At 39.1% G+C, this 72,089-nt stretch overlaps 2 protein-coding genes across 3 annotated transcripts in view; one reads left to right on the top strand and one right to left on the bottom strand.

The window, feature by feature from the left end:
- Positions 1–9,267, bottom strand: part of CN725425 (cDNA sequence CN725425) — a 62,643-nt gene extending 53,376 nt beyond the window's left edge. The window contains exon 1 of the mRNA XM_030248865.1: positions 9,115–9,267. Coding sequence (XP_030104725.1) covers positions 9,115–9,137 — 23 coding nt within the window. The 5' untranslated portion in view covers positions 9,138–9,267. The remainder of the gene's footprint in view (positions 1–9,114) is intronic.
- A 7,438-nt stretch (positions 9,268–16,705) lies between these two features.
- Positions 16,706–62,842, top strand: Abcd2 (ATP-binding cassette, sub-family D (ALD), member 2). 2 transcript variants are annotated; one of them, NM_001358967.1, is made up of 10 exons: positions 16,706–18,043; positions 19,698–19,875; positions 25,911–26,032; positions 29,472–29,637; positions 30,388–30,482; positions 33,977–34,122; positions 45,514–45,659; positions 49,525–49,609; positions 56,933–57,058; positions 59,508–62,842. In NM_001358967.1, the coding sequence occupies exons 1-10, from the start codon at positions 17,105–17,107 to the stop codon at positions 59,725–59,727; spliced, it is 2,223 nt and encodes a 740-aa protein (NP_001345896.1). In that variant the 5' UTR covers positions 16,706–17,104; the 3' UTR covers positions 59,728–62,842. The 2 variants fall into 2 exon arrangements, with proteins under 2 accessions (NP_001345896.1, NP_036124.2); NM_011994.3 differs by having other exon boundaries at positions 19,698–19,878.
- Positions 62,843–72,089: the final 9,247 nt, after the last annotated feature.

Raw genomic sequence — 72,089 nt, 5'->3', positions numbered from 1 at the left:
TGCTTCTTTCTGCTTCCCTAATAGTTCAGACCTACACCACTCACTCCTGCTTTATATCTACTTCTGTCTACTGCTATATCCATACTACCTAACTCATGTCTTTTTATTAAGCTGTAGTTATTCTCATGGAATGTTTTCTGAGTGTCCTGTTGCTATGTCATAAGATCAATGCATTTTCTATAACACACTATGAAGGCAATGCCACACTCCCTTGGTGAATTCTTTTGGTATTGAGGCATTACTTTACATACTGTATTATATGGGACTTGCAGTCATGTGCCTTTAACACAATTCAGCCAGAATAGACAACCTTCTCTTTTAATTCCCTCCCAGTCATTCCAGATCCCTACAGACAGGAAATTTATGACATATCTGAGAGAGAATGGTAGCCTTCATTGAAAAGAAAAGCTCCATCTCTACCAATCCAAGAAGTTTGTGGGTCCTGACCTAGTCTTGTCAGGAATCTTAACCTCACTAAGGTTATTTTCAGAGACGGAAAGGACGTGTGGTTCTTGCTAAACCAAACTAACTCTAGAATTGACAATTCAGATCTATTGATCTGCCTCAGATGTGTTCCATGTTTTTTACCACTGATTTATTTAAGTTATCCCGGAAAAAAAATATAGGAAGACTTCATCAGTATCATAGGGATAAAGGTCATGTTGGTCCGGACGGCTCCTCATCTTCCCTCCTGTTCACAATGAGGGGCGACAATGCAGATTGCAGGGTCAGGTCAGTGAGTACAGTTACTCTGGCTGACCTCTCTTAATGCTCACTAGTGAGGGAGGATAAATATCAGGGAAAACGAGAGACCAGAAGACACTGTAACATCACCTTTTGATCTTATGGTAACCATCCATCATTTATTTGATCCACGGACCATGAAATAAAATACTTTATATTTTTCTGCACTCTTGACTTTTGCATAAATTTATACTGGGGGAGTATAAAAAAGTGGCCTCTAGAGGAAAATGTCATTAATAGTATTGTCATTTTGTAGGAGATAGGGCACTTGTCAATTTGTCAGCTAGTGTGCTTTCACTTGTAGGCACATGCTGGTTGTGAGTACAGAGTTTCAAGCAGCTGGCCACCTTTAAGTCTATCAGGGGAGCATTTCAAGTTAAGATACTTATAAAGGCAGATGCATCAGTCACCAGGATTCTCCATGGCCATGGTGCTTATTACCAAACTCATGACATTGTAAATTTAAACTATCAGATGGTGGCTCTTCAAAATAAAATCTTCCCTCTCTTAGAGCACTATGAGGTGGGAAAAGAACTTTTCTGCACAGCACAGCAGGTTTAAGACTCATATGAACAAATTTGCACATGATAGACAAATGTTCTGGATTCAGCCTTACATTATTGGACGCAATAATGAGTCTGAAATAAGTTAGTAAATGCATTAATATCACGATGTCTCATGATGTGAGGAACGACAACGAGTAAAAGGGAGCCGTAAGTAAGAGAAGCAAATGTTAGAAGACCAAGGATACTTGAGCAGACAAAGGTTTGTACACTGTAAGACTTTGTCCTAAGGTGAGATGGTTAGATATTTCTAGAATGGGAACGATAAAGAAGAAGCTCAGAAGCTTAAGAGGGTCACAAAAGTTCTGAGTAGGTTATATAAAGTAAAAGATGAGACTTTGATATGGTATGCACAATGATAAAAAGGTTATCAAAATCTCTAAGGCCACAGTGCAATCCTTTTTAAAAATCAATGGTGTTCTCTTAAGTTATTGCTCTGTTCTTCATAGACTCTAGAACTGGCTTTTAAAAGAAAGTGTGTGTGTTCAGCGTAATGAGGACAGCTGAGTCTTAACAACATCTAGATTTGTTTTAAAGATTGATTTTTGCCCAAGTTTCATCTAAATACTGTACCAAAGTTCAGTGTTGCTTCTCGCCTTTAGACGCTCACAAAGCACCTTCTGCTATCATAAAAGCTAGTCTTTGAGGAAGGCTTTCACACCACATCCAACTGCACTGCGTCTGTTCCAATGTCCAAAGTGCATAGTGCCTTCAGAAACAAGGGCTTACCTTCCGCCTGAGAGGCAACCACAAACAAGAGCAATGTCCTATAATGTTTGAGGAGTCCCTTGAGCTCTCCTGACCAACAACTGGTTTGGGGGGACTTTCCTAGCTCTTGGAAGGAGCACTGTCAGCCCAGATGGAAATTTTTCATTTATACTCTATATGCACATGCATACATAGACTCATATGTATTTTGTATAACTTTAGGTATCTAATGATTCCTTTCAGACATCCTTACTGCTATTTTACCTCCCTCCTCCTCCTTTCTATCTACCCCTCTCTAATTAAATCCCATTCTATTGTTCTCATTCTCCCCTTCACACTACCCACACCCTGCTATTTTCCTTCTCCATTGCTCCCCCCACCTCACTGTCCCCTCCTACTTTCCTGGTTTCTATGGTTACTCCAGGTTACACTCACATCTGAAGTCTGGAGCTACGAACCTGAGATGAAAGAGAACATGAGACATTTCACACTTGGCGTCTGGTTTATTTCACATTATACTATCCTTCCTAAGGCATTTCATTGACCTGAAATTTCATGCAAGAAAATTGTCTACAGTTTTATTATCCCTTCATTGGTATTTGTGTGTATGTGTGTGTGTGTGTACCTTTGATATGTATGTATATATATATATATATATATATATATATATATATATATATATATTTACACACACACATATATATAAATATATATTTTTAAAGAAGCCATGATTTTGAAAAAGCAAGAGCAAGGATGTATGGGAATGGTTGGAGACACTAAAGTAATGTAATTATCATTACTTTCAAGTATAAAAATCATTTTTTGCAAGGGTAAATGTACCAGACTAAAGGTAACCAACCTTCTAGGTATTTATTAACCATACTTGAAAGCATATGCCTATGTGGAGACAAGGACAGAACAATAGTCAATATTTTGGGCCTTACCTTCCAAGGTCAGCCAAGGCCCCAGGGGACAACAGGACCTCTTTCTAAGAGCGCCACTATTCTAGTTCATTGCCTGCCCCCTTTATCAGTGAGGTGGTCGAGACCCAGAGGTTGAACTCTAACCAGTGTACATTCTACAGTGGAGAGTCAGAACACGGTCCCTATTTCATTCAAAGGAAGCAGAATGGCCAGAAAGACCCTGACTCATCCTAGCATATAACACAACAGTTTTTTTAAGACTAAAGGAGCCAAGGGCTTTCCATATTATAGCTGATACTTGTGGACCAGACCCTCAGCTGACCTTGACAGTAAAAATGACTGATGAACTTTACCATGCATGGTTTTACAGATTAAAAGGGAACTCTAGCTGATGGCTAACGTAACTGGCACATTCGTTTAGCAGACCAAGAAACCCTATTAGAGCCAAGACCTTATGGGATGTTACTTATTTCTCCATAAGGATTTTCTTCTTCATAAGGAAATACTTCCTAGATGCAGCACATTAGAACCTTGGCTCAATTTCAACACAGAAGTTCTGATGACACACAAACCCAAGACAGAGAGAGGCCCTCTACTATTCTAAACCGAAAATCTAACGATAGCTAAATCTTTTTGTTTCCTGCTCCCTCTCTAGAACCTAGCTGAGAGGGATCACACGTTGTGATTCTAGTCACTCCATCTGTAATCCACCTTCCTCGGAGATTACAGTGGAGATTCTCAGAGGAGTTCAGGACATTTGTCACGTCAGCAGGTCGAGCTATCTCTTTTTACAAAGGGACATTCTCAGAGCAGAGGCTTTATAAGTCAGTCGATCGATCTCTCAGGCCTGTGAACTTTGTCCATGAAACAATCCTCAAGATGGGGGGCTACTTCCAGTGAGGTCTCCTGGGCAGAAATACAGCCAAAGCCTAGGGTAGACGGGGGCCGGGTTTGGATTTCACCAAGTGCCTCTTGTGATGGGCAGACAGAACTCTTACTGACAAGGGAAATCTTACCCTCATGGATCAATGCCTTTCCCTCACATGAATGCCTCAGTTCCAAGACTCTGTATCTAAGTTCATATAGACAATATTCTTTCCCACAGAATGTCCTCTACAACCTGGCTCTATGCATGAAGAGAAAAGTGGCATATCCTGTCCCAAGTCATATAGCCTATGATTTCCTCAAAGTATATTATGACTTCTGCCATCTAAATTTGAAGAGTGTATATAGTCATACTAGAACTATGAAAAAGCAGTATAAATTTTTCTAGCATAATCCTAGCTTGTATCACTTTGAGAACCTACCCAGCAACAAGCCAACCTATATACTAGGGATACTGTAATATAACACAAGGCATTGCTGTGGCTGGACTACTTGTGAATTTGGTTCTTCTCTAATAGAAAACTTCTACTTTGCTGTCTCTCAAGCTCACTATCAAAAACACAAAACAAAACCCATACATCCACCTAAAGTATTTAAATATAGTTTTAAGCCCAAATACTTATATAACAGTTTTGTTTTGTCATCTCCATCTACCTGTCTTGTGAATGGCCAAACCTTCTCTGCTAATCTAGTCTATGTTCCACTCTTTTTCATTCCACTTGCTTTTTTAGCATAAATGTGAGTCCCCACTCTTAAACATTCTCAATAGTAATACTTCTTTCTCCCTCAGTAAACAGTAAAACCTCAGAGAGTGACTAGATTTCTCTGCTAATCTAGTCTATGTTCCACTCTTTTTCATTCTACTTGCTTTTTTAGCATAAATGTGAGTCCCCACTCTTAAACATTCTCAATAGTAATACTTCTTTCTCCCTCAGTAAACAGTAAAACCTCAGAGAGTGACTAGATTTCAGTCACCCTGTGCTTGAGGGTGTGGTATAGGATGCGTTCCACATCCACAGTGCTGTAGTGACTAGATCGTATGTCCTCAGTCTCTCAGTAGTACTCTGGCGTCTAAAAACTGTTTGCATCTTTGTATCTTCCTTTTCTGCTACTGCCTCCATGGCTAATTGTGAAATCAGTCACTGATTAACAAAGAAAAGTTATTCTTTTCCAAGTTAAACAATGCTCCTGCCTTGTTTCTCACATTGGAAGGTCAGTCTAACTATGACAATCCAGGGTCTTAGAGGTTTTTCAATCATGGAGGTAAATAGTAAGAGTTACAGGTCAATACTTAATTTTGTCAGGAAAACACTAAGGGTAATGAGCATTTTAATACCCCCAAATTTAAACAAACAAACAAACAAAACATTATTTCAGAAGGTTCAAAAGCCCATTATTTTGAAAAGTTGGCATTGGCGTGAACTATCAAGTTTCAACTATAGGACTCTGGAACTACAGTCAAATACACATGAGTTTGGAGTGGCTTAATCAGTTTACATTTAAGGCTATTGCATTTGAATTGAAATATTACAGCTAGTAAAGCCACCACATACATCCAACAAGATAACCAATTTAAGGGGAAGGGCTTATTTCTACAGCTACCAGCTCTTTTCTTCATGAAAGGCATTTTTGTGTGGGACTGATAGACTCCCTAATACAAAGAGCTCTTAAAAATCAAATCTCAAGTTTGTTTTTAATGAGAGAAGTTGTGAAGACTTTTCAGCTACAAGACTATAATGATGTCCCATCAAGCGATTCTGCAGTAAAACTTATTCTATTATTTCTGTGTGTAAGAACATTGCTCCCAATGAGGAGGGCATGCTATAAGACGATCTCTACCAAAAAATAAACTTTCCCTGCTTCACTCATGTAACAACAAAATGTATGCAGCCCCTTGTGAAAACGTCTTCATGCAGATTCAACTACTATTTCCGAACAATTCCTGTCAAGTTTTTTGTTTTAATACAGAACCTCCCCTCCTAACCCATTTCTTTCTGAAAGCCTTCCTAAGAACTATGTCTTCACTCTCATCATCTATTCATCTTCTCAACTTTTGCGGCTTCAGTGGCACTTGTTGTGTGCAGTATTGGGGTCCTTTAAGGCTTAGTAACTTCCACTTTCTTGGCTTTGAATTTCCAATACTATTTATGCAACCTTTCCAGAGTTCATCTTTTGATGCAATGTATCTGACTGAATTGGCACATCCTATCTGGTACTTCCTAGCTCATTTCCTTGAGCAAATGAAGTAATGAGAACTAGGCTTTAGTTCCCCATCTACCTCACAAGGTGTTTAAAGCAACACTTGTTACATGTTCTTGTTAAATTAATTTAGTGTGCTCTGGAGTTGTTCTGAAAGAGAACTCTAATTGATCTCCAATCACTTCTCTAAATGTTAAGTTGCTAATGGCTCTCAAATTTTCCAACTAAAACAAGCCCCTAGTAACCAAGCACCCAAAGACAGTTTGGGAAGGGGATTAAAAAACTCTCCACTGCAGCGGCTTCAATTGGCTGCCAGTGCTCACTGAAAGCACTCTCATGCTGAGGCCCTTTAGAAGATCACAGTACCAAGAGCAGCTAGCCCTGTCCTCCCTTGCCTGCTCTCACAGTAGACACAGGAGATAATCAGGTTTTCATAATCACTATAGGGCTTCACCCTAGAGAGCCCATCTTTCCGGGAAAAGTTTATTTAAAACTGCATATGTTTTTTTTAAAGTTTTTACATTTACTTGTGTTTATGTGAGTGAGTGAGTGTGTGTGTGTGTGTGTGTGTGTGTGTGTGTGTGTGTGTATACACATATGCATGTGTGACCATATAAGCAATTAGACGTCAAAGGACAACTTCAGCAGTCAGTTCTCTCCTTCCTCTGTATGGAGTGCAAGGATAAACTCTGGTCATACAGCGTGACCACATTCACCTTTCCTCACTGAATCATCCTGCAGCCCTGGGGCATCCCAGCGTCTCACCTGTCTTAGAGTTACTCTATAGTGTATAGATGCCAGCTTACATCTAAAGCAAGGCTTTCCTCTTTCTGATCTCTGATCAAAACTAAAGTCCTAAGATACTGTAACCACATTTCTTTATTCTGTGGTTTAGGCCCCTGGTAGCTGATGCCCGAGGTATAGCAGTACTTCATGTTGAGAAAAGCAATCTTAGGCTGTGTTTCTTCTAGGACACTGCTTTTGCAACTTCCAGCAGCAACTAAAACATTAATCTCAAAATCACCAAGAAGTTCATGATTTGACAGGAACACCTACAGTGTTTATGTCTTTAAAATTTCCATGCAATATTTAATATATATTATTTTAGATTATGTATATGTGCACATGAGAGCAGTTGTCTGTAGAATCCACAATACGGTGTTGTATCCCCTGGAGCTGGAGTTACAATCCATTAATATTCACTTTTTAAAAGTCAAATTTGAATACATTACATTACAGTCACTATCAACTATATTCTAGCAAAGTCTGTAAGTGAATTCCTAGTGTTTCTAAAGTGTGCTAATAGAACACTAGCCAGAATTAGCCATTTGCTTTGTTTTACATTTATGTGTTTACTTATTAGTATACACATGTGTAAACATGCACACGACACACTGTTGGGTAGCAGTTTCCTCCAAGATTCAAACACACTATCCGTCCAAGACTGAACTAGACCACTCAGCAGGGATGCTCCTCAAGCAAGAAGGCAAACAACTGAAACAGCCCCAGGAAACCCCTGAAACTAACCAAACTCACAAGGGCCCCTCCCTCCCAGAGTAAACAAGGCAAGTAAAACAGAGCAGGCAAGCTGACTGGAAGAAAATTAGACTAAGTCACTTGGAAAGGACACTCCCCACCTGTGTAGCAGCCTGCAGGGTGTGCAACAGGTTTCCTGTTTTGTAAGCTGTCACCTATGCCTGGGTAGGCTTTGGTGGTACAGCTCTCTTTGAGCTATTTCTGCTCCTGTAAGTAACCCCTTACCCATATTCTTGTAAGAAACGTCAATACATTTTGTTGGTTTACCAAGTTGAACTTTGGTATTATCTGTATTTAGGTCTGTCATGGGCCCTCTATCTGGGGTAAGTAGACATCGGTGTTGTGTTCTGTCTCCCCAGGAAAAATTTTGTCACAAACACACATCCTGTGCGTGAAGATTGGAGAACACCCTTTCCTTGCTCAGTTATCACCTTTTAGTATATGGGTTCCAGGGCTTGGATGACAAACATCTTTGCATGGTGAGTCATCTCAAGGGTTCGTTTTGCTTTTTGAGATGGTATTTTTGGCCTGAAACTGGTGGAAATACTCTCACTATAGCCACTCTATGGGAAATTACAGGCAGGAGTCCCCACACCCATTTAAAAACATGTACATTTCTGAAATACAATGCTAACATATTCAACAGAGGTGTTCCTGTTAAAATTACTAGCCATCTTTCTCCTATAAAATTCCTTAGTGATTTATATTAGTATCCTGATATCCTGGAATCTATTTGTGATATATATCAAATATGTCATATATACACATATATCATATATATTCACATATATATCAACAAATTAATCCTGATAAACATACTTTATCAAGTTAAATTTGCTTTAAATTATTTCCACTGGGGCACATGTAAGATAAACTACAATGAACTGTTATATAAAAATAAATTGTAAGTTTATAATGAATTTTTATGTGATTAATCCTGAATACTGAACATATTATATATCATTTTTATTCAAGGTAAGTTTTCATTGTATTTGTCCTTTTAAATAAAACAAGCTATGAGCTGGGTATGGTTGTACACGCCTGTAAACCCAGCTCTTTAGAAGGGGTTTTCTTTAGTTCCAGGCCACACTGGGCTAAATCGTCTCTAAAGTCAAGCAAAACTAATAATAATATTTCTTTTTTAAATTATAATTTGAAAATATGGTGTATATATATACATATATATGTGCATATATATATACATACATACATACATACATACATACATATATATATATATATATATATATATATATACCAACTGGGACTAGAGCTGTTTTGAAATTCCTACATAGATTGTACCCCATGCCCAGGGGTTCTCACTAGATGAGGATGCCTGAAATGGAGGGAAAGCAGCAGCAACCCCACCACGCCCACTGTGAGGCCTCAGAGAACCCCGTGGAGAGTGGAAATCAGAGTTGGTTTAGGACCCTGGACAGTGCTGAGTTTCCATCTTGGCATTTACCAGGGAAGGCTGTGGCCTTGCCTCGGGCCTGGAATGATGGCGGCACTCCAGGACCACGCCGGATGGATCCCAACCCGAGCGCACACCTTACCGAGAGCCCCCGACCCAGTTCATCTCTCCAGACGCTCCCACGCGGGGCCCTCACAGCTCACAGCTCGCAGCTCGCACACTGAAGGTCACGCAGAGGGACGGCAGGCAGCCCGCGCCTCTCCCGGCAGGCACCGCGGGAGTGAGAGTGCCTTCCGGTACAACACCCGGCCTCCCTTGGTGCACTTCCGGTTAGGCCCCCATGGCTGCCTTGCTCTCTTTCCGGTTCTGTGTTGGGCTATTAGTTCACGGGCTGGACTTGGAACGAAGGTGACAACATTGCCAACCACATATCGGAATTCTTCTTGACTCGAGTCTGCAGTGCAGTTTTAATGTTTAGAAAGTATTGTTGAGAAGAATCATCACACCAGACAAACCGCTGTATACGTTTTTTGTGAATCCCTTGAAGAGCTTGACAGAGCTTTGATGAGCTGTGAAAAGTTCCTGACATTAAATTTTCTTTCTGAACACACAAAATCCTAAAGCAAGAAGAAGAAGACGAAAAAAAAAAAAAAAAAAAATGGTTCTGTGTTGTTTTGTCTTCATGAAACATTTCTCTTACAAATTATGTTTGTCACCGCCAGCTTAAGAGCAAGTTTTAATCAAACAGTGGCAGGGCTCGCCTTTAACTTCAGCACTCGGGAGGCAGAGGCAGGCAGATGTCTGACTTAGAGTCCTGCCCAGGGATACATGGAGAAACCCTGTCTCAAAAACAAAAACAAAACCAAAAAAACCACCACCACCACCAACAAAAAACATGAAGTTCCTTTTTCCAAATAAAGTAAGTTTTCAAATTGCCATGATTTCTTCCAGAAAAAAAAATTGTCAAAATGTAATATTTATCTAAGTTTTGAAGAACTAGTAACTAAAATAAATACATCTTATTTAAAAACATTAATCCTAATTTTATAACGACAACAACCCCTACCACATTTTATCTGTAATGGAATCATAACAGGTGAATTCAACATTTCAGAAAAATCACTGAGTGACTATTGATATTTTTTCTTAATTAACCATAAAGACAAAGCAGGTACAATAGGTCTGAATCTCCAACTTATATTCAAAAACTTTGTTGGGTAACTGAAAGGGGAAAACTTAGCTAATACATTATCTTTTTCTTTTCTCTCTTTTTTTTTTTCATTTTTTTTTCATTTGCCTGGAAATAAACAAATTAGTTTGGCTTCTGAGAAGGGTGAAGGACAGAGAGCCTACATAAATTATCTCTTCTCCCTAACTAGAGTCCCTCTTTTGTTCCTAGTCATAGAGGTGCGATAAGAATGTGAATCAGGTTAGAGATTAACATTAAGACACACACTTGGGGCTGGGAAGATGGCTCAGCAGTTAAGCGGACTGACTGTTCTTCCGAAGATGCCAAGTTCAAATCCTACAACCACATGGTGGCTCACAACCGTCTGTAATGAGATCTGATGCCCTCTTCTGGTGTGTCTGAAGACAGCTATTGTGTACTTACATATAATAATAAGTAAATCTTTAAAAAAAAAAAAAAGACACACACTTAGACAAGCTATTGCTGAATTTCCCTTCACAACAAATGATAGCTCTGTAGAAACATGGGCACAGTTAAAATATTGACCTAAAATGTTATCTTAGTTGTTGTTTATGCTTTCAATCAGTAAGTCTCATAACAGATACATGTAGTTTAAACACCACTATTTAAGAGCTTGTATATCAATTAGGTAATCTTTTAGGTTTGTAGGACTGTTCAAGAAAACAGTATTGTACAAAGAAAATATTATTTAGCATTTCTTGAAAAGAAAAAAAAGACCCACTCAAATTTCTTAAAATTTAATTAATTTATCTTTGACTTCTAAAGATTGCTGATTTATAATGAAAACATAAACAAAATGCATCATATATTTATATATTTTTGGTTCTCTTCATTACAAAGATGTTTGTTTTATATATTATGAAACATATTTTTATATAAATATGTATGATTTCCAGCTCTGCTCTTGATATTGGTGATCCTTGAAACTATAGCACTTTTTAGAGCAAAGTGGTTTAATTATTGCATTTAGAAAAGTATGTAAATAAATTTTTTAAATTCAATTTTATTTGTAATTCATTTTTTACATTCCATATTCCATTCCCCACCCTTCCCCATCCACCATCCAACTGCTCCACATCCCACACCTCCTCCCCACCCCACCCCATCTCCACGTGGATGCCCCCACCCGCCACCCTACCTGACCTCTAAACTCCCTGGGGCCTCCAGTCTCTTGAGGGTTACGTGCTTCATCTCTGAATGAGCACAGACCTGGAAGCCCTCTACTGTGTGTGTGTTGGGGACTCATATCAGCTGGTGTGTGCTGCCTGTTTGGTGGTCCAGTGTTTGAGAGATTTATGTGCATGGATGTTTTGCTTGAATGTGTGTGTGTGCCGTTTTCATGCCTAATATCCTTAGAGGCCATAAGAGGGCATGTAAGACCCTGGAACTGGAGTTCTAAACAGCTGTGGGTCACCATGAGGGTGCTAGGATCCCAGGTCCTCTGCAAGAACAGTGAATGCTCTTAGCTGCTTATCCATCTTTCCAGCCTTCTGCATTAGTAAATTTGAAACATTAATGTCAGACTAGTTTTCTCAGATTATTAATCCCCTTGGGAAAAAAGTTAATATTTTCCATATGAAATTACATTAAGTGCAGAAGCTTGAGTGGAAATTTTATAATGCTTACTACAATAACAAGTGATTTTTTTCACTCCTTTTTTTTCCTTTCCTAGTTTGAAATTCAAACTAATATTGACTTTATTTTTTTCTTTCAATAAAAAATTAAAAGAAACCCCATAACAGTCTTAATGTCTTACTTTAAAAGAATATGTAACCATGCATTGTTTAACAAAACAAATACACTTTGAGCATCAATTCTAGGCGGCATTATCATTGGCCAAACATGAAGTGGAGTACCACAAAACTAGTAGGAATGTATACATTATTCTGTATGTTCTCTTGATACAAAGAGATACAGTTAGCATGAGAAGTATAGAACTGGAGTGTTCCTTTAAAAAGCCATTTGATAATCAGGTGTATCCTGTACAACAACAATTAAAAGTATAGTATAGTATCTATATGGACCAGTAGCATTATTATTATAACCTAGCATATGGTATTTTGTTATATTATGTCCAGGAGCACAGTAAGTCTCTTTATGACATGAATAATTCAAATGCATGAGTGATGCTACATTCTATGACACTTATGCTTACAAAGTCAATAGGCAAGAGGGAAATTTTCAGTTCTTAAATGCGACCCATTGTTGACCTGGATGTGTTGTGGCACATTTTCTGCCTTCTTTCCTCTCAAACTGAATCCTTCTATCCCTATCAGAAGCCTAGTTTCAAATCTTAGGACCCACCCTCCCCCAGTTGGTACATGCAGTGTGGAGGATAAAGGTGGGGTTTAGATTATTATAGTTGGGTCTGTGCTAAACTGACTGACTCTCAAATCAAATCACACGCTGACCCTTTCCATAACTCTAATATCTGACCTTCAGCCTTCCTTGTACCACAAATCCCATGTCAATTTTTTTTTGTCTTGATTACTTTCTTATTTAATTCTTTTCACAAGTCTCTTACCTCTGGAATTCAAAAGTTGTTTCTGCAACATTATGCTCCAATACATTCATTATCTGGCCTACTGTTTTAGGGTTTCTATTTCTATGAAAAGACATCATGACCATGGAAACACTTATAAAAGAAAACATTTAATTGGTGCTAGCTTACAGTTCAGTGGTTTAGTCCATTATCATCATGACAGGGAGCATGGTAGCAAACAGGTAGACATTGTGCTCAAGAGGTAGCTGGGAGTTCTACATCTGGATCTGCAGGATGCAGGGAGACCTGGCTTGAGCATTTGAAACCTCAAAGCTCATCCCTGGTGACACATTTCCTCCAACAAGGCCACATCTTTTAACAGTGCCACTCCCTGGTGACCAAGCTTTCAAATACATGAATCTACATGAGCTTACATCTTTAATGTCCTTTTGACCTAGATTTCCTGCTCACCAGCCTTTCTCTGATATGGCTGCTTCTTGTTTTTCAGTGATGAATGGTATTTCCTCCAGCAGCCAGCTGCTGTCTAACCTAGTCAGTCATTCAGCCTGCATGAATATCCTGCCATTAACCTTAGTGAGGTATATCCTGTCCTCTGTCCTTTCCAGATGCACTTAACCCTTCTATGTTTAGCTACCAGAAGATGTGACAGAAATGATTTAGTTGTATGTGTGTAAAAGAGTCTTATTTTCATGCACCAATAGCATGATCCAAGGAATAAAATATTTTGTCAATAATTATTATGACTCCACAGTCTCCACATTTGGGCTTAGAAAAATCAATCCCTTGCCCGGTGTTGAGAAATGAAAACCTCAATGCTTCAAGCACCGTGGGCAAGCACTTTAAACACAAAACCATATTACAGCCCAGAAAGTCCTTTATTATTTTTAATTTTTAAAGTTAAAATATAATTACATCCCCAGCAAATGTTTCCTCCCTCCAACTCCTCCTATATCCTGCAACTGCTTCTTAAATTCATGGCCTCTTTTTCTTTAATTGTTATTGTTACACACACACACACACATACATGTACTTTCATAATTATATAAATAAAACCTATTGTGCCCATTTAATGTTGCTTGTATTTATATGATTTCACGGTTGAGCACTTAGTATGGGATGACCAGTTAGGGGCTCATTCATCTCTGTGGAAGTCTATTTCTCCCTTTCTTAGCTCTCCTTAGTTGCCTGCAGTTTTTTGTCTAGGCCAAGGATCTGCTTAAGAGTTCCACTTCCGGACACATGCTCCACTATGTTATAATAGCCAGAAGCTGGAAAGAACCCAGATGTCCTTCAAAAGAGGAATAGATACAGAAAATGTGGTACAATTACACAATGGAGTACTAATCAGCTATTAAAAACAATGAATTTATGAAATTCTTAGGCAAAAGGATGGGACTAGAAAATATCATCCTGAGTGAGGTAACCCAATCACAAAAGAACACACATGGTATGCACTCACTGATAAGTGATTATTAGCCCAAGATACAATTCAAAAACCACATGAAGCTCAAGAAAAAGGAAGACCAAAGTATGGGTGCTTTGGTCCTGCTTAGAAGAGGTAACAAAAAACTCACAGGAGCAAATATGGAGACAAAGTGTGAAACAGAGACTGAACAAAAGGCCATCCAGAGATTGCCCCACCTGGGGACCCATCCCATATACAGTCACCAAACGCAGACACTATTGTGGATACCAACAAGTGCTTGCTGACAGGATCCTGATATAACTGTTTCCTGAGAGGCTCTGCCAGAGCCTGACATATACAAAGGTGGATGCTCACAGCCAACCATTAAACTGACCACTGGGTCCCCAATGGAGGAGTTAGAGAAAGGACTGAAGGAGATGAAGGGGTTTGCAACTCCATAGGAAGAACAACAAAATCAACCAGGGACTAAACCACCAATCAAGGAGTACACATGAGGGACCCATGGCTCCAGCCACATATGTAGCAGAGGACTGCCTTGGTGGGCATCAATGGGAGAAGAGGCCCTTGGTCCTGTGTTAGCTGGAGTTCCCAGTGTAGGGGAATTTGAGGCGGGAGTGGGTGGGTGGAGACACACCCTCATAGAAACAGTTAGAGAAGGGATGGGATAGGGAGATTCTGGGGGGAAATTGGGAAAGGGGATAACATTTGAAATGTAGATAAATAAAATATCCAATTAAAAAAAAGAGTTCCACTTCCATATTTCCATGTCTTCTGGTGTTGTGTTGGTCCTGGTCCTGTTTAAGCAGCTATGCAGTTAAAAGGATCCTAGGTGAAGCTCCCCTGCTATTTCTAGGAGACATACTTTCACAGCAGATTTTCTGGTCCTCTGGCTCTTCCAGTCTTCCCACCACTCTACCCTGATGTTTCCTGGACCCTAGATGCAAGAGATGCGCTGCTGTAGATGTATTAATTGGCAGCCCAGGGAGTCTTATCAGCATTGCTTGAGTGTGCTAATATGACCAAATACCAAAGATATGTGTCATTTGTATGTTGGTACATCTGTTAAGTTGGATGCAAATAAAAGACCTCTGGATAACAAACAATTCTTAGATTTAATATATGTATGCCAAAGAGCTCAAAAGAATACTGTTTTTTAAAAATCATTCTTGGTAAAGGCAATTCTTTGACTCATGTCTAATGAACAATAACGATCACAAGACATTGGGGCACATATTCTAGCAGGGAGGTTTGCAGACTTCTATATACAATGTTTTTTTTTAAACAACTGACTATTTTATTTAATGTCTACACCCACTTCCCAGAATAGCATCGTTTCCATTTTACAGATAGAAGGCAAAGCTGAAGCACAGAGAGGACTAGTAACGAACACACAAGTGACCCGTTGTGATGTGACAATCACCATGTAGCTATCTTTCACTTCTTTAAATCAGGACAGATGTGGGGGTGTCAAAGTGCACTCCTGCCCTGGAACTACTATGGAGGATCAAAAGGGAGAGTCTGTGCATAATAAGGCCCAAGTATAAAATGATGCTTAGCTTAAGGGTCAAATAACACTAGCAGGTTAAAATAAGCCGTTCTACCTAACTGTGCTGGGCTCTGGCTTAAATGCACACCTTCAGGATAAGCCAGTCGTTGGAAAGACAGAAGAGAGGAGCAGAGAAAGGCTCTATCATGCAAAATCACCTTTGCCTTGCCTTCAAAAAAAGACCTTCAATTTATTAAAAATTATACAAAGTTTTGCTTGACTATTGATCCTTATGCCTTCCACTGGGAATGTGAATAATTTTTAAACTTTCTTGATTGTTGTCAAACAGCAAAAATGTTCATAGGAAGAAGCCAGCAGATTATCTCTGAGCCTAAAGAAAAACATGAAGAAAAAAAAAAAAAGTCTTGAAGAAATGCTTCCTAAAAATTGTTTTCCATCATAGGATCCCAGTTCGATTTCCCAGCTGATAAAATTCTTAAATTACCTCCAAACAAAAACAAACAAACAAACAAACAAAACACAAGGGAGATTTTTAAGTCACTTCGTAAGCAAATATTAATGTGTCAGATAACATTGCTAAACATAATCGTGGAGCAGAAAGAACTTTATTATCAGGACAAGTTAGTACCAAGGGATCTTGGGGAAGAACTCTGGGTGTAGCTCTGAGTGACTGTTTTCTGTAATACCCAAGCTCGCCTCCAGCTTATTTACAATAGCAGCCAATCTAATAGTTTCTGTGAATATCTGGGGAGAGTCGAAACAAGGGCGAAGGGCGGGAGTGAGGGGGGGGGGGGACAACATCTTCTGAACAAAACATTCTCAAGGATACATGTTTGCTATTTTGTCTTATGCCTCTCGCTGTTATCACTCTCTTGTCTGACTCCTTTCCCTGGGCCGGTTCCGTTAATCCTCTTGAGGCTCCTCCCTCCTCTCGCTGTTTCTTTCTCTCTGGGCTCATTAAAGCTGCTGCAATCCTTCCTTCCCTCTGCCTTCCCCTTTGTAGAAATCTTAGAGACGGGATGTATATTCTGAAACTTCTGAGGGTTTCTAAGTGCCGCTGAGCATGCTCAGTAGCTCTAAGGGAAGGTTTGTTCTCCAGCAGCTGACCTCATTCGACCTCTCCAGAAATAGATATTTAACTCTCTGAACTCCTGTTTAAGTATAGGATTTGTTTTGGCTCTCTCTTCGTTTTTAAGGTTCAAAGGGAAGAGGCCAGGAGTCCAGGGTCTCACCGCCCACGCAGCCAATGAGACGCCTGTGGGTGGAGCCTGGCCAGCTCTGGCTGCTGAGGGACTCGCCCCCGGAGGATGCGGTGGAGTTTGTGCTTTGCTGCATCCGTCACTGAAGAACAAAATAAGAGTAAAGGAGACAAGCTGCAGAGCATGGGAGGCTGTGGGGTCTTCTGAAACCTTTGCTGGGCTTTCCGCGGAGCATGAGCTTTTAAAACGAATTCTTTTCAAAGAAACCCATTTGTGTAGCTGGAAAAATGATACACATGCTAAATGCAGCAGCCTATCGGGTGAAATGGACCAGATCCGGTGCTGCTAAAAGGGCTGCCTGCCTGGTGGCTGCGGCATATGCTCTGAAAACCCTCTATCCCATCATTGGCAAGCGTTTAAAGCAGCCTGGCCACAGGAAGGCAAAAGCAGAAGCTTACTCGCCTGCAGAGAACAGAGAAATACTGCATTGCACGGAGATCATCTGTAAAAAACCTGCGCCGGGACTAAATGCAGCTTTTTTCAAACAGCTACTAGAACTTCGGAAAATCCTCTTTCCAAAACTTGTGACCACTGAAACGGGGTGGCTCTGCCTCCACTCGGTGGCTCTAATCTCAAGAACATTTCTCTCTATTTATGTGGCTGGTCTGGATGGGAAAATCGTGAAAAGCATCGTGGAAAAGAAGCCTCGGACTTTCATCATCAAATTAATCAAGTGGCTTATGATTGCTATCCCTGCTACCTTTGTCAACAGTGCTATCAGGTACCTGGAATGCAAACTGGCATTGGCCTTTAGAACTCGCTTAGTAGACCATGCCTATGAGACCTATTTCGCAAATCAGACTTATTATAAGGTGATAAATATGGATGGGAGGCTGGCAAACCCTGACCAGTCTCTTACCGAAGACATTATGATGTTCTCGCAATCTGTGGCTCACCTGTATTCCAACCTTACCAAACCTATTTTAGATGTCATTCTAACCTCCTATACTCTCATCCGGACAGCTACATCCAGAGGAGCAAGCCCTATAGGGCCCACCCTGTTAGCAGGACTTGTCGTGTATGCCACTGCTAAAGTACTGAAAGCTTGCTCGCCCAAATTTGGTTCGCTGGTGGCTGAAGAAGCCCACAGGAAAGGCTACCTGCGGTATGTCCACTCCCGAATCATAGCCAATGTAGAAGAAATTGCCTTCTACAGAGGACATAAGGTAAGACAGGCATTAAAGCAACGGGTGAAATGTGAGACTGTTCAGGCAGCCACTGCACTGCCAGATACCATCTGTTGTCTTGTTGACAGACCCACTTTCTGAGCATTTTACAGTCCCCGTGCCCCCCGCTCCACCCCCACCCGCCGTCCCCGTAGCTAAATCATGCTAAAATACATGAGCCCTTTAAATCGCCAGCCAGGAGAGAATGAAAGAGTCCAAACTTCTCTGAAGTTTCATGAGAATAAAATGTCTATTCTTTTTTAAGTAAGCGGTCTTCATAGCCTCTGTTACTCTAGTGTGACTGTAATGAATGAGCTCAAAGGCTTTTTCTTAAAACTTAAGTACTAACTTGGTGAAGGGTTCTGCACATTGTGAAGTCCATGCACTTTTAGGAACTGAGAGTAAACTTCTTTGGATTGAGAGGGAGATGTTGGAGTATCCTTTGTCGTTCTTTTGTGTTGGGGGATGGGGAGGGGGCGAGAACTGCTTTCAAAGAAAAAAACAGTTCAGACACTTTTGCAAGACTGATCAATGAGAGTGGTGTGCAGATGAGGAAATGTAGAGGAGTGTCTCACGAAATGGCCTTTACTTTTAACTTTGGCTGAGGACATAATTTTGACAGAGATAATTAAATTTTGCCTAGGAGAGGAGTAAAAACTAAGATTAGCGAGGACAGGAGTAGGAAGGAGCACCGCGGTGCTATTTTTAAATGGTACCGATCTTCAACAGTCGAATAATTAGCCCAGTTATGTAAAATCGTAGTGTCTTATAGTGGCTTCACAATGTTGAGTATGGTATAAATTGGGGGTGAGGACATCTGAAATACAATACCAATGGTTTGGCAAGATAGAGAGGAGTATTTTTAAATATATTTTAATTTCCAAGCAGAATGGCGTTCCCTTTAAAGCATCAAGAATTATCATTGTTTCTTTCTCAATCACAGAAGCAATCCGAAGGAAAAAAAATCTAAACTAATTTAGGACCTCTATTCCTACTTGGTATTTGCTATGTGTGCCGTGTCCTGATTTATTTATTTATTTTTTTTGTTTGTTTGTTTGAAACATTGAGCTCAGTGTAAATTAGTAGATTCTTCATTCAAAAGACAAAATCTGGGAAACTAAGCCAGTTCAAAACAGTATAATTATACACGTTGTGTTTGGTTTTGGTTATTTTTGGTGTTCTCAAGAGTGATATGGGTTTAACAAGGCTTACTTGTATCGTCATAAAATATTATTTAATTTTAACATCTTAAATTTTAAAATTTTAAAAGTATAAGTTTTTCCCTCCCTCCCTTTCTCTCCCTCTTTCTCCCTCCCTCTCTTTCTTTCTCTCTAACTGTTGAGAAGTATACCCAATGCCTTATTATGCTAGCAATGGGTAGCGTTCTGACACTGAGCTAGGCTCCTGTCTCACTCATGTGTATTTCAAACAATATTACATGTACCAGATAACATGTTTTCATAAGTAATACTAAATTATGACTAATTCTGGTGTCTAGTTACATGTATTAGTTGTAGAAATGTATCAACAATGGCTATACTAAAAACAGCAAAATAATATATCTACAACATGGAAGAGAATCTTACGCGATGCCACTGTTTATTTCCATAGCTCATGCTGGATTTATTCTTATCCTTTTTTTCCCCCTTTTTAGGTAGAAATGAAGCAGCTGCAGAAATGTTACAAGGCTTTAGCTTACCAGATGAACCTGATTTTATCCAAACGTTTATGGTACATCATGATAGAACAATTCTTGATGAAGTATGTGTGGAGCAGCTGTGGACTAATTATGGTGGCTATACCCATTATCACTGCAACGGGCTTTGCAGATGGTGGTAATAACATCCATGTTTAATCTTAAATAGATGCTTAACATTGTTTCTCTTGAAGATGTCATTGCATGTCCCATGTGTTACTGTGTAGACAGCCAGTCTCTGTTGTTACTTGTACTCAGAAACAGTGACAGGTTTTAACGTTCAATACTCAGACCACCAGTATGAAAGAAGCAACAGGTAGCTCAAGGGACCTTACCACGAAGGTCTGTGACATAGTATCTCTAGAAGTCTACCTGGAGCAATTTCAATTATACTGCTCAATGACTTTTCAGTTTACATTTAATCACAAATCAGATCAGTATTTTCAGAAAGAATATGACATAGGCATACCTCATGGTTTGTTCTTAACATCCCAGAGAATTAAGCATATAAGTTTCCTTATATGCTTAATATAAACGGAATTTGTCCTGATTTGTGATTTGAAAGCTGATTGGCTATTTTAGATAAGCAGAAATGCTATTTCAGAGTGCATGTAATCATGCGGATGGGTTCTCCTCTATTTGTAGTAATATAGACATCTCCCCATTACATGGTTTGGTGATGTTTAGGGGACGGGACTCATCAAGATGCAGTTACCTAATTCGATCCTATCCCTGTCTCTACAGTTTTTACCAACATCCACCCCCCCCTTTGGGTATAACTAAGAAAGGTAAGGGCAAGAGAGACAATGTCATGGTGCTCTCTCTGTGTGAAGGCTTGAGTCTTTACTGGCAGGAATGAAGGGGTTACAGTTAGAGTTCAGCTTTCATAGGTGGTTCATATTCGAGAATTCAGCCAAGCACAGAGCAGAAAACGGAGTCTAAAGCAAAAACAGAGAAAAATCTGTCCGTGATCAACACATACCTTTTATTCTCTACAGAGCTCACTGTAGCAACTGTTCCCATAGCCTTTGCAACACATGAAGTATTGCAGATAACCTGGAGATATTTAAAGAACACGGGATAATATAAACCCTGTAATCACTCCAGTGATTTCTCTAAGCAACTTGGCATAGGTAGATCTCAGACTCTTTAGGGTCCCTCAACCAGTCTCCCCATTTCCCCACAGATAAGAAAGAATGGCTGTAACTGATGAAGAAGGATTTTCTGTTCTCCAAAAATCAAATATCACCCCGTCTTTAGAAACTACTTGATCAAAAATTTAGGAGTGAGCCAAAAGCAGACTTTTGAGAGAAACAGAGTTTGATTTCACACTTGGCCCCAGTGATTCCTACTGAGGCCCTCTTAGTCACGTCAAACAAGCCTTGGGTCCCTCTTCTGGAAAAGTAAAACAGGAAAGGCTACCTCAGAGGGAGTTTTGAGACATAGCACAGAGATGCTTCTGAAGGACAGAGCTGTTGTGCCTGACTTGTGGTAGCTGTTGTTAGAAAACTGAAGACAACACTTAGAATAATGTAGGAGAATTTCGAGTCTTTTATAGTTGTTTCCAGTTAAATCTTAATGCCTATTGCTTAAGGTAATAATAAAAACACATGAAAATGTAATGTTTTTAAAGTTACTTCAGTGGTTTAGTTCATTTTTATTTTTAAAATGTCTATTTGAGTCATTATTAAGTTAAATATATTCATTTAGGGGAACTGTGACCTGTCAGTGCTTCTTCGTGGAGGGCACTACCCACATAACGAATATACTCCACAAGTAAACTGCCAAATAGGAACTGTGGAAATTGAATTTTATCTGGATTTATGTGTTCACATTTACCAAGAAATCATTTGAAATTTCTATTGTAAAAGATACTCTTAGTAATAGTATTCATGACAAAATCCTTTTGAAAAGAAAGAACTACTTTTCCAAAGGAATTTTTACAGAAAAAAAAAAAAAAGGAAAAAACAAGAAGGAGAAGAAACTACTGAAAAATGCACACCCTTAAGATTTGCTAGGAAATTTGGCAAAATATAAATTAAAAAACTATTTCTTAAACTAATAACATTCATCAAAAGGTCCCATATCTAATCTACATTAGATACAATGCCCACAAGATTATACTACAATGTCGTTGGCAGTGTCTGGTCTTATTAGAAACCCCTGGTGTAATCCACACAGAATAGAAAAAAAAAGTAGCTATTAATGGCGACAAATTAACCCCACAGAGGTTAGTAAGAAGTAAACATGTACACCATGAAACTAACTAGCTCAATTACCAAGAGGTAATGAGGTGTCTAAAAATAAATCCTACAAACACTGATATTACCAGCTTGGGGGGTGAGGGGCCGGGGAGAACATCTGATGATTCCACTGGAAGTGAGACAAAGTATCGTTCCAAACAACGTCTTGCAGATGTGGGCAACTGAAGCGCCCCACGGAAGACAAAAGGACCCATCTGCGGAAGGATACTTGAGAATGTTTCAAAGTCTGTAGAACTGAAAGTTGCTGTGTGTGACCATGTGCTCAGGCTACTAAATATATCTGACTCCTGGTGACCTCCCCAAGTGACAATACCATTTCACTCAGTGAAAATGATTCTTTTTTTTCATATACTGAGATCAGTTTCAGGTTTCAGGCCTAGGAATTATATGCCATATTCTCTAATCTAGTCTTAAATTTTAATTTAAGGCCAGGTCTGGTGGTGCAAGCCTTTAATCCCAGCACTCTGGAGGGAGAGTCAGGTGGATTTCTGGAACATCCTGAATCTACAAAGCGAGTTTCAGGACTACTAGAGCTATGTAGAAAAGGTCCTGTCTCAGAAAATATACATAATTTAAACTTAATCACTTAGTTGCCTCTTGTGTTACAGATAAAATAATTGCATGATACTATATTTCAAAGCATAAGAAAGTGGTAGGGGATGGGGGGGAAGGGAGGCTGAGGGGGGTTAGTGAGTGAATCAATGGCTGAGACACTGCCCAGTGGTTAAGAGCCCTTACTGCTTACAGGGAACTGGGGATTAGTTCCCAACACCTCTGTTGAGTAGCTCACAGGTGTTTGTATCCCTAGTTGCAAGGTTCCTTTTCTGGTCTGCTTTGGCAGCGTCTCTCCTCACAGGCACAGACCTGCCTGCCCCCACATACATACATACATTCATACATACATACATACATACATACATACATACATACATACATAGTTAAAAATATATAATAAAAGTTTCAAAGTATGAGACAGAGTAGCAAAGAGAAAAAGAGGATAAATAATGTCGAGGGAGAAATGGGTTTGGGATGGGGATAGAAAGAGTGGAGGGGAAACCTTGTCCTGATGGAATAGTTCGCCAAGCTCTGAGGGGACTATGTAAATGTATAGGCCTTAGTTTACTTAACTGTGTGGATAATGGTACGTATCATTCAGAGCTGCTGTGAAGTTTTAATGTACAGGTATGCTTTGAGATAGCACTTTGTGAGTAGTAGAAAGGCAAGTGTGGGCTCTTGTCAGTGTTTATTATATTCCCAGCCTGTGGGCTCTGGAAAGAGAGTGCAGTTCTGCTTACAAGTGACCCTGAGAAGGTCATTCTTCTTTTCTGGGATACAAATCCGTCCTATCCAAAATAGGGGACATTAGCAGGATTGTCCTGAGGATCAATGCTAAGCTCAGTATGGCGCCTGCTCCTATGGAGTGGTTAACGGCCATTTGCTGGTATCATTACTGTTGTTGAAAGGGGCAAGGAACTAGGAAGTCAGAAGTAGGAACTGTTTGGGTCAGTGGTTCTCAACACGACCCCTTTGGGACCTGAATGACCTTTCACAGTGGTCACCTATCCAACACCCTGCAAATCCAATATTTACATTACAATTCGTAACAGCATCAAAATGACAGTAGTAGCAACGAATATAATTTTCTGCTCGAGGGTCACCACAACATGAAGAACTGTGTTCAAGGGTCCCAACATTAAGAAGGTTGAGAATCACTGGGTTTGGAGAAAGAATCTGTATGATTTTTATCCATGGGAGAAAAAGATAAGCTGCTCTGTTGCAGATTGTACTGGGCTACTCCTTTACAATGTCAAATGAATGTTAGGATAGACTACTTATATTTAAAACACAAATTACTTCTAGAAGCATGCTGGTTTTCCCTTCAGAAGAGGGCCTCCGTGGCTCTAATCTAGAGGTCCTGGATTGTCTAACTTCACATAGGAGCTGCAGGGATGGGAGCCACTATGTAACTCCTGGCATACTGCTGCCTTTCCTCCTGGTCCACAGTCACCATATTAAAACTAGCTCTGTAAACTAACAGGAGGAACTGATGAGCCAGTCACTGAAAGGGAAACATACAAGTATTTGATTATTCTTCTGTTTATCACTTTAAGGCTACGTATCCCTTTCTCTGTACTAAGAGAAAGACAGATTACAGAGGGAAACATGTTAATGGTGACTTTGTTCTTCACCAGAGAGTCAAGTCGTGCTGAGAAATGAACAGGTGAGCAGTTTAGGTCACGGATTCATATGTGACACTAAGCAATCTGGCCTTATCGAGAGGTCAGGCAGTTGACGGCTACCTGCAGGACTAACGTTACTGGCACCTTCTTCCATGATGCCTACAAAAGAACAGGGCAGTTTAAAAGTTACACACTGTGGCAAGATACTTCTTATTTTGTTGCCCAAAGCATGGAGAAAACCCAGAAGGCATTAATCTGCCAAGGCAACATGGAAGCTATAATTTCATATCAACCTTTATCCCTCTGTGTAATTGTTTCTTTCTTGACCGAGGTTACCAGTGAAAGGTAAACCCCTTTTAACCCACATTCAGAAAATCCAGCATTCAGGTTAGCCAGATGGTGAAAACCCAAGCCTTTTCTTAGTTTGAGCTCAGGCGGAACTCACTATTTTGGTAGCTGGTTGAGAATCCCATAGGCCTTCTCTTTTTGTTAAGTGCATCTCACTTTGCATTTAAATGTATTTTGAAAGTAGTGTCAAGCATGTGCTACCCCTGTAACCCTGGTACCCAGGAGGGTGAAGCTGAGGATCACAAGGCTATGTCAGTTTGGACTACGGCGTGAGAAGAATCAAATGTGTAAATTCCAAAGGGCTGACAGAGAAGGGCTTTAAGAGCTAAAGAATGATGAATGTTTGGGAAAGGAGAAAAATATCAAAATTATGAGGGCCAGATATGTTAAAGAAACCACGCCATATATTTTTGTACTCTTGTTAATAGGTTGCTGTAAGTGTGTGGGCATACGGTGTATATATGTGTTTGAACGAGCCTGTGCATATGTGCATCTGAGTGCATGTGTGCACATTGGTACATGTGTATGAAGACCAGAAGTCAACGTCGGGCATCTCTTGAGATAACTCTCCACTATTAGTTTATTTACTTTTAATTTTTAAAATAATAGATTTTATCATTTAAAAATATCGTATGCGTATACATACATTTATTACTGTGTGTGTCACTGTGTATTTATGAATGCAGGCAATTATATACCACATCATGCATGTGGAGGTAAGAAGACAGCTTTTGGGAGTTGGTTCTGGGGCTCAAACACAGGAATTAGGCTTGGTAGCAAGTGACTTTACCCTCTGAGCTATCTCAACAGCAACCTCTTCCCCCACCTTTCTTCTTCTTTTAAACCCTGAGACTCATTGATTTTTGCTGGCCGGCGAGTTTGCTCCAGAGACCCTCCTATTCCTCCAATGCTAAAGTGAGCACCATGTCCAGAGTTCTTTTAAACAGTAGGGGTACAGAAAGTCCACACTTGGGTCCTCACACCCACACAGAGGGCACGTTACTGGGTCACTGTTGCAGCCCCCTCAAGTGAGGACTTTCTCTGAGACTGTCACACTGTAACACTGAGGTTGTTACACAGTTGTAATAGTTAGCAGGAGGGTGGATACAGGAAAAGTGGAAAGGAAGCTGGAAGAGAATAACCTGATAGATTTATTTGTGCTAACTATTGTTCTAAAAATACACTGTAAAAGGAAAGTTCTAATAAAAGCCAACGCACATGTGGTATTTATTATATTTAATAATATAATAATTAAGTATAGATCTAGGAAATTGCTGATAGTTATAAAATGTTATTATTTTAGTCATCATTTAATTGATATTAAATAAGACAGGTACTTGGGGAAAAAAGACTCAACAGTTCTGTGATTTTTCTCATAGATCTGGAGGATGGTCCAAAGCAGGCTATGGTTAGCGATCGGACAGAGGCCTTCACCACTGCCCGGAACTTACTGGCCTCTGGAGCTGATGCAATTGAAAGGATTATGTCTTCATACAAAGAGGTATTCTAATTTCTGGCGTATTTGCTTAAAATATGAATACATCTGAAAATAAAGCAAAGTGTAAATTATGAAATATGCACAGCAATTTTAGAAGTAGGTTTCTCCCCCCCCCCCCCTTGCCTCCTCAAAACTGCCAAGTGTATAACTGATGTCAAGGGAAGCAACTCTGAAGTGAGGTGTTTCTTATTCATGCTTACAAGTATGACTTTTCTTTCTTTTAAATGAAGAGAAAAACAATTGCTCTTGTGTGGCCTCGAGGGCCCAGGCTTCATCTACATTCAGACTCCATCCTTTAAAAATCTCATGGTCTCCTCAAACTTCTTGCCTGTCTGTGTCCCTGGTCCCGTTCTTGTAAATTGGAGTCGTGACAGCAATGACTTGGTAGGGTGTTGAAAGTTCATAATGTGGGATATTTAGGTCAATGCATTTCAACCCTCGATGGGTGTTAGTTAATAATACCAGCTTTCTATCTTGCAAACTCTGTTCATCCTCCATTGATGAAGGCTCACCAGTCACATGATTCTGCTTCTTCTCCCCATCTTTGAAACATCTGGATGGGCTTCTCTGTCTCTCTCACATCACTACAACATGGTTCTTTCCCCTGAACCCGACCCTGAGCTCTCTGAGAGGGGCTGTGATACTCATCTTTCTATTTCCACCATCCATTCCAATACTTAGCTATGTGGCTAATAAGTATTTTTTTAAAGAATATTGAAAAAAATACCTGTAGCTACCACTAGGTTAAGATCAAAACGACTGGGCAATTCAGATATTTCTAAAATTCTATTAATTAATTTGGTAGATAATAAAACCAAATGAATTGCTAGAGTACCATTGTAAATTTATCTCTTAAATTGACTGACGTACAGAATGTGCTCCTGTTTCAAAGCTTCTGAGTTTCTTACAGAACTGATCTATTGAATTGGATTTTAATTTTCACCAGAAAACCCAATGGTTCAGTACCAGCTATTGAAAGCACTCATATTTTAAAAATTCAAAGAGTAATTTTAATCGTCTGGAGACCTATTTTTGGGGAAACTTTTTCCATGTACTTCATTTTAATATTGAAATTATTATTATAATTATTATTATTTTAAATTATTATTAAATTAGAGAACAAAAACATCCCCCAACCTCACTTCTCAACATGTTACATCACAGAAGGACTACCACGTAACCATTCTAGATTATCTCCAGTGATAAAAATGACTTTACTTCTCCTAACTTTGTATGCTTTGGATCTAAGAAGGCGCACTCTTAGAAGCCCTCTGCTAAGCCAGGCAAAGAAATCATTGTCTTCTCTACTAGCTCCAGGGGAGCAGAGTTTCCTCTTCCTTCAGGATTTGACATTCTACCACAAACCCCTGGTGTCCCAAAGCACTCTGTCTTATGCTCTTAGCTTTTATAGACATTCCCGTGTCTACCCTAGTCTACTTACCCATTGCTTCCTGCTCCTTTTGAATCTCTCAGTAATCTTTGTTTTTTGTTTTTTGTTTTTCTATGCCAGTACTTATGTTTGCCCAATGTGCTGCTTGGCTTATGTCAACCTGACACAAAGCTGGCCATAACTGGAAACAGGGAAACTTAATTTAAACAATACCTCCAATAAGACTGGCCTGTAGGCAAGTCTATGTGGAGTATCAGACTGGCTAATACTTGATGTGGAAGGCCTAGGCCACTGTGCGTGGCTAGTGCCACCTGCTACTCCTGAGCAGGTCCTGAGTTGTCTAAGAAAGTACACTGAGCATGCCATGAGAACAAGGCTGTAAACATCAGTCCTTCATGGCCTCCGCTTCACTTCCTGCCTTGAGTTTCTTCCTTGACTTCCCTCAGTGACAGACTGTGACCTTTGAGTTGTAAGAAGAAATAAACCCTCTCTGCCTCAGGTTGCCTTTGGTTATGGTGTTTTACCACATCAGTGGGAATCCTAAGACACCCAAGTTCCTTTTATATCTGTATTTTGTTAAACCATCCCTCCTTTTGCCTCTAATCAAGAGCTCAAGACTTTCTTTCTGATAACATCTCAGAAGTCGCCCTTTAGATAGCTATAACATCAAAATACACCAATAAATGGTCAAATTACAGCTTTCCCTTCCGTCAAAGGCCTGTGACACTAACACCTATTCGTTATAGTTTAAGCTTTATGCACAAAGAGCTCTGTGGCCATCTGCCGGCATCCGTGGGTTAATCTACATATGACAGTAAGGACATGCATAATTAACGTGTCAGGTTCCCAGTTCTTTCGCTGAGGCAAATGATATGGATAAGACAAGTCACCTTTCAAGGTCTCCCCCCCCACCCCCCCTTTTCTCCCAAAGCAAGCTGTTCTGGAATAATCGAGAAACAGCAGGAGCTTGACCCAGATGGACAGCTGGCAGGACCAGAGCAAAGCATCTTTCTGTGGAGCTTTGTGAACTGAAGCATCTCTTAATCTTAGCTTTAAAAAAAAAATCATGTATTTATAGTTTTCCTTGAGCGTTTAGATCACATTCGGCTTGGAAAGAAGCTAGAATGTGGGGCTGAGAATATCCAGGCGTCTCTCGCAGGGCTCGCTTTCGCAACCTGTGCCCTCTAGCACATATAGTCTTCTGCCCAAACAGGAACTTTGGCAATATTTGGATTAGAGACATTCATTTTTAAATAAGAAAAAGCAAGTATTTTTTTCTGCTATTTACGGTATTCATATCCACATGTGCCTTAAACACACAGGCTCGTTGATGCTGCTTATGTTTTTAGGAAAAAAAAATGCTTCAGGTTATATTTAGAGACAACACATATAGCTGAATGAATTGTTTGCTTTTGAAAGTGTAACTAGTAAATAGAATTAGAGCTAGTGTCATTGTTCTGTTTCAAGTTTTTTGAATAATTATGCATATCCGTGGAGGCATGAACCCAGGGCTTCATGGATGCTAGACAAATGTCCCACCTTGAGGACAGATACACAGCCTGATGGTCTATTTTAGATAGGGAAAAGAGGTGAGGTGGTGGTAGCAATGCATGCTTTCAATCCTAGGATTTGGAGACAGGGCAGGCAGATCTCTGCAAACATGTGGCCAGACAGAACTACACAGTGAGACTCTCGACTCAAAACAAAGAAACTAACCAACAAAAACAAATATAAAGCAGGCCAAATCAAAAAGGTGACTGAAAGGCCCTCATGACTCATTAATCTACAAACACTTCTCATTTCCCTTTGAACACTAAAGTAAATAAATGTTTTTGTTTTATAACTCCAATGACACTTGTACCAATGTCTTCCTTTATTGTCCCAAGAAGGCTCTTCAGTCATCTGATATATTGGTTTTGTTTCTGTTTTTGATTTGTCATATACAACAAAGTGGAATCTTTAGCAACAAATCAGGAAGTTTACATAGTACACATATTTTTAAAAATCGTCTATCATGGCTCTATTAACTTATTCTTTATATGTTGATTTTAGATCACTGAACTAGCAGGTTATACTGCTAGAGTATACAATATGTTCTGGGTCTTCGATGAAGTGAAGAGAGGCATTTATAAGAGAACTGTCACTCAGGAACCTGAAAACCATAGCAAGCGTGGAGGTAACCTGGAACTACCCCTCAGCGACACCCTGGCCATCAAAGGTAATTAACTTCAGGCTTTGGGTTTGTTTTGTTTTATGTTTGTTTGGTTTTGTTAGTTATTTTTGACATGTTCATTACAGGTTGTTGTCATTTTATGAAAAGAACTAAAGGTTTCTTCTTTAGGAAAGAGCTTTTAGTCGTGACAGGAAACTAGTATTTAGTTCTATTTAAACAGCAGTATCTGTGTTTAGTGTTGCAATTGGTGTTGCAATGATGAATAGTGGAGCCCTAAAGAAACAGGAAACATTCGCAGGAAACTGTTTGCAATGGGTTTGCAGACAGCACTCATGGCTGAGTGAACTGTCCGCTTTTAAATTTTGAACTCATAAATAGAATTAGTGTTAGTGCTATATTGCTTCTCATTACTCTGTGTTTCTAAGTGTTTATCGTGTGCTGAAGTATATCGTTTCTTGATTCCTTTCTTGGACAGTGTATATTTTTCTCTTGTAGGAAGTAAGGGAACAGAATAACTCTAAACAATGTGACTAAATTATATCAGATATAGGTTATATCTACTAGGATAAAGATATTGTTATTTGATTATAAAATTATTTTATCTGAAAGATTTTCTAAATAGATTAAACTATATAGGTAGATATTTAATTGACTTCATGTATATTTTTTTTCTATGACTTACCGGTGTGAATTACTTTTATAATAGAGTTTGCCCATTCTGTTGTATTATTCTTCCAGCTAATTAAAAGAAATAATGATATAGCCTTTGTAACTTAAACTGTTCCTTGATTATAGGAACAGTTATTGATGTGGATCATGGAATCATTTGTGAAAATGTTCCCATAATTACACCAGCGGGCGAAGTGGTGGCTTCCAGGCTAAACTTCAAAGTAAGATGATATTCAAGAAACTTCTGATTGTTGGCCTCACACTAATAGAGAGCAACTCAGAGTTCATGTACCTTATGTTAAATGCTCGGAGAGGAGCGTGTGGAAAGGGGAAATCCGAAAGGTATGCACAGTGGCTCAGCTGCAGAAGCAGTAACTCCCTCAGAAAGCAGAGTAAAAAGAGAACCATGATCTCCCCTGCTTCGGTGTCAGATTGAAAATCAAATTACAGCACACTGAGAGACAGTCAACAAAGCTCTGGGGCACAGGAACTTGTTATCTGGGAGTGAATTTTAACTTTTTATACTGGTTGATGAGAAATATCTAGTACTATATACTTTTACATGCTTTCTGAAATATTATCACTCCCCAGAGGCCATTATCAAATTTAGTTTTACTTATACGTGTTTTCTAACTTTAATTTTGACTTTAAATGATCAGAAGATTCATGGATTCAACTCTAGTTTTTGATTCTGTTGAAAATAATGTATTTAATATCCCATATCTTAATTATAAAACAAGAGTACAAAGACACTTTGTAAACCCAAGGCCCTGGTTTTAAAGCTTCTTGAGATATATACATTATACTAAGTATAAAATGGCTAACATGCTGTTAGTTACTTAGTAGTAGTAGTAATAGTAGTAGTAGTAGTAGTAGTAGTAGTAGTAGTAGTAGTAGTAGTAGTAGTAATGACATGAGCAACTTAGTATTACTTATGTCATTGTGTCAATACACAGACAACTTGAAAGGAAGTATTGAGTTGGCTCCTGGGTTCAGATTTATTTGGGATTAAGCTATCTCAAGGCTTTGGGAGTGAGGCATAGCTGAACATCTGCCAGGAACAATATGAAAGGAGGGTCCTTACTGCAAGCTGGGCAGCAAATGCAGAAAGAGAATCTGTGTTAGGCCAAGGTATGTCCCAAGCACACATCCTACTTCTTCCAAGTAGGACTCATGTCCGAGACTTTCCGCCACCTTCCAAAATGTACCAGAAATTGGAGACTTAGTGACCAACACGCAATCCCATGGAAGACATTTCAGATTGAAACTGTGTGAGCTATAATGAAGGCATTCGAGCTATGTTTAATCAAAGGCATAATCAGGCCCCATTCAAATTTATGAGCATCACAATACTAATGATTTTGGAGTCGATCTTAGCCTAGGCTCACTTATTTGAGACATATTTGTGATCAAACAGGCTTACTGGAAGTTGAGAAGAGAGGCTGGGATGCATTGAACACAGGGAAATCCTGTGCATAAATTGAAGAGGAATTGTTCACTCGGGATTTCTTATTTGATTATAAACCTGTAGAATAGTTTTATTATTAGGATATGACATGAGTGCCTGTTAGCTACTTGTTGCAAATACTATTATAGTTTAGCAATTTAGCAGGGGGTGTAGCTAAGGGGATAACGTGCTTACCTGGTGTGCAAAGCTTGAGTTCAGCCCTCACCCTGAAAAACCAAGTAACAAAACTCTAGTTTTGTTGTTGTTTTGCTCAGTTTAGGTAACATGATACTGGTTCTCATTGCTTTAGTTTCTAAATAAATAGATGACAAAGCTTCAATGTTGCCATCTTCTAACCATGGCTCAGTAGAACCCTTATACACTGAAGAAAAACTCAGAGCTAAGTCTCTTTTATAAAATAAGCAATAATCAAGTGGGAGACGCTTACAGACTTTTTACATACCATGAAGATGAACACTGTTATAACACACTGTTTGCCATTACTTTTGTCTTCAGAACATGCATTTTAATTTTAATTTCCTTCATGTAGGATTTTTTAAAAGTTGTGTTTTTTCAGTGTCGATTGGGAAATACACACTTTTTAAGGAAACGATATTCATCCTTTTGTTGGTCTTCAAAATTAAATTTATAACTTACGGGGGGAAAAAATCCAAAGTGTGAGATTTTCTTTTGCCTCCCACTCAGTCTATACTGAAGTTGTGTTAAGAAAATATTATCAGAATTTACTGAGACATTATGTTGGGGAAATACTAATATGGGAAAGTCTTCAGTTATCAATTTTAAAGTCTTAAATTTCTAAAAAAACTCCTGATAGGAATCGATACTTTAAAAATATTTTATGAGTGTACTGCTCACTGTGGCATGTATCTTCTAAACTCTTTTGTATGATACTCAGGTGTCTATCAAATTAATCATTCCTGTCAAGATGTCTAGTGGAAGAGAAGAAGAATCCTTTGCAGCTTCTCCCAGAACATTCTAGAATACTAGCAATTCACCTTTATCTTTGACTTTTGGCATTGTGTCTTCAATGCACTGGAAACTTGGAGGTGTATATCCATTCAATGGAAAGGCATATGCATAGACATCCTCCATCCAATAGAAAAATAAATGCATGGACAGACATCCTGTAGATTTCTATCTCTTGTTGTCTCATCTTATCTTAATTCTTGGATCACTGATTTTAAAACAAATCAAATTTGTAAGCCGAGTTCCTGTCCCTTGCTCTTGTGGTGCCCTGCAAGTCTGATAGGAAGGCAACCTCTCCACCCTAACAAATAGAATGCAAAGTCATGAAGTCTAACTGTTTAAATTTAATAGATAACTAAGACAAATGATAAAGGAGAGATTCTGATTAGGGATTAATAAGTAAATTTGTTTTATGAATGAATAATCTATGAATATGATCTCCACTTATATAGAGAGGGTGACAGTTTTATGTGTATACATTCTCCCTAAATTTCCGTAAGAGATGGGCTCCACAACACCTAAATCTGATAATATTCACTTGGGCAATTTTATACAGAAAAAGATTCTGTACATATTTGATACAGATGCAACCTTTCTTTTCTTCACATATTTTCAATTTTCAGTTGGCCAACTCCTCTGAAGTGGAGTCCTGAATATGGAGACTTGACTATATGTGTTTAGTCTCAACCTTAGGTTTATGCTACACTACAATTCCCTCACTTTCCTCTGTCTTGGTTTCATAAGCATATTTTTTTAACATTTGTGAATGAACCAGACTTAGAATAATATTTTCTCTCTTATTATGTGCTTTTGTGATTTTACAGCATTTCAGACACTAATATAAAAATTAAGAGCCCAGCTGGCTCCTTGGAGTGCTTTTTAGTATATTCAACTTTGAGTTGCATTGGATTTTATATAAGTTTTATTACATAGTAATATAAGTAAAATAAAATCTAATTTTAATTTAAACCTTATGATTAGTTTTTCTTTCATGTGTAGTTAACTTCTCTATATGTGTGTAGATTTAAAAGATCTCAGTTGAAGTGTTGTAGAGTCAGTATTTTTTCTAAAAAGGTTCATTTTTTTGAAATTATTTTATGCTACTTTTAGCTTCAGAGAATAGTCAAAGTTAAACTTGAAGCTCCAATTCTGATATATTTTATTTGTTTTCTTTCCTACCCAAGATTATCGTATGATTGAATGTTTTTAAATCATTTTAAATGCTACCAGATGAAATAATTCATTAACTATCGCAGCGTATAATTTTATTTCTGACCTTAGGTGGAAGAAGGGATGCATCTCTTGATAACTGGTCCCAACGGTTGTGGGAAAAGCTCTCTCTTCAGAATCTTAAGCGGGCTGTGGCCTGTGTATGAAGGAGTCCTTTATAAACCGCCTCCCCAACATATGTTCTATATTCCACAGAGGTAAGAAACTTTTTATATCAAACAAAACCAGTTGTTTCTGTTCTTTCTTTGTGTTCGTTTCTCAGGCTCTTCGGGTTATGCTCATTTAAGGGTATTTTCATTTAGAGAAACTGGTGTGGAGATAAGGTTGAGCTATTCCATGAGTTCCGGCTTACTGTTTTGTCTATTGTAGATTGTGGATTAACGCCACTTCTTGTAGAATTCAGATCTGACAGCATGTTGAGAATATTCAAAGACTTCAGATGTCTTAGGAAAGAATAAACGGCTCCAAGGAATAATTAGATGTCATATTGTCTTCTTACACATAAAAATATAGTGCTCTGGTTCTAGTCAGGTCTGTTCATCATGCTACATGTATGTATGTGTCCTAAGATTGTTCATTCATGCCTCAGGGCCTTCTTAAGGTCTTTATTGTTATTATGCTAGCTAACTCCCTTAACTAAAATTGCGTTAAGAGTAAGAGAAGCATGGAAAAGCACATTGTTCTCCCCAAAATCTTTGATCATCTTCCCTTATAACAACACAGAAGTACCTAAACACAAGGTTATATATATACTTGAGAGTTGGTGTATTTATTGTGGTGAGAGAAAATCAACTGAAAATGAAAAATTAATTCCTTTGATCCAGAGATTTCTCCGAGTGTCAACCAGGTTCAATAGACACTACATTATACATAGTCTCTCTAGGTCATCCTGTGTGTCACCCGGGGTTAAGCAGACAGTCACAGTGTTCGCTCTGGATCAGAGGACTGCTCTGAGGTGTGTAACGAGCATCTAGGATGGGACTGTAAGGCTGAAGCACCAGTACAGGTCACACTGAGGCTAGGCAACATCACACACTTTAGTCCCTCTATTTGTTGATACACGGTGCTACCATTCCTCAGTTGGCCTGAGTTTTAGACCATAGCAGCAATTTGACTCTGTGAATTTATTTTCTTTCAAATAAGACTCACAATGGAGGCAGCAGAACGCTGTCTGGTGTACAGAAGATTCAGAAACCTGTTAGCCAAAAGTGTTAAATACGAGCAATATTGTTGGCAGCTGTGTTTAACACAATTAGAATGCCATGGGATACCAGAAGCACTGTTTCTTTTCTGCCCTTTCAGAAGCCTTGGTTTTATCACCTCAGTTTAAGTTTTACAAATGAATATAGTACGTAGCATTATTTCTGTTTTGTACTTAAGCTATAACACATAGACCCGTGAGAAAAATGGTCTCTGAGAAACGTATTCTTGATGAAAATAAAGGTGTATAGAAAATGAAAAATTAATAGAAAAGCCTATATTTTACCCTTTAGATATTTCATATACTATATGAATGAAACAGTTCTTGAATATATATGTAGTGGCAGAAGTTTTCCAAGAAATGGATAGGTTTATGAAACTGACCTTTAACCTCAGAGTGAACTAACCATGATATTTTACAATACACAGAAATCATTAGGAAATTTTGTCTTATGAAATGTAGTTTTGCCTAGGCAAAAATGTCAACTCCAACCTAGTTAAGAAACAAATAATCAGGAGTAGTCTGTATTTTAGTTTTTAAATGAATTTGCTTAAGTCAGTTTACCTTAAGTATATGCATCTAGAGGTATGGGGAATTAAATTTATACTTACAATTTTATACATCCCATTACTTCCATTTTTGCTTAACATTTACTAAAACACAAACGTAAACTAAGAAAATCTAATTGGAGCATTTAGTTCTAGTATTCTGAATGCAAGTGGTTTTTTTTTTTTTCAAGAAAATTCTGAGATGATCGCATATGGTTTTATTACATAAAAGAAGATAACAGTATGACCTCTTTTTAAAATATGTAGGTAAATGATCCTAGATGATCACATAAATGACTCCTGTGATTAATTTTTTTTACTACTTTTTACTACTCTCTAGCAACAGAATGTAAGATCACTACTAGTTTAGCAGAAAAACCAACATAGAATTGAAGTCCAAGTATGAAATCTGTAAGTCATTAAACAGCCTTGAGACTTAATCACTATGATTGAAGTATTTCTCTGTAGAGGCTGGATCTCTTTATGCATTGATTAAATGCAAAATATATTCTTCCTTTCACTGGGGTGAAAACAGTAGGTTTTATGAGAGCGGGTTCCTTATGTTGTGTAGTAATCAAAATAACACTATTCAGGAAGGAGTCAGCACTTGGCGGTTACCAAACTTTCACACACAGAGACCCAAACAAAAGTGCTGGCCTCTGGCTCAAGTTGTAAATTGGGAAACATGAATTCCTGAGAAATTGTGAAATCTCCCCAGCACTTCCCCAGTTGGTGTCTTCTAATGCTTTAGCAATGTTAATAATAAGAACCAGATCTTTAGAAATCTGAGCCGTCGTACAAGAATACAGAGTTGTTCTGTATAAATTGAGTTCAAATCATTTCCCCTCGCCCCGTCTCTTCCGGGACAGGAGAAGCTGGAACATCTGTAGGATTGAAGACAGAACGTTTCCGCTCAAATGTACATTAGGCAGTATCCTTCTGTAGGATGGTGAGTGGGAGGATGTGGGGGCTTTGCTCAAATAGAACCTATTCTGGCATTTCCAAGAGTCTGAAGGTCCTGTGCAATGTCACTTGCACTGCTTAATCAGGTGGCTGATGCCCTTCACCCCCTGCTGGGTCAGTTCTGACTCACTAGAAGCATCTTCCACTTGGGTATGTCCTGAATCATCCTGTCAACTCTTGGTGTATTTTCTCTTCTTCCCAGGCCTCTGAGGATAAGCTTATGACCGTCTGTTCTTGCTTTCATTCCTCAACTAATCTATAGCCCATTACTCCCTCACGTATGCCTTGGTGAGTTTCTGTCTGCCTGCTGCTGCCACAGCCCCCAAAGCCAGAGTTATGTGTGTTTGTTGAGTTTCCTCACTAGTCAACTCTCACAACGCACTAGCAGTCCCTCAGGGTGGGAAACAGAAATGGGACTTTGGAGAACATATAGAAAATGTAAAGAGGAGGGAAGAAGGGCAGACTGGCAACCTTCCCTTCATGCTGCTTTAGCTAAGCAACCCTCAGAGGAACATCTGCGCTTCACACCCTTCTCAGCAACCTACCCTGCAGTCCTTCAAATGTCCCTTCTCTCACTATTCTTCCTTGGAAGAAACTTCTCTGGAGAAGAGTGTTAACCGATCCTCCTACTACTCAAAACCACATGTCCATATAGTACATCAAACGGTCTGAGAGAGATTCAGTCCTCCTATGATCATAAAACAAAATGTGTATGAATTCTACCCATCTGTTACCCTGAGTCTTGGGAAATAAAACCTAAGCAAAAATGAGAGAAAGAATGCACTTATAAGGATTGTGTTAATTGCCATAAACTTCCTAGGGTGGGTAGTGCTGGCGTTGAATCTGTGGCCTCAGGCTTGCTAAGCATTCACGCGCCCAATGAGCTTTACCCCAGAACTGAATGACTGGCTGACAGATTTCCATTCTATTGGCAAATCTGCCCATCATATTACACTATGAACCATCTGTCCGTTTTGTTACTAGTGCTGGGTATGCTGCCTAGTCCCCCTTTGTGATGGATTAATAACTGTCAATTAACAGCTCTTTTTTTTTTAAAGGAAATTTCTGAAGCAGTGAAGAGGGCTCAGTAGACTGAGGTTGATTTCCTTGCTTTATAAGTTTTAGATACAAAAAGTTGAATGACATAATTTTCGTAGTGGTAAATCCGTCTTTTTGTTCAGTAGCTGTTGTTTTGCTAAAAACCACAAGAGTATTAGGAATGGTGTTAGGCATTCAAAGCTCAAATCGTGAGCGTGCTGTGTATGAGAAAGCACAGTGACGTGACTGGTTCAACCTGTGCATATTTCTATGACTGACAGTGAGTGTTGATGATTTGCTCTGCCTTTGTTTTGGCCAGAGAGCCACAGGAGTGGAATACAACTCTTCAGTTGTACAGTTCCCATAGCTTAGAGTTAAAAGTGTTGTTGAATGTTTATCAGTGTTGTCCAGTTAAACTATATAATTTAAAATTCTCATCTTCTGTTTATTTAAATCATTCGTGTTACTTTAATTTATTTAGAGCTATTTGTGCTCAACTCGGGAAACATTTATCATTTGGGGTGATTGCTCCAGCAATGCTGAGCACAAAAGTAGGAATTGTTCTTTTCAGTGTTCTTCCCTTTTTTCTTCCTTTGATTCAAATACAGAATAATCAAAAACCACAGAAATCTAACAATGAATTATATATAAAAAAAAACATATAGTTCAATGTTAGCACAGAAAAACTGAGAACATAGTGCAGATTTTTTTAAGTAGCTAAAATGCTTGGAATAACTAATAACTATAAAACTTAGTCATTGGGGTGGGTTTCACCTTAAAATCTCATACTATGAGAGTTAATAGTTTTCTAAATAAGCATATATGTAAGATTTCACAGAAAAACAATTACAATCTGTTGCTAAAATTCCTTCCCAGGAAGAGTAAAATTTATTTCAGGGGTATGTATTTCAGATATTTCTACTAGAGCCCTGAAAATTGTATAGGAAATTAAACATTATGGTACTGTAATTATTTTGCTTCATTTGTCCACCAGAAAAAATTAGCTGTTTTTCAAATTTAATTATTTAATTATTAGTACAATGTAGCCTTATTCATAATTATATAATATATAAATTTATTTTATAAGCATATAAATATTATGCCCAATATGTGGTTTATATATTTCTATATAGATCTATATAAATATATATTATAAATATATAAGATGATACATAAACATATTAACTACTAATATAATTATTAATTCTCTATCTGAGTTCTGTATTAAAAATACAGTATAAAAAAATTAACACTAAGCCAGGCATGGTGGCACACGACTTTCATCCCAGCACTCAGGAGGCAGAGGCAGGTGGATTTCCGAGTTCGAAGCCAGCCTGGTCTACAAAGTGACTTCCAGGACAGCCAGGGCTATACAGAGAAACCCTGTCTCATAAAGACCAAAAACAATAATAATAATAATAATCACTAAAATATTAAGAAATAGTAAGTACTAAATATTTTGATGAAGTTTTGGGTTTACCCTGCTTCTGTGATAATGAAGTCACCTGATGACTCTAAGCATTTTGAATCCTTTGACGCCCTGTAAACTGCATCAGTGAACTAGATGTTACCAAAAGCAAGGATCTAGATAAACTTGAAGTATTTTCTTGTGTACTCAACCGGATCTGTCTCTAAAGTCTACACAGAAACCTATTATCCATTAACCATGTTATGTCTAATAAAATTTACTATAGGATAAAAGCTAGCAGACAACTCTCTGATGAAGGTCAGTAATTTCATATTCACTTGTTCTGTTTTGTTTTGTTTTGTTGTGTTGTGTTGTGTTGTGTTGTGTTTTACAAGACTTTTTGTCAGTACTAGGGATCAACCAGCACTGAGTGGAAGGCCAGCCCTCCCTCAGCGAGCTAGACCTCCTCTGTCGCTCCTTTCAGTTTTGCTTTCACTTAGAGAACTCAAGAGAAATGAACCCTTTTTTTTATTGGATATTTTCTTTATTTACATTTCAAATGTTATCCCCTTCTGCAGCACCCCCTCCCTAACACATCCTCCCTCCTCCTGCTTCTATGAGGGTGTTCCTCCACCTACCTACCCACTCCCACCTCCCCGCCCTCGATTCCCCTACACTGGGGCATCTATCAAGTCTTCATAGGACCAAGGGCCTCTCCTCCCATTGATGCATGACAAGGCCATCCATCCTCTGCTGCATATGCAGCTGGAGCCATGTGTACTCCTTGGGTGATGGCTTAGTACCTGGGAGCTCTAAGTGGTCTGGTTTGTTGATATTGTTGTTCTTCCTATGGGGTTACAAATTCCTTCAACTCCTTCAGTCCATTCTCTAACTCCTCTATCGGGGACCCTGTGCTCAGTGCAGTGATTGTCTGCGAGCAAGAAATGAAGCTTTTCATTGGGTGACAGTCACTTACTGAGGGCCTTCCTCGGTGCCTGCGTTACAGTAAACAATCTTGCCTCATTACTTCAATCAGCTGCCTCATCCTGTACTCATGATAAATGGAATGAAATTAGTGAGGTTACAAACAAATTAGGTCAAGTTCAGAGTTGAGGGACAGTACTGCAAAAATGAGCGTGGGGATATAGCCCAGAACCACCTCTCCATAGCGCCTCATCACAGCCATGGCTCCGTGCTGTGTAGCATAGAGAACTGTAAGTATATGTGATGATGTCATCAACTCTGAGCCCTTCCCGAGGCTGTGGTTTGAAGCCTTTAGAAGCTGGGTGCACAGCTGTGGTTTTACCACTGTAATTTTGACTGTGCCACGTGACAAGACTGTTCCTTGCATTAACATCTATGCGTTAGGCTAAGGTGGAAGGACGTCTACATCTACCAATCTTGTGCTAAATCGGAGCTAGCATCAATTTAAAGGCAGTAAACGTTCCCTTTCCTAAGGTCCTGAGTAGATAGTGAGCACCCTGTGGCAGCTGCTCAGTAGCCCTACCAGTGCTACCGTTGTTATTCGTAGATGTGAATTTAAGATACTTCTGCATGAGATTGCTTTAGATGATTGCATAAGCAAATGAACATGAACTGTAGTTCTGCTGCAAGAAAGTGTGGTTAGAATGGAAATGGAAAGTAAAGAGAAGGAGAAACCTTAAACGTATGGGGGGAACGTGGCTGGGAATGGTACAGCCATTTTGGAAAGCAGCCTGGCAGTTTCCCAGACAGTTCTTTGTCCCCCACAATTCCATTTACTGTTTTATACCCACTGTGTGTCATGCCCTAAAGAAGGAAACACTGAAATATCCTTTAGTAGACGAATGGATGAAGCAAATGTGCCACACACCCACAATACAATGTTATAATATGGCTCAGCCCTAGAAATGAACATGGCACATTCTCAAACACACTTGTCATTAGGAAGAAGTCAATCACAAGAGGGCACATGTTGTGTGAGTCTGTGCATCTGAAACATCGAGGACAGGCAAATTCATGCAGACAGAAAGCAGACTAGTTGCATAAAGCAGCCAGATGACAGTGTCGGACCCTGGCTGTGGGACTTATGGGTGTGGGAATCAAGAAAAGTATTCTCAAGTTGGGAGTGATGGCCACCTGAACTTGTGTGTGCATTAAAATAAATACACACTGAATTATGGATATTAAAGGCTGATATAATATTTGAATCATGTGCCAAGTTAAGCAAAGATACTTAAGTGGTCCCTTGTATTACGTATATATGTGTAGTTGGAACACAAATGATTATTTCAAATATTCATTAAATATATTATGAAATAATTATGCACTGTGTAAGCCTCAAAGAAACTCTTTATAAATACTGTGAAAGTGCAAGTGGACATTTGGTCAGCAAAACATGTTTGTATTTAAAGCCTTCTTTCTCCTCAGGAAAACACAGAAAGCTAGTATAATTCTTTTTTTTAAATAATTTTTCTAATATGTATAAGTGCTTCGCCTGCATGTATTTCCATGTACCACATGAGGACCTGGTTGTTCATGGAAGTCAGAACAGGATATTAAATCTGGTGGCACTTAAAGACAGTTGTGAACTACTGTGTGATTTATGGGGACCAAATGTGGCTCCTCTACAAGAGTAGCCAGTGCTGGGACTGGAGAGATGACTCAGCAGTTAAGAGCACTGACTGCCAGCTATTGGATGGATCACAGAGCCCCCAATGGAGGAGCTAGAGAAAGTACCCAAGGAGCTAAAGGGGTCTGCAACCCTATAGGTGGAACAACAATATGAACTAACCAGTACCCCCCAGAGCTCGTGTCTCTAGCTGCATATGTATCAGAAGAAGGCCTAGTCAGCCATCATTGGAAAGAGAGGCCCTTTGGTCTTGCAAACTTTATATGCCTCAGTACAGGGGAACACCAGGGCCAAGAAGTGGGAGTGGGTGGGTAGGGGAGTGGGGGGAAGGGTATGGGTGACTTTTGGGATAGCATTGAAAATGTAAATGAAGAAAATACCTAATAAAAATGAAATTAAAAAAAAGAGCACTGAATGCTCTTCCAGAAGTCCTGAGTTCAATTCCCAGCAACCACAAGGTGGCTCACAAACATCTGTAATGGGATCTGATGGCCCTCTTCTGGTGTGTCTGAAGACAGCTACAGTGTACTCATATACATAAAAATAAATAAATCTTAAAAAAAAAAAAAGAAAGAGTAGCCAGTGCTTTTAGCTGCTGAGCTGCAGAGGTTAGCCCTTGCTGTCTAGATAAGACAGACTCTAGGATAGCCTGATGTTCCTCGCTGAGCCACTCAGGCTGTATAGGGTTTATGGAGTCTCTGCCTCTGTTAGTTCCCACTGCTGCTACCACAAGTCACCAGAAGATGGGTAGTTTGAAGCAACTGCGAGTCATGCTCTCATTGTTTGGGACTTAGGCCGAGCTCTTATCAGTTTACTATTGTGTGAAGGGTCAGAGGTAAGGCAGGAATGGGTAGAGCACTTGCTGTGTAAGCAAAAAGAAATCTACCATATTGCCTACAGGATCTGGCCTTCTGAAAGGGTGGCTTTCAGATGTTCCAGATGGGAGTGGAGTAGGAAACTGTTTTAAATCATTTTTAAGTGAGTTGAGGCTATGTAGCCAAAGTTACTTAAGTTAATTTATTCCATTCCTATTCTTCTCCTACTCTTTTCTGTAGTCATCTTATCTATCTGATACTTATAAAAAATAAACATCCAGTTTCTTGCATTTCAGCTAATTGTTTAGTTAATTTTATTTATCAGATAGTAACATTTTAATGTGACTATAAAATCAAAACTTGTATTGAAAAGATGTAACACACTCACACCTTTAATCCCAGAGCTTCAGAGATAAAAGCAGGTGGATCTCTATGAGTTTGAGGTCAGCCTGGTCTACAAAGATGGTGTGGGGCCAGCCAGGGCTACATAGTAAGACTCTGTCTCCAAAAATAGTAAAGAAAAAGAAACAGAAAGAGGGAGGGATAGAGGAAAGAAAGAAAAGAGAGAAAAGAAGGAAGGAAAGAGAGAGAGAAGAAAGAAAGAGAGAGAGAAAGAAAGGAAGGAAGGAAGGAAGGAAGGAAGGAAGGAAGGAAGGAAGGAAGGAAGGAAGAAATTTAGAGAGGATGTTTCCTCTCTGCTCTACTCTATCCATTTCACCTCCTTGGGTGACCTTCTCACTAATTTCTGGCTCACTTTTCCTGTTTCTTTCCATAGGTGTTCCGAAATGTATGTATTTCTATCATCCTTCTTTTTATTTTCATAGAAGGTAACATACTGTCTACCTGTGGTTCTCAGCTGGGGACAGCCTTATCTCCTGGGGATATCTGTCCCCTTGGGGAGACTTGTAGACAATTTGTGATGCTGTTAGAGGAGATGCTACTGACATCTAGTGGATAGATGCCAGGTATACCACTAATCTTCCCCGAGCAGACCGCCCTAGGCGAGGACAGATCATCCGAAGCCCAGCGTGTCAGGCTGCCTTTGAGACATCCTGATCACAGGCTGCCTTTGCATTTTCCTTTTGAGCTGGCTGATGGCCACAGAACTCACTCTGTACTACTTCCTGGGTGCCTGCCTGATCACTGTAGTGCATCATAGTAGCTACAGACAACTGAATGAAGAATTCCCTCTGCCCAGTCCTTTCTCTTGGTTTTGAATTATCTTTTTTTTTCAAAGCTCACTATTGTTATTCAGTGTTTTCTACATATTTTTATTATGTTCACAATATGGTTCACAATAGATTTTTTATTATTCAATACAAAGATGTTTGTATGTTTGTAAAGGTAACATGATATTGTGAAAATCAAGTTTTTGAAAACACTACATACTCTGACTTCCTGCAACCCAGTGTAAGTTGAACTCCATTCTGTTTTTTTTATATTATCTTAGACTCCATTAAGTTTTTGTTAAAGTTGATTATGACTAATATAATTGCTGTTACAACCCATAGCTATTTCCCAAGACAATTTGTAAAATACTGAACTTCATACTTTAGCTGTTTTTATTTTCCAATAACAAGAAGTGAATTCTATTAGCTGTCTTAACACCGGAATTTGCACTGTAATGGGTACGCTTAGGCAAGTTTCCTTTGGGGGCGTACTTAGGAGCATATTCTCTGAGAAAATTCCCAGAAGTTAGTCAAAAAGCGAATGGCATGTCAAATTGCCACATTTCTACCAAGGAGTTCGGACTTTCAGCACTGTATGGGAACATCTGTTTTCCCCCATGGGCCAGTCAGCTGGTAGAATTATCAAGCTGTTGAACTTTTCGCTCTCTGATGAACAAGAACATTGATGTCATTTTAATTTACATTTTCTTATTAATACCTTGCCTTTCAGTTTGTTCACATAGCTGTCAAAACTCCAGGTTTTGTTTACTGCAAATAATTTTAGATGTTCAGAAACAATTGTAATCAAATATGTTTACATGAGTCAGGATCATGTAGATGAACAGAACTGATGGACAAAGATAGATAGATAGATAGATAGATAGATAGATAGATAGATAGATAGATAGATAGATAGATAAGAGATAGCTAAATGATAGATAAATAGATACATAAAGGTTAGATAAGAGATAGGCAGATGATAGATAAATACATAAATAAGAGAGAGATTGATAGATAAGAGATGATAGATGATAGATAAGAAATAAATAAGAGTTAGATAGAAAAATAGATAAGAGATAGCTATAGATATTGATTTAATTAAGAAAATGATTCAATTAAGAAAGATATACATATGTGTGTGTGTGTGTATATATATATGAGGTTTATTAGAGTGGTATACAGGCTGTGGTCCAGCTAGTCCAACAATGGCTGTCTACCAACAGAAAGTCCAATAATCCAGTTGTTGTTCAGTCTATAAGACTGGATGTCTCAGCTAGTCTTCAGTATATGCTGGAATCCCGAAGAAGTAGGCTCTCATAACAGTGAAGGATTGGACTTGCTAGTGAGGAGAGAACAAGGAGGCAAAGACAGCAAGCTCCCTCCTTCTCTGTCCTTTATATAGTCTGTTACCAGAAGGCTTAGCCCAAATTAAAGATGGATCTTCCCACCTCAAAAGATCAAGATTGAAAGTGTGTCTTCCCACTTCAAATGATTTAATCACGAAAGGAAGTTCCTCATTGCTGTACCCAGACCCTTGGGTTTTAGTTAGTTCCAGATTTAGTTAAGTTGACAACCAAGAATAGCCATCACAATGGCAAAACAAAATATTTTATCTATAGAAAATATCAAATGGTTTTTTTTTATAAAAAGCTTTTCTCCATGTATATCTCAGTATTTTTTTTTTTTGCACAAACCAGGTATTATTTTGAAGTCTGTCTAAGAAACATCACATAATTCTACAAATTGAGTGTTTAAAGTCAGTTGTGTTCCAGACATCAGAATGTCACCCTGGGAGAGCTGACATGACCTTCACACGTGTGCTTGGTGTTTTCTAGGCCATACATGTCTCTTGGAAGTCTCCGGGATCAAGTAATTTACCCTGACTCAGCGGATGACATGCGTGAGAAAGGTTACACTGACCAAGACCTAGAACGCATCCTGCACAGCGTGCACCTCTACCACATAGTTCAAAGAGAAGGAGGTAGACTGTGCCATTACTTTTAAAATGTGGTTTAACTTTATATACAAAGCAAGTCTGGGTTATGTGTGGTGGTGTGTGCCTGTCATCTTAGCATTTGGGACACAGAGGCAAGAGGAGCAGGAACTCAAAGCTGACAATAGTGAGGACTGTCCCAGGTGTCTATATAAAGTCTGTGATTTTGTTTGAATATATGAGATTATTAGACCATAAGCGTGTAAGTAGAGGTTTTATGTTTTTTCCACGCTTAATATCTTGGTTTTGTTTGTGTTGTGTTTAATATGGCACACTACAAGACTTTTACCGAGTAACCATAATGCCACATCTGGCATCTAAAGACCTTGATATTTAAGTGTACAAGTGTGTCCTGAGTTCGCTGACATTCTAGATGTATGCAGAGTGTGTGATAAACTATTTGCTTTCCAAGATCTCTCAGCTTATGTTAAATATAACTTTTGGAAGTGGATCTCAAATAACTTCTTTGATTTTAGTCTCACAATCTTTCTAATACACAGAGAGAGACACAGAGAGAGACACAGAGAGAGACAGAGAGAACAAATAAGAGATTACAGAACATAGAACCTTTGTTGAAGGTTCTTTCAGAATAATAGATATATGGAAGAGTGACAATATGCAAACATAAGAGCTTTCAATCCAATTAGTTCCTAATAGCTGTGCTTTCAAATGTTTTGGTAAGTCATACGATATTATAGCACAGAAAACTACCTAAAGAGCAAGCCAGAGTTCTCGGTTGGTTTGTGCCTGCACGGATCTCATGCTCTGTTTCCCAGCCTAATTACATTATTTTGAAAGAAAGAAAAAAAAAGTAGAGTAGATGCTTGAGAATATGGGCTTTTAGAGTTAAAGAGTCAAACCCTAATTAGCACTGCTTTCTGAGTCCTCAGTGGTAACATAGGGATAACGTTTATTCAACGTTTATGTAGTGATACATTTTTTTCAGCATTGCTGTGAATATTAAATGAAACTGTATGTGCAGCATCTACTGGGCTGGCACGTGCACAGCAAGTGCACATGGATCATGAGCTGATCCATACAGTAAGCAAATGAAGCCAGCTAGAAAGACACCACTATGTCTCTCTTTATGATGTCTGCTCCTGGACAAAAGCAGGCTTTCCTTTAGTGTCATATGGCCAATCCCTTCTCAGTTTCAAAATACTTTGACAGTATAAATGCTACATATTATGGGAAGACTAATAAATAGAAATTTAAAATAAACATGAAATATTCCGGTTTTTTTAGAAGTCATTCTTGAATATTTTTAAGGTGTGCCAAGCCTAGAGTTTTATACCTCCTTGCTTAGGACACATAACAAATTTTGTTTGTCCTTTTCCCCATAAATAAAAGAGTCTCTGGACCTTAGTAATGTAATAGGGCCAGTTATAGTTTGTTGAGTTTTACTGCACAGAATACACCATGTTCAAACAATTATATATTGTGTTGTTTGATGTTCATGGAGCTTTGCTCTCTCCATTGTACAGATTTAAGTCTGGAAGACTTAACACTGGGCATAGTCGGTGCTCTGATGTGCCCATATCTCCTAGCTTTTCAGACACAAGAACCATTACTTAATTTCCCACAAATACATCTTTCCTAAGACACTAGTTTTACTTACTCTGTAAAAACGAAGCATCTAAGCAGTCCGTCCTACCGCTGTGGTCCAAATCCCTACCTCAAGTCATCAGTTGCACTTCATAATTACTATAAAGTTTGGCCACAGAAAAGTATTATTTCGACATTTCTCTCTTTTTTTTTTCAGAAGCAAGCCATCATTTTTAGGTTTCAACATAGTCTTACAAAGATCTATTTTTAAATAATTGAGAGCCCTCTGAAGAGGTCAATCTGATGTTGTCAGTGACAAATAATGTTAAAGTCTTTTGCTCTAGATACTACTGTGTTGATTTTTTTTTAAAGATTTGCTTCTAATTTTGCAGATGTATATTGGGAGGTAAGGACAGGTACAAGTGCAGGCATTGGGTCACTGGGAGCTGATGGTGCAGGTGGCTGCGAGCCACTTAACATGGGTGCTAGGAACCAAACTCAGGTCCCCTGCGTGAGCAGTGCGTGCTTGTAACCACAGGATCATCTCTCCTGCCCTGGTATTATGTCTTCTTGTCCCGAATTTCTCTCACCTCCCCTACCTCCTCCTAGATCCTTTCTTACCCTTCATTTCTTTAAATAGGTTACTTTTATTGTGTTTCCTTTTTAACATTTGGGACAGAGAACGCTTCCAGACTTTTTCAAATTTTAAAAACAGCATAAGATGTATCCTCAAAATTAGCCTTCCCATCCTTGTTCTCTGTAATTTTCATCTTCCTACTTCTTTTAGTTTCTTATTCATAAATTCAGGCTTTTTTTTTTTTGAGACAGAGTATCACAGCATAGCCCAGACTGGCCCCCAACTCATGCTCCTTTGCCCTTGCTCCTGTCTGGGGATTACAGGCGTGTTACACTGAGCCTGGTGTAGTTTTACACTTTCTAAAACATGCAGTAAATTTTATAACAATCCCTAAAGGAAGAAAACCTTAAAAACATCAAGATGAATCCTGATTTAACAACATGTATTATTCTGTCCAAGGTTCTGACCTTTTGCATGCTAAAAAATAAATCTGTGTACTTCCTTTTAATTAGCAAAAGAATTAAGTCATTGATCGGATCATTTGGTTTTGGGTTTTTTTTTTTTCAGGTACCCACAGTAATAAAACAATAAAAGATTCTGTGTCTTCTTGTAACCTAAAGTCAGGTTTACTTAGGAAGGTTAATAATGAGAAACAGGCAGCTAAGGGAGAAGGATGGGTGTGGGGCATGTCCCTTCTCCAGTGGGAGAATTAACCCCAGAATACTGAAGATGTGAAAATGTTGCCTCCAGTGTTTGTCAAGTATGGGCAGTCATTTTCTCCTCTAAAAAAATGGATTCTGCAGAACTGTGATTTTGTTCTTAAGTAATCTTTTCTAGTTAATTATGTAAGATGGTCACTTTAAAAAAAATCAGATATTGCAAAAGTGTTAACTTGAAAAATAAAACTCTCAAAATTCTACTCCCAGATGTGTGCCTGGGAGGTATCTGCACATATTCAGAAGTGTGGCCATAATATATGTCGTTCTGAAACTTGGATTCTCATTAAAATTTTTCTGGTATTATTTTCATATTAGGATAGAGAAATAGACCTATAGATATTTGTGCCTGCTTTGCAAATTGATATTAAGCAATCAGTCACTAAAATGTTTTAAGAGATAGGCTGCATAAACTGTGAAAACATTAAATAAGCCTAAATATAGACCCTAGCTCTGAGAGATAACTATAACTCAGATGTTTCTGTTTCTCCATGAGTTTTGGACTATCCACTTGTAAAATGCAAATAAAGGCAACTCTCTTATAACCTGCAGAATATTAAAAAAAAAAAGACTTGTATAAAGTACCAGGCTTGTGGGAACTTTTTATCTTAGTTCCTCCCACGCTGTTTGGGGGCTTGGCAATTGTCCTATGAACATTAATAATAGATCGTTTCTCCCACTGCCCTCCACAAGTCAGCATGTGTGCATCAACCCTTTGAACAGGCAGAGTAACAAACGTGCTTTATTGGTGGCAGTGTTTACAACTCTTTCAAGGCATCTATCAGTGTAAGGAGTCACTACTCTTAAAAGAATATCATATTTAAAATAAAATCCTCATACCCGTGGCTCTCAAGACTATCCACCTGCTCTGCAAACTACAAGGCTCCTCCCATTTTCAATCAAAATAGTCCAGCAATCTCTCGTGCAGAATAGGATATGGTAACAAGTCGACAAGCATCTACAACCTGTGTGTTTATTTATTTGTTTGTGTGTATTTTTTTTATTTATTTTCTAGGATGGGATGCAGTCATGGACTGGAAAGATGTCCTTTCCGGAGGGGAGAAGCAGAGAATGGGCATGGCGCGGATGTTTTACCATAAGTAAGTACGCTACGTTCAGGGAACTATAGCCACTACTGATAGAACAAGACCGCACTCGGCAGGATGCAGCAGTCTCATCTTAGGTTAGATACCATGTGACTGGAAGACTGGACAGATGGCTCAGTGGGTAGAGACGCTTCCACCAATGATCCCCTAGACCTTCCTAATGCTGCCACCTAACACAGTTCCTCACACCGTGCTGACCCCCAGCTATAAAATTATTTCATTGCTCCTTCCTAAGTGTCATCTTGCTACTGTTATGAATCATACTGTAAATATCTGATATGTGATCCACCCGCCCCCGCAAGGGGATCACAGCCCACAGGTTGGGAACTGCTGTCCTACGTCCATGGGGTGGAAGGAGAGACTCAACAACTATTGCACATTGTCTTCTGCCTTCCACACACACCGTGGTGCAAGTGCTCAAACACACGTTCACACGCATACATACAAGTAAATGATAGGGAGCCAATAAATCCACAAAGCATTTTAAAACCAAAGGTGGGAGAAGACAGAGGGACCAAATGGCATGTTGAAAAAAATATATCTTACAGAAGGTGTGAAAAAAATCTGTACTTTTAGGTTTGCTTAGTATAAAGTATTAGATTCTCCAGGTGTTTTAGTTTTTAGCTGCTTTCTATTGAGTGACTTAGATAAAAGACTCTTTGGAGGGCTAGATTAAAGGTTTATGTGATCTGAAATTTAAAATAGGATTTTTCCTAGATTTAAAATGTGAAGAATGTATATTGGTTAAACCAGTTGTTGCACATTTGGGAATTTCTCTGAATTGTTAAATTGGATCTAAATCAGACTCTCTAAAATATATTACCAATAATTATACCACAAATACATTATTTTATGTGCAATCCATTTATAATTAACTATAAATGAGACATCAGAATTATTCAGTTGGATCTAAATCAAGTTTAAGTGGTCCTTAATCTAATTTTCCTTCCTCAACTGTTACAATTAGTGAAAAGAGTTACAATTAGTGAAAAAAAAATGTGCTTGCACACGTCTTAGTGAACACAGAAGAAATAATTTTTAATTTAATTATTTTATTTATCTGTATCCCAAATGATGTCTCCCTGCCAGAGTTCTTCATCCCCTTTGCCTCTGAGATGCTGTTCCCCCATACCATTTCCGGAAATATTGAGTCTCTACAGGATTAGGTGCCTCCTCTCCCACTGAGGCCAGACAGGGCATTTCTCTACTACATATGTGCTGAAGGCCTCGGACCAGCCGGTATATGCTCTTTAGTTGGTGGCTTAGTCTCTGGGAGCGCTGGTCTTTCTTTGGGGTTGCCATGCCTTTCAGTTCCTTTAATCCTTCCCCTAACTCGTCCCTAGGGGTTCCTGCCTTTAGTCCAGTGGTTGGCTGTAACTATCTGCATCTGTCTCAGTCCACTGCTGGTAGAGCCTCTCGGAGGACAGCCATGCTAGGCTCCTGTCTGCAAGCACAGCATAGCATCAGTAATAGTGTCAGGCTTTGGTGCCTGTCCATGGGATAGATCTCAAGTTAGGCTAGTCACCGGACGGCCTTGCCTTTAGTCTCTGCTCCAGTTTTGTCCCTGCATTTCTTTTAAACAGGAACAATTCTGAGTCAAAAATTTTGAAAATGGGTGGGTGGCCCCGTCCATTCCACTGGGGTCCCTGTCTTAAGGTAACCCAGACTCAACAGGACATTCATTGTATGTATTCACCAATAAGAAGTTATTAGCTGAAAAGTACAGAATACTGTTGATACAATCAACAACCCATAAGAAGTTTAACAAGAAGGAAGACCCAAGTGAGGATGCTTCAATCCCACTTAGAAGGGGGAACAAAATAATCATGGAAAACAGAAGGAGGGGGGTCCCTGGGTAGGAGAGTGAAGGGTGAGAAAGGGGGGCAGGAACAGATATGGGGGTAGACAGGAAAGACACCCAGAGGGCCAGGAGAATGAATGGAAATATTCAGCTGCCAGGAGTCAGGAGAACCTCAAGAAAGTCCCAGAGACCCGGAATGTGAGAGGCTCCCAGGATTCAATGGGGGTGACCTTAGCCAAAATGCCCAACAGTGGGGAGATGGAACCTGAAGAGACCACCTCAGTAGATGACAAGAAATAATTTTTATAGAGCTTTTCTCTGTGACATCAGCTTCATGTACTTCAAGAACTCTAAGCCAAAGCTCTGCAGAGGAAATCCAGACACTGTCCACATTCATCCGTTCTGTTTGTCATGCTCTTTTCTGAAATGAGAACTTTTCAGAGTGACGTAATGTCTAGATTTCTCTTGGGATCTAAAACCCTTTTTATACCTATTTATTCAAACACAAGATGAGTTTTACAGATAAAGAAAGATCTTGCCACAGTTGAGGATGGTCTGAAATTTTTCTCTCCTGAGAGCTGGTGGTCAGTATGCCGCACAACAGCCAGCTAAATGTTGTGTTTTGTTGTTCTCTCAATTACATTTTAATCTTTAAAAGTCTGATCTTTGTCCCCTCCTGCCTCAGCCTAATCTTATTATTACATTTTATCTATCTATCTATCTATCTATCTATCCATCCATCTATTATTTATCTATCTATGCATATATCTACCTACCTATTATTTATCACCTATATATCATCTATCTACCCATAATCTATCTGTCCATCTGTCTACCTATATATCTTTTCAGTGTGTATGTGTGCATGCATTTGTGTTTGCATGTATGTATATGTGCATGCTGCATATGTCTCACAGGCATATAAGAGGACAATTTGCAGGAAATAAGTTCTGTCCTTCTACCTTGTGCATTCTGGGAACAAACTCCTGATGTCAGACTTGGCAGCTGGAAGTTTTACCAGCTGAGCCATTTTATTTTTTCTATCTTACATTTCAAATTACTGACTCTTGTCGTTTAGGATGCTGCACATTTTAGATTGGTCTGTTTGCTTGCAATCTTGTTCTTCTAATTTCCAGTCTAAATAAAACCAGGCAATTAGAGAAAAATGAATGGTTAGATTTAAGTCTCCCAGTATGATTATGTGGGGTGTGATGTGTGCTTTGAGCTTTAGTAAAGTTTCTTTTACGAAAGTGGGTGCTCTTGCATTTGGAGTAGAGATGTTCAGAATTGAGACTTCATCTTGGTAGATTTTTCTTTTGACCAGTATAAAGTGTCTTTCCTTATCTTTTTTGATAACTTTTGGTTGAAAGTTGATTTTATGATATTAGAATAGTTACTCCAGCTTGTTTCTTGGAACAATTTGCTTGGAAGATTGTTTTCCAACCTTTTATTCTGAGGTAGTGTCTGTCTTTGTCACTGAGGTGTGTTTCCTGTATGCAGCAAAATGCTGGGTCCTGTTTACATATCCAGTCTATTAGTCTATGTATTTTGGGGGGAATTGATTCCATTGATGCTAAGAGATATTAAAGAAAAGTGTTTGTTGCTTCCTGTTATTTTTTTATGTTAGAGGTGGAACCATGTTTGTGTGGCTATCTTCTTTTGGGTTTGTTGAAAAATTACTTTCTTGCTTTTTCAAGGGTGTAGTTTCCCTCCTTGTGTTGGTGTTTTCCATCTATTATCCTTTGTAGGGCTAGATTTATGGAAAGCATTCTGTAAATTTGGTTTTATCATGGAATATCTTGGGTTCTTCATCTAATTGAGAGTTTTGCTGGATATAGAAGCCTGGGGTGGCATTTGTATTCTCTTAGGGTCTGTATGACATCTGCCCAGGATCTTCTAGCTTTCAGTCTCTGGTGTAATTCTAATAGGTCTGCCTTTATATGTTACTTGACCCTTTCCCCTTACTGATTTTAATATTCTTTCTTTGTTTAGTGCATTTACTGTTTTAATTATTATGTGATGGGAGAAATTTCTTTTCTAGTCCAGACTATTTGAAGTTCTGTAGGCTTCTTGTATGTTCATGGGCATCTCTTTCTTTAGGTTAGGGAAGTTTTCTTCTATAATTTTGTTGAAGACATTTACTGGCCCTTTAAGTTGGGAATCTTAGCTCTCTTCTATACCTACTATCGTTAGGTTTTGTCTTCTCATTGTGTCCTGGATCTCCTGGATGTTTTGTGTTAGGAGTTTTTTTTTTTTTTTTTTTTTTTTTTTTTTTTTGCTTTTTGCATTTTCTTTGACTGTTGTGTCAATGTTTTCTATGGTATCTTCTGCATCTGAGATTTTCTCTTCTATCTCTTGTATTCTCTTGGTGATGCTTGCAACTATGACTCCTGATCTCTTTCCTAGGTTTTCTAACTCCAAGGTTGTCTCCCTTTGTGATTTCTTTATTGTTTCTATTTCCATTTTTAGATCTTGGGTGGTTTTGTTCATCTCCTTCACCTCTTTAGTTGTGTTTTCCTGTAATTCTTTAAGGGATTGTTGTGTTTCCTCTTTAAGGGTTTCTGGCTGTTTACCTGTGTTCTCCTGTATTTTTTTACGGGTATTATTTATAACCTTCTTAAAGTCCTCTATCACCAACATGAGAAGTGATTTTACATCCAAATCTTGCTTTTCTGGTGTGATGGTGTATCCAGGACTTGCTATGGTGGGAGAATTGGGTTCTGATGATGCCAAGTAAGCTTGGTTTCTGTTGCTTCTGTTCTTATGCTTGCCTCCCACCATCTGATTATCTCTAGAGCTACCTGCCCTTGCTATATCTGACTGGAGCCTGTCCTTCCTGTGAACCTGGTTGCATCAGAACTCCTCAGAGATCAGCTGTCTCTGTGATCCTGTGATTCCAGGATCCTGTGATCCTGAGATCCTGGGTGTGTCAGAGCTCCTGGGAGTCAACAGCCTGTGGGTCCCTGAGATCCTGGTGTGACCAAGCTCCTGGGATCTTGGGATGCTGGGATCCTGGGATCCTACAGTCCTGGGTGTGTTAGAGTGCCTGGGACTAGAGCTTCTTCTGGGTGTTGTGGGACTGGCTGTGGAGTTCGAGCCCAAAGACTGCATAGGGCACAAGCTCAGACTGGAAGGAACCTGTGCCACTGGTCGGGTGGAATTCTTGGTTGCCTGGGTCCTGCTGGTCCCAGTTACTTCCAGGATTGGGGCAGATGTTGTGTCCTCCTCACCTCTGATCCTATGATCCTGGGCATGTTAGAGTGCTTGGGAGTGGAACTTCCTCTGGGTATCATGGGACTGGCTAGTAAGTATATTTTAAGCATATAATTCAAAAAGTTTTTACAGATGTAGGTACACTAAGTAACATAATGTTCATCTCACTCAACGTCTCATCCGAGTTAGAAAATGTTTTTATTACCCGGAAAAAGGTTCTCAGTCCCTTTTTTGTTCAAGTTCTCCATATACCCACTTCTTTACAATCTCATGCAAGTGAAATCATATACTATGTAGTTTTATGTATAACTCTGATTTTTAGTGAGAAAAATTAGTTATCTTAGTGTATGTCTTAATGTATGTATTACTTATACTAAGCTTACATTGTTAGTCTAACGATAGAGGGTACTTTAAAAAAAAACAAAACTGAACTGAATTTTACCAACTCTGTATTTTTCCTGCTGTGCTTTGAAATGCTGCTCTCTCTGAGGAGACTCAAGGGCACACTGTAGCTTGACATTTCTGACCAGCTGTCAGCCCATCTCTGGGAACTGGCTTGGGTTTCGTCCATAAATACTCAGTAATATGATCAGCAACACAGCCTGAGAGGGGTGGTGTAGTGAACTGCAAATGTGACCATTTTTCCATGTCTCTGTGTTAATGAGATAAGCCCTTCAATAAGAACAAGAGACATCAATAAAGAAAGCGTTTTAACCCAATGTTTCAAGTATTGGACTAATCAGTATTCATGATTGTAAAATGTATCAGGTAGCAAATAGTAAAAAGGCAGCACTTTTGCAAATGAATCAAATAAATTAGAAAGTTAAAGCCAGTGTAGGAAACTGGTAATGCTGAGGGATTGCCTCTTCCCATGCTCTCAGGGCCAATATGGTTCTGACAATGAGATTATGACACATACTGAGCTGTGATAGGAAAGATCTGCACTGGCAACAACAGAGAACTCTGGTCAGAAATGATACAATGCATTACAATAGAATTTGCTTTACAAGAGCCTTATAATTCTAATATTTAAAGAATGACCAGGAAAATCCTGTCTTGAAGGGATAGGTTTCTTCCTTCACATATCCTACACTACTTGTGATTCACAAAGGAGAAAAAAAAAAAAGCAAATGTCTAAGAGTTTGTGTCATTTAATACTTTAAGTATTAGTTCTACAAGTATCCACTCCTGGCTGTGTTGTTTGGTATATTTACACATACACACACACACACACACACACACACACACACACACACACACACACACAGCCTAACACTGCCAAGGAAACAGAAGTATGACTCATCTTACATTCCTTATGAGTTGCTATGACAACAGAATATAAAATACACATTTTTTTTTCTTCTTCGAAAATCTTCTTTAGCTCAAAGCACTCTAAAAAGGAAGGTACAAAATATGATGGACAGTGCAGAGAGGAGCTTTATACAAAAAGAAAATTTACCTAAATTTTCTTTCTCTTGTATACTTTTCTTCACCTTCTCTATTTAAATAAAATCACAAACAGTAATTAACACACAGAAAATTAATATTTCATCATAATATGAACCCACAAAGCTACTTCTTTACCGTTGTCTTGGGGAAAGTACAGCAATCATTAGAGACTTTCACAGTCCTATGGAGCGCTAACGGCTTGATGCCCCAGCATAGGGGAAGGCCAGGGTGGTGAGGTGGGAGTGGGTAGGTGGGTGGGGGAGCATCCTCACAGAAGCAGGGGGAGGAAGCTGGGATAAGGGGATTTCAGAGGGGAACCCGGGAAGGGGGGATAAAATTTGAATGTAAATAAATAAAATAACAATAAGAAAAATTTTTAAATTTAATTAATTAATTAAAAAAGAAATGCCTTTAACTCTTGCATCTGTCACTTCCATCTCCAGAGCCCAACTAATATGCAAGCACATTAGAAAAAAAAAAACTTATGAGGCTAAGAAGTCATTTATGTAAAATGAGATATTATTTTGATACTGGGGGCCATGAATGTGAAATAGAACAAGGTGCGGTACACAGAAGGACTTGGAGGGGAAATGGAAAGGGAAAATTATATTATGTAATTATATTAGAATCTCAAAAAATCAAAAATAGATAAATGGAAATAATTTCATGATGAAAACTGCCCTGGAATACTTTGAAACTAACTTTCAAAACTAAAATGAAAACATCAAATGATGGTGTCCACATGGTGACTTTAGTCCCTCTGAAGTTGTCAGGGTACCATTGTTATCCAAAGAAAGGCACAGCTGCAGAGCAATTTCACTCAGTTATTTGTTTGTTTATTTGTTTGTTTTCAGACCGAAGTATGCATTGCTGGATGAATGTACCAGTGCCGTGAGCATCGACGTTGAAGGAAAGATATTTCAGGCTGCTATTGGGGCTGGGATTTCCCTACTCTCCATAACACACAGGCCTTCTCTGTGGTACGTGCTCACAGCATCCTCCTCTGGGAGGGATGCTTTGTCTCTTCTCAGAAGATAACCTTGCTAAATGTTTCTGTGTGGAACATAAAATATTTCATTTGTTTTCTACCTGTATTTCTCTAATGTTCCCGCAAATATAGGTTAGCTCCCTGTGGCCTAATGTAACCTTCATGTGTTGTGTGGAAATGAACGTCACCTTCTAGTCATTCTGAGAAGCTACAGGAGAATCTGACAGTTGATCTGTACTAAAAAAATTATTTATCATAACACTAGAATGTACTGTGAAAGATTATGGAGTGGGTTAGGTTTAAGGTTAGGATATGATTACAAAATTTTTTTAAATTTACTTTAAAATCCAGTTTGTGTGTGGGATGTTAAAATTCCATAACTTAGTATTTCTAAAATTATCAAGTTAGAGGGATCACAGGAAATAATAAAATAATAATAATAAAGCTTTTTGTTGTTTGTTTTAAGAAAAAAAAAAGAACATGTCAAGAACAAGCATTAAATCCCTCATCACCATTCAAACAATGGTGATGAATCAGTGGAGATGGCAGACATCAAAAACAGTGTCATCTTCTTAAAGGGGAATGACCCTTTCAGCAAGTACCTTTAACCCACTGAGCCATCTCACTGTCCCTAGCCTTCATAGTTTAATGATAGGGTTAGGGGGGGGTGTTTTGTTTTGTTTTGTTTTGTTTTGTTTTTGTATTCTACAGCGTGACATACTTATAAATACATATAAATACTTCGCTTTCAATTTAACTTTTATAATATGATCTTATATGTTAGGAGGTCAATATTTCCTTTAGCAGAACAGTAGCATTTGGTTTTACTCTAGATCATGGCCTCTGTAGTCTAAGGTTCTTGGACAACCAAACCGTGTTGGGTACAGGTTCCATATCATGGAGTGGACCTTAAATCCAAGGAGATAGTGAGTGGTTGGTTATTCCCACAAAATTTGTACCGCTATTGCACCAGCATTATTGTGCAGGCAGGTCACCATTGTGTGGTGTTTAGAGTGGTACGGGTTTTATAGCTGGGTTGTATCTACCTGTCTCTTCCAGTAATGTGCAGACTACTTTCCAGTTCCAAGAAATGAACCCTAGTCTGTAGTGATGAAGGGTCCAGGCAGGCGCTAGTTGGACATCTCCATGGTTGTCTTCAGCAATATAGCTTTACTATCAATTCGTGGCAAGCAACCCCTTTGGACAACAACTCAATTGTATGTATCCCATCCCTGGTGCTGAAGGTTTCATTTGTTGACAAGTGGCATCGATGTTGAGGCTTTGTCTCCATTATTTTGTGGTGACTCTATTCAGATCTCCTTTTAATATATGTATATATTTTAAGAAATGTCTACAGTGATAGCTTCCGATAACTCTCCTGTTTCTCTGTGTTTCCCTGCTTTAACTTCCTCTTCCCCCTCTCCATTTAATCCTCTCAGTCCAGCTCATTCATCTGTCCATAACTATCTATTCTATTGACCCTTCTTTGGGAATTCCTTCCCTTCCCCAACTGACCCATTGCTCTATTCCTAACTTCTGTGGTTAGAAGGATCGCAGCCTGTTTATTGAAGGCTTAACAGCTCACATCCGCATATAAGATAGAAGCTGATTGAAAAGGCTGACTGTTCATAATAAATAATAATTACTTGTTGTAAGATGAAAAACTGAAGACAGAAAAATGTGAAGAACCATGAGCCAGTGAAGCTAAGTGACCCTGTACAGGTGGCTCATGACTGGAACAACTCTGCCAGCCATACTCTCTCCACCCATCCCACAATCCTCTGCTAGTGGCTTTGGCTTCCCTTAGTAGAGGGATGGATTGCCTCCCGTCTTTCAGTTCTGCACTTTTACATAGCTCCTAAGTAGCTGAACCATGAGAGAAGAGTGAATCTATGTGACAGTAAGAGAATGTTTCTAAAAGACTCCTGTGGGCAATCATGTAAAAATGATTCTAAATTATTATTATTACTGAGAAAGTTGTACTTAAGTAGAATTCATCCCAGAGGGTGGTATTATGTATAAATAAGCTTCTTTTGTGTTTTCTTTGTTTTCTTTAGTTTTTTTTCGATATGATCTTTAAAAGTTTACTCTTTCCCCAATTCCCTTTCCTTACTTCTCTTCTAACTATGCTTCGTTATTTATTCAGAACACATATTTCTTCAGAAGATATTATGAGGGTAAATTAATACAAGAATAATCTTCCTTTGTAAATTATATGTACTCAAAATATGAAAGAAAAATTCAGGAACATCAAGAAGAATTTCTTAGAGATGAAAGACTTTAGACTTTAGCAATTCCACTGTTTATCTGAGATAACATTAGAAATAAAATGTAAAATAGCCACATCCACTAAAATTTGTCTCTGAACATCAGCTAGAAAGCTCTATAATGGAAACGGCTTTTAGGATTATGACTGATTACACTTTGTTTTAATCACACAGGAAATACCACACTCATCTATTACAATTCGATGGCGAAGGAGGCTGGCGCTTTGAACAGTTGGACACTGCTATCCGTTTAACGTTGAGTGAGGAAAAGCAAAAGTTGGAGTCGCAGCTCGCTGGAATTCCCAAAATGCAACAGAGACTCAACGAACTATGCAAAATTCTGGGGGAAGACTCGGTGCTGAAAACAATCCAAACTGCAGAAAAGACATCCTAATTTATCTTGACATGTTTTCAGTTACCTTCTAGGTGAAGCCTCAGAGACTCTCTCTTTACTGCATGCAGTATGTTAAGCTAAGTGCAGAGAAAGCAAGCCGGCAAAAAAAAAGTATTTTGTATGATTTTAGCATCGAGGAAATATATGAAGACTTTTCAAACAAACAAACAAAAAAAGCAAACAAATTAGTTGAGATTAGTCATGACTTCAGTTAGTGCCCAGTGAAAAGCTAACTCACCTGTAAAGCAGGACTTTCTAGGACTAGGAGAAAGTGGCCTGAGGTTCTTCATGTAGGAGAATGCCCCAAAACAAAGCAGCAAAGGCACCAGGAGGACTGATGTCAGCTGTGCAGAATTAGGACTTTGAGGGTTCTTTCAGCCCAGTTAACAAGGACAATAGGTGCAACACCTGGAATCCATAATCAGCATTGCTAGGGGCCAAGTCAAACTGTGTACAAAATAACAGGCGTTTTGATACATAATTTCAGTCTGAAAAAAAAGTGCATTTTAATGACAGTGGTTGAAAAGAAGCATGGCTGGACAAGTATAAAGTACTGTATTTAAATTTTTCATACTTTCAGCATCTTGATACAGATACCAAAAATTAACACGAATAAAAAGTGTATTTGCTTAAAAACAAGCCCTTTTGTTTTTTAAAAAGAGAATTACCCATACGGAAGAGGAGGATCCTAACAATGCTTGTTCTGGCTGTTGCTTGACTCTGCAGTGCTATCTGGTACAATTTCTACCCAGAAATATTGCTTGTTTTGTGCCCACAAAAAAGCATTTTAGAAACTTGATTGCTGTCCTAAGTTTCCTTGATCCTGGAAATCACAGTTATGTTCTTATACTCTGCCTTTGAAGCAATCTTTTAAGGCATACAAGTTTTTTGTTCCTTTTTCTTCTGAGAAAAAAGACACTCAGATTTACTTTAGTCACATGATTTATTTGGAAAGAGCTGTAGAGATCAATAGAGGTCTTGTGACCCCCTGATTCAGTGCTTTCATCACTACTGACCCTTAAATTTAACTGGGATATAATGTCAATTTAAAAATTATGTGAGCCAAGCAGTGGTGGCGCACACCTTTAATCCCAGCACTCAGGAGGCAGAGGCAGGCGGATTTCTGAGTTCGAGACCAGTCTGGTCTACAAAGTGAGTTCCAGGACAGCCAGGGCTACACAGAGAAACCCTGTCTCGGGAAAAATAAAATTATGTGGGCCAGGTAAATGTCTAGAAATGGAATTGTAGGCAAAGCAGGGCATAAGGAAAAAATTTAAGTAGATGAATAAATATTTTTAAGGCATGGAGGAATGGCAGTTGCTTCTCTTGCAGGGGTCCCGAGTTCTATTGCCAGCATCACATGGTGGCTCAGAACTGTGTCTAATTCCAGTTCCAGGGAATCTGACACCCTCTTCTGGACTTCAGGAGCCCTGCATGCATGAAGTCCTCATACATACATGCAGACAAAACATTCTTAACATTAAAAAGTCAATAAATCTGAAAGATAGTAAGGATATTGAAATTGGCAATGTTGATGTTATTATCACTTATTACTGTTTGCAAGAAATAAAAACAAGTCGCAAATGCAATGGTCATCAGTCTTTGACTTAAAATCAATCAAGAACGACATCACACCACAGCCTATGTATATCCACCCAATGCTGAAGTGTCTGCAGTATCGGCACTCAGAAGGGCAGTGAATTGAAGCTTCATACTACTGAACATGACGAGAGAAAACCCTATATGAGTACGTCATATGAAATAGAGCTCATCTGAAGTACAGAGCCATAACTGATGCTTTAATCTCATCCTCTCTCAGGCTATGGTGAGGTATGTAAAAACCTGAGATGAATAGTTCTAGGGGCATAAGATTTTGTTTATGTATTTAGGCAGCACTTTAGCCGACGCTAACTTGCAATAGACTGTTTGGAAGACAGACTACCTGGAAGTCACTCACAGTGATTGTTGTAAGAAATTACCACATTTCCACATTTTAAATTCCCCAAATTGTATGTAATTTGAGTTACCAATAAATGTACCCACCTTACATGAAGCAATACAATATGAGGTCCCAGTCAGTACTTTTTAATTTGTCTGTTACTACTACTTCTTACTAAAAATGTGGGGGAAGAATTAAATATTTTGTTTAGTAAAAGTATAGAACCAGAAATTGACACTTGATTTTTTTAAAAAAACAATTCACTAATCTTTAACAACCATGTTAGCAGCTACCCAGGTTATTTGATAAAGGGGAAACATTTGAAGCAAATGTCTTACATTAGCTCTGAAAGGCACAAGAGGAAAATTCAAAGTTCACATTTGAAATTATGCTTTTTCACAACTTAAAATTAAACCACGTAAGACATGATATCTTACATTTTTAAGCTTTGCAAAGGATGCCAACATCAAAACTAGATTTGTAATTAGACCTTATTTAATAGATTTTTACCAATGAGCTGAGGTGAAATAAATAAAACTCATTACACAGTGGTTTAAAGATGTCTGAAATTCTATACTTAAAATCTAGTCGTGAAATTTAAATGGTAAAGGTTTCAGGACAAACTATCTGTTTTCCAGTAGCTTTTTGGTGACTACTGATTTTCTGAATTACTTTTTCTGAGACCAAATACCCTCTGTCTTAGAGGGAGAATGTGATGTGAATTTGTGTTGTGTACAATCCGACTCTTTCCAAACTGGCCCCACAGGAGACCGGAGCTGATATTCTCACAGGCATCCTTGTGAGAACATAAAGACCACTGAGAAATATCTTCTATGACTAGGACAAAGAATAACAAGGAAAATGAAGTATAGCTCCGGCTATCAAACTACTTATCTTTTCCTTAGAAAAGGCGTACATTTGTGGAGCTTGATTACTTTGGGGGGATAGCTCATAACCTGCATTGTGACATCCTATTTCTGCAGCATGCTGTGGTATGCCAAGCATGAGTCTGACGCCGTGTTCACCCTAAAATCCTCTTGAATCACAAGGCTGACGATCTTACTTGAAAACCAACCCGATTTACCCTATGTTTACACAGGAAGGGTTTTCCCTTCGATAGTTAATTTGACTTTTGTCCCAAATTTTGGTGTGTCAATAAAAGTAAAAACAAATGTATTGGTTTTTTTTTTCCTTCGGGGCATTAATTCCAAGTAGAAGCGTGTATTTGTGAGAGATGTAGCTTATCTCCATGTTTGGAATAGGTCTTTGACTGTGTAAGCCAAAAGAGCTTGTTATACATTGGAACCCTGAGGAAGTTATGCGCTTTAAGACATGATAAATGCGGCAACAGATATTAAATTATTTGTTTAAAGAGATGCCTCTGATATAATTACTCAGTGAGCACAATGTCCCTGGTTGAGCCTAGAGTGCTTTCCCCACACCCGGTACATCACGGAGCTGCTGCTCCAGGTATAGAGACTGAGAGTCTGCATGTGATCTTTAAATATTGCCACGTGAAAGTTTGCAGGTGGATGTATGTTTTTAAAATCATAAACACATATCCCCCTTCACTTCTGTTGAGTTTTCGTACTGCCTGGTGCAAAGGGATCTCACCATTTAAGGCAGAAACTTCAGAAGCAATTGTCCTCCAGTCAGCTTGAGCTGTGCTGATGAAGGAGAACACGAGAAATGTTTTAGTGGTGAGCATTACTATAAAGCTGGAGGAGAATACATGATGGTCCTCTCTGCAGTCCATGTGCCAGGACTTGAAGTTCTTAGGTTTGGATGTTTGGTTCCTTGTTGGCGTCAGTATTGGAAGGATTGGGAGGCGGAGCCTCGTTAGAGGAGGCGTCTCACTGGGGGCGGGCTTAAAGGTTGAAAAAGCCCACACACCAGGCCTAGTCTCATCTGATAAGACCTCTAAATCCTTACTCGCTGCTCCAGCTCCTGCTTTCCTGCCTACCTGATGCCATGCTTCCCCCGTGATGATTACAGACTCGTCTCCGAAACTGTAAGCAACCCCCTAATCAAACACTTCCATTTATGAGTTTACCTTGGCCCTGGTGTCTTCTCGCAGCAATAGAAAAGTAACTAGGACAAGATTCATGACGAATTCTTTAATCACCATGAAAAATCAGTTTTTCAGAGGAGTTACAAGTTACCTCAGTGATGTCAAGGGCCTTATTTCTGTATTAAGAGTAACTGTTGGGTTGGTGACTACATATACCTTAGTTACACACTGTGTGCTGGTGCCTCACACATGGTTCTATCATTTAGGCAGAGGCAGGAGAATCACCATAAATCTGAGGACATCCTGGGTTCTGATGTGTTTATATAAAGCTAAGGGGGGTTGGAGAGATATGTTCTATGGAGGTGTGGTGAGGGATGGAGGAAGCGGGTGCCTCGGCGGGCCCATGCTGAGACATCCCTTCCCCCTGAGGGAACAATCACATGATGACTGTATAGTGTAGAATAGAGTTTATTCAGGACATGGGGAGGGAAGTTAAGAGAGAGAGAGAGACAGAGAGAGAGACAGAGAGAGAGAGAGAGAGAGAATAGAGGAGTAGAGGCTGGCCATGAGCACATGGAGAGAGGGGGGAAGGGAATGGGGAAGGGGCAAGGGGACAGGGTAAGAAGACAGCGGGAGCAAGAAGGCAAGAGACCAAGAAGGCAGAGGGAGGAGGGAGCAAGCAACTCCTTTTATAATGGGTCAGGCCTACCTGGCAACAGCCAGGTAACTGTGGGGTGGAGCATACCTTGCTGTTGTCAGGTATCTGTGGGGTAGAGTTTAGACAGAGTGCTAACAGGCTCCACAATAGGACCTTGGCTAGCCAGGGCTACAGGGTAAGATCCTATCTCAAAAACAAAACAAAACAAAACTGCATAACATTTCCCAAATAGTTTTTAAATAATAATTTTCCATTAAATATCACGCCAGGTACGGTGCTGAGCTCTAGGAATGAATATGACCTCATTTCTAAGCTTAAAGCCTACTACATCTGAAAAACAGAGATTATTGATCAGAAGGAAGTTGGTAACTGTGGTTTACTAAGGAGGTGCAAAGCACTGCCTACACAGATAATAATTCATTAAATTGCATAAACTAAACTCTAAGAACAGAGAGAGAAAGGCTGAGGAGTTCATGCCGCTTAACGTGGCATCTGAGCTGCTCTACCAAAGTTCAATGCTAGCAGCACATGATGGGCAAGTCTATGCATCTCTCTGTCTCTCTTTAGGTGTTTTAGAGCTGTGGGAAATTTGTGTAACATACCATAATTTTAATATTTTATTGTATGTTATGTATGTAGTTCTATGGAAAGGGAAATGACACGAGGCAACTTTTAAAATGTTCTAAAGAATTAATCTCCCAACCAGTTATAACTTATTGACTGGAAAGATGGTTCAGCTGTTGAGAGCACTGGCTGCTGTTCCAGAAGACACAGTTCAATTTCTAATACTCCTGCAGCAAGTCCTAACAGCCTGAAACTCCAGTTCTAAGAGTCCAACGTCCTCTCTCCTCACCTGCAAGGGCACCAGGCACATGAGTGGTGAACAGACTAACATGAAGGCAAATTGCCCATGCATGCACATAAAAATAATAAAGTAAAATAAAAATTCTTATTGACACTTTCAAGGTACCAGCTATTATGCTAGTGATGCAGAGACAAACAAGACAGACACTGCCCCGACACTATGTTTGAAACACATCTACTTTGGTAGATGTGCTAAACAACTGCAAACTAGTTCATGCTATAGATGCTATAGTTACATATAAGTGATGTATTTGGTTTGTAGTTATCTGTATGTCCTGCTCAGACCACTCTGTTATAACTAGTAAGCAATAAATGTATTCTCAAAGCAAGTTCCTTTGATTACACTGAGAATCATGTGACCTACTTTGCCAGTAGGAGCTCTAACACATTTAGCATGTCATCTCAAAAGAAAATCTATGAAATTATTTTAAGTTCAGAACATCTACAAGGGATCAATTTTGTACAATCCAGAATATATACTTTACATCAACAATATATACATATACATATACATATACATATACATATACATATACATATACATATACATATACATATACATATACAGCTACAATGTGGGAACTCGGAAATGCACAAGCAGTAATTACAAAAGCAAATAGGCTACGATCCCAGCACTGAGAGGCACAGGCAAAGGGTCACTGAAAGTTAAAGGCTGCCTGGGCTACATAGTACGTTTCAAGCAGTGTTTTCTAGCCTGACCCTGTCTCTGCAACAACAACAAACAACAACAACAGAAACAAAAGACTTCCAAAGTTAAACACATTTCAAATCACTTGAAAAATCTCAGTAACTAATACACAATATAATTGATATGGTGTGTGCTAGTTTGAATAAGCATAGCCCCAGAGATTCATATATTTGAAAGCTTAGTCATCAGGGAGTGGCATTATTTCAGAAGGATTAGGAGGTGTGGCCTTGTTAGAGGAAGTGTGTCACTTCCTTAAAACTTTGGGGTTTCAAAGGCCCAAGCCAGGCCCAGTATCTCTCTCTTCCTGCTACCTGCAGATCTGAATGTAGAACTCTCAGCTACCATATCTGCCTATGTGCCACCATGCTTCCCAATGTACTAAACCCCTGAAACTGTAAGCAAGCCCCAAGTAAGTGTTTCCCTTTATAAGAGAGTTATTGTAGTAATGGTGTCTCTTCACAGCAATAGAAAACTGATTAAGACAAGGTGATTAAATATTTGTCAGTGATTTAGTATCTAAAAATATGTCATATCACAGTGAAACAAAGAAACTATTAAATACTAAATATCCTTGTGGCTTTGCTATTTAAGAATACTTGGGTTAATCCATGTGAAATGAGGACAATGATATATGTCAAATATAGTTCCTTTTGTAAATGTAAACAATATTCTACAGCTATCTCAGGGCTCTCAATAGAGAGGGCTAAAAGAAGTCCTTTAGGAGGCATTTTATAGGGAAGCTGATTCAATAAGATGTATTGAATGGATAAACATGCTGGTTCCTTCAGGGTGACAGAAACTGGTGATGGTTTCAAAATCTCTATGTTTAGACTATCTTATACTCTCCTGTATGGAATATGTTTCTAAGATCTACATGAAAGGGGTTTAACCAACACTTACGTAAATTCAACCATTGGTGTTTTCCTGGAGTCTATGTATGTGCATTCCCACATATACACATGCATGATCTGTTTCATACATAGCAATGGAAGATTTGAGGACTTAAGTACCTGAAGAATTCTTTTTTTTTTTTTACTGTGGTAAAGAACAATATTTATCATCTTTAGCTGTGTGTGTGTGTGTGTGTGTGTGTGTGTGTGTAGCAGTGTTAAGTGTATTCACATCACTGAAAAACACATCTGTAATCCTTTTTATCAAGCAAATCTAAGACTCTTGATCCATTAAACAACTTCTGTTTCTCTCCCAAAATGACTCCTACTAACTCCTATTCTAGTTAGGTTTCTATTGTCATGACAAAACACTAACCAAAACCAACTAAAAGGAATGGATTTTTTTTTTCTTCCAGGTTACAGTCTATCATTGATGGAAGCTAAGGCGGGAGATTAAGAAAGACCATGGAAGAATGCTGTCTCCTTGCTTGCTGCCTCTGGTTTACTCAGCTACTTTTCTTAGATAGCTCAGGACATTCCTTAGCGTGGTCTGGGACCTCCTCCATCAACCAGCAACCCAGACAACACTCCATAGACATGCTCGTGGGTCATTCTGATGGACAACCCAGACAACACTCCATAGACATGTTCGTGGGTCATTCTGATGGACAACCCAGACAACACTCCATAGACATGCTCGTGGGTCATTCTGATGGACAACCCAGACAACACTCCATAGACATGCTCGTGGGTCATTCTGATGGACAACCCAGACAACACTCCATAGACATGCTCGTGGGTCATTCTGATGGACAACCCAGACAACACTCCATAGACATGCTCGTGGGTCATTCTGATGGACAACCCAGACAACACTCCATAGACATGCTCGTGGGTCATTCTGATGGACAACCCAGACAACACTCCATAGACATGCTCGTGGGTCATTCTGATGGACAACCCAGACAACACTCCATAGACATGCTCGTGGGTCATTCTGATGGACAACCCAGACAACACTCCATAGACATGCTCATGGGTCATTCTGATGGAGGGGATTCCTCAGTTGAGCTTCCTTCTTCCCAGGTGACTACAATTCCTATCAGATTCACAAAAGCTATCCAGCACAGCCACCATTTCCTCTGTGCCTCTGTGGCTTTGACTACACTAAGTGGGATATACACTATTTGTCACTTCTCACTTAACTTGTTTCACTTCGTGTAATGGTCTTGAGAGTCACTCAGAGCATACCACGTTACAGGATCTATCCCTTATGGATTAGGGACCTGACAACATATTTTGATTTTGAGTTGCTTCTCCCCTTTGGATCTTGGGAAGCACTGCCAAGTACCTTCAGATTCATACCTTCATGGAACTGCAGAATTTAACATTCTCATGAGGAATGCATAGAGCTTCGAATCTCCCCCACAGCTTTTCCAGTACTGGCTGGTGTTTTGGCTTTTTTAAAAACAGCCATTCTAAGACACATGGATGCTTAACATTTGGGGTACACTATTTCCCACTTGTATAAAATCCTTGGAGAAATGTCTTTCCAAGTCTCTGCTTAAAGACATTTTTAGAAAATAGAAGATGTTTTGTGGTCTTCAAAGTCCATGATGCTTGAGCCTCAACCGATCTCCTCTCCTTTTCAGTAGATAACCTCATTATTCCTCTTCTATTCCTCTGTTCCTTGTTTCCTTAGTCAGGCATGTTTGGTGTTATTTTCTCTCAGATTACCATTCAGTTATTTTATGTACTACTTATATTTTTTCATCTAAGAATGTCCTTCTCTCAGAATTTTCATGTTTCAGAATCATATTCTAACTTCAGAGATCTAAAATTCTTTTTATATGCTTTTTATTTTATGCCCTCCTTGCAGAATGCTCTCATTCATTTACCAACATACATTGTCTAGTAATTAATTCACTTAATCACTTGCTTATTACATCTAAAATAGTCTGTCAACCAGTCCCTTGTCAACAAATCAGCCAGTTTTTTTCTTAATGTAATGTATTATTTTCATTTAGCCTTTGCATTCTTTCTTAACTGGTATGTCTAACACCTTTTTTCTCATTTTTATTAGATCTTTGAGAACTTCATACAATGTATTCTCATCATCTTCACACCTCTCCCAAGTCCCCCTTCATACACCCCCACCCACTCTTCCTTACCTCCCAGGTACCCTTTCTTCATCTCCCCCTTCTTACCTCCCAACTTTGTGCGTTTTTAAACTATCAGCTACAGTTTGTATGTCCACATGCCCTTGGGTGTGTGGTCTTCTACTGGAGTGTGGTCAACATACTAGGGACCACATCTTTAAGAAGACTGACTCTCCTTCTCCCAACAGCTATTCATTTCCAATATCTCCTTAGCTATGGATGGGACTTTATGCCCACCTTCCCTCTCCATGTTGTTTGTTCCTGCCTTACTTTATCCAGAAAGCACTGTAGTCATGCACTGTCTTGTGCTCTTGCCACCTTGATGGGATCGCTGGCTATGTGAGATTCCCATAAACTTTATAATAGTGTGTTATTCTAAGGAACATTGGTGTGAATAGATGCAACATATTCAAGGTAAATCTTATGTGGACATCCTAAATTGCCAAGCAACTCACAGGCCACTGGCTCTGCTCACTGGCATGTTTGGCCTGTACCATTTGGAGGTCTATGGGACCTCAGTGACCAACCCTTCAAAAAAAAAGGTAACTCATTTGCTTCTGCCTCCCACTTCCTCTTCTTAGGTGGCACACAAACGATTATCAAGTGAAGTATTCATCACACATAGAAAAACACATACCAGGTGGGAGACACTTAAAAAGTGCTTGTTCAATGGGGCATAAAAAGCTGATTGAACTGAAATGTGGCAATAAAGCAAACAAGAAAAAGCATGAAAATGAAGGTGAGGATGAATATATCCTGGGTGAGGGAGAGAGTTCACACTTTCCCCTCACGCACACATCCTATGTGCTAAACTCCAGTAAATAAAATACTAATGTTCACTCTTCCTTTTTGTCAACAGAAAACTGGGGCTTTTGGTGTTTTGTACTGTTTGCTTCCACTATTTTGTCTCCTCTTCTCTACTTGAAGAATCAGTCCACTGCTTATATTTTTTTTCCAATTGGATGCTTTTATAAAGGTACCATACATGTTTTTTCTCACTTCAGCAGCACATATACTAAAACTGGAACAATACAATAAAATATTAACTATTTTATTTAAATTACTTAGTTCCACTTGCATTCTTTCTCCTCCCCCACTTCCCAAATCCCAAAGTGCACATTCTTCTCTCTGCTTCATTGAGTGCTTCTCAACATCCCTTATGTCCATGAGGACAAGGTCCAAGGATCTATATATTCTGTATTTTTATGGATCCCACTGACCATTGAAGAAGTCTCTGTGAGAGAAATCAGAGATGTGGACAATTTTCTACCTTCTTAATATTTACCTACAGCGTAATGCCATCTGAACAATGATGGCTAACTCCCAATGACTATAAGTTAAAGTAGAAATACATTTTAACTAACAGTTGAGCACACTGGAAACACAGCTCTCTCCCCTGCCTCTGGCCAGATGCTTGGTTGATCCTAACCTTTAGTAACCCGAGGATGGACATGCTACTAAGCTAGCTTTTCTGCGCCTTGGGTTTTAGACTCTTTAGATGTGAGGATTAAATATGCCAGTACTTACAGAGTGCTAGGAGAGGGTACTTATGGCTATTCCCAATAAATACTGGAATGACTAATGTTAAAAGAAGTCTAATCAGAATCACTCTGATTGTTGTGTTTTATGAAGCCACGACTAATTCTGGGCAACTAGAAATCCTTTTGGATTGAAATAGCCCAACCGTGAGTTGCTGGAGGACAAAGTCAATGTGTGTGTGTCATGCCCTTATGTTTGTAGAGTAAATAATGATGGGAAGACTGAATGAATAAGTGTATGGAGTAGAAGAAAAAAAGATAGGGTACAAGCCAAGGATATAATGCCGCTTTCTTTGTTGTTGCTCAAGCGTCCAGACATAAAGAGGATTGTCTAGGGGACTGAAGAGACCATTCTGTGGCTAGTACAAAGAATCAAACATCCAGGAGAGTCAGGAAACCAAGATACAGAGAAAGAGAAAGTACCACCTTTCTCTCTTTAGGATGTGAGGAGCCTAAGACTGGAAGTCTGCTAACCCACTTGGATTTGATATTTTATATGGTACCTGGGTCTTCCACTTTCCACCACTACCTTGTTTAGATATTCTACTCTGTTCCTTGTAGTGTATAGTTTCTAGTAACCCACTTTAAGCTCTGGGTGGAGCCACAGCCCTAGATCCTTTCAATCCATAGATGAAAGACACATATACACATTACCTTATTTTAATATGCTTTTTAGCTCAATGGCTGGACACTTCTAAGTCTCCCTCAGCTAATGTGCCCTTATCTTCACTCCCAGCTCAACACCCTAAATCTACCCTCAGCTTAGTTGTGTTTCTAATATTCTGCCTGCTACCCCAGGTCCAATAGGGAAAGCAGCCAATCTCCACTCCATCTGAAATCTCACATGGCTGGTGGCTTTCTCGCTCCCATGGAAGCATGATTTCTTTCCTCCTCTTGTATCTGCAAGCCTGCCTGTAGTAACCTGGAAGTCCTACCTATACCACCCAGCCATTGGCTGATAGCATCTTTATTAATCGACCAAGAACCAGTTGGGGAACAGGACCTTCAGTGTTCACACATTGACTCCCAATCAGAGCATCAGAACCCACCCCCTACAGTTCTTCAACCCTTTCCTCATTTCTCCTCACAATGTGTTCTGAGAATTAGAAGCTGCCCCGTCAGGGAGCCTGCTTTCACTTCTTGTGTTTACCTGTGTCTCTCTAACTTTCCTTTATGAGTGCAAGCCAGATGCATTCCTGCAGTTGGATGGTTTTGTTTTATCTGGAACAGAATTCTGATATTCTATGTAAAACAACAACTACAAAGAGCTGAATCTCTTCCAGGGAACCTAACAATGTTAGTGTGTCCACTTCATGGTTATATCTTCTACACACTCTGCACATGGAGAGAGGGTATAAAAGGAGAAATGGACTTGGAGAGGTGGAAGAAAAAAAGATAAGAATGGGGCTAGGAAATGTCCCCATGTGGTTGAGGTTGCAAGAGTAGGGGAAGATGCTTAAAGAGGAAAGGAGAAGCAATCTGAATACAGACCATCTCCTTTCTCGTACCTTCTCAAGTGAAAGTTCCTTTTCCAGAGGATCTCTGGAGTATGTACCTATTTACTACCTACGTTCTCTTTGTAATCAAATAGAAA

This window comes from Mus musculus, chromosome 15 (assembly GCF_000001635.26).
Source record: "Mus musculus strain C57BL/6J chromosome 15, GRCm38.p6 C57BL/6J".
Classification (NCBI taxonomy): Eukaryota; Metazoa; Chordata; class Mammalia; order Rodentia; family Muridae; genus Mus; species Mus musculus.
The sequence above is the reverse complement of the archived record's forward strand: the minus strand, read 5'-3'. Positions and strand labels throughout refer to the sequence as shown.

Coding starts and splice junctions, on each gene's coding strand:
- Abcd2 (NM_011994.3), top strand. CDS start 17,105: ATGATACACATGCTAAATGCAGCAGCCTATCGGGTGAAATGGACCAGA. Junction 19,879..25,910: donor AACGGGCTTTGCAGATGGTG/GTAATAACATCC, acceptor TTTTTCTCATAG/ATCTGGAGGATGGTCCAAAG. Junction 29,638..30,387: donor CGACACCCTGGCCATCAAAG/GTAATTAACTTC, acceptor CCTTGATTATAG/GAACAGTTATTGATGTGGAT.